Source organism: Vigna angularis, chromosome 3 (assembly GCF_016808095.1).
Source record: "Vigna angularis cultivar LongXiaoDou No.4 chromosome 3, ASM1680809v1, whole genome shotgun sequence".
Lineage (NCBI taxonomy): Eukaryota > Viridiplantae > Streptophyta > Magnoliopsida > Fabales > Fabaceae > Vigna > Vigna angularis.
This window is the reverse complement of record NC_068972.1, coordinates 1,701,519-1,766,532: the sequence shown is the minus strand read 5'-3', so window position 1 is coordinate 1,766,532 and position 65,014 is coordinate 1,701,519. Positions and strand designations below refer to the sequence as shown.

The 65,014-nt window shown below is 31.3% G+C and overlaps 6 protein-coding genes across 11 annotated transcripts; 3 read left to right on the top strand and 3 right to left on the bottom strand.

The window, feature by feature from the left end:
* The first annotated feature begins 3,259 nt into the window (after positions 1-3,259).
* On the top strand, positions 3,260-10,258 carry LOC108326148 (protein indeterminate-domain 5, chloroplastic). 2 transcript variants are annotated; one of them, XM_017559452.2, is made up of 5 exons: positions 3,260-3,540; positions 3,667-3,916; positions 4,299-4,695; positions 7,173-8,361; positions 9,975-10,258. In XM_017559452.2, the coding sequence occupies exons 2-4, from the start codon at positions 3,763-3,765 to the stop codon at positions 8,332-8,334; spliced, it is 1,713 nt and encodes a 570-aa protein (XP_017414941.2). In that variant the 5' UTR covers positions 3,260-3,540; positions 3,667-3,762; the 3' UTR covers positions 8,335-8,361; positions 9,975-10,258. The 2 variants fall into 2 exon arrangements, with proteins under 2 accessions (XP_017414941.2, XP_017414940.2); XM_017559451.2 differs by having other exon boundaries at positions 3,260-3,916.
* A 10,762-nt stretch (positions 10,259-21,020) lies between these two features.
* Positions 21,021-26,922, bottom strand: LOC108324017 (proteasome subunit alpha type-5). 2 transcript variants are annotated; one of them, XM_017556797.2, is made up of 10 exons: positions 26,795-26,922; positions 25,033-25,070; positions 24,816-24,897; positions 24,617-24,697; positions 23,979-24,092; positions 23,802-23,903; positions 23,344-23,402; positions 22,150-22,252; positions 21,435-21,500; positions 21,021-21,328 (listed from the first exon to the last, which is right to left on the bottom strand). In XM_017556797.2, exons 2-10 carry the CDS (start codon positions 25,044-25,046, stop codon positions 21,236-21,238), a joined length of 714 nt encoding a protein of 237 aa, XP_017412286.1. In that variant the 5' UTR covers positions 25,047-25,070; positions 26,795-26,922; the 3' UTR covers positions 21,021-21,235. The 2 variants fall into 2 exon arrangements, with proteins under 2 accessions (XP_017412286.1, XP_052730741.1); XM_052874781.1 differs by lacking the exon at positions 26,795-26,922 and adding an exon at positions 25,298-25,317.
* Positions 26,923-27,766: 844 nt separating this feature from the next.
* Positions 27,767-31,930, top strand: LOC108325368 (pentatricopeptide repeat-containing protein At2g35130). 2 transcript variants are annotated; one of them, XM_017558432.2, is made up of 8 exons: positions 27,767-27,852; positions 28,003-28,187; positions 28,282-28,514; positions 29,063-29,312; positions 29,741-29,886; positions 30,157-30,362; positions 30,719-30,843; positions 31,232-31,930. In XM_017558432.2, coding segments are annotated over exons 1-8 (1,731 nt in total). In that variant the 5' UTR covers positions 27,767-27,850; the 3' UTR covers positions 31,816-31,930. The 2 variants fall into 2 exon arrangements, with proteins under 2 accessions (XP_017413921.1, XP_017413920.1); XM_017558431.2 differs by lacking the exon at positions 27,767-27,852 and having other exon boundaries at positions 27,874-28,187.
* Positions 31,931-33,938: 2,008 nt separating this feature from the next.
* On the bottom strand, positions 33,939-35,665 carry LOC108325335 (soyasapogenol B glucuronide galactosyltransferase). The gene has a single exon (XM_017558393.2). It carries the CDS (start codon positions 35,566-35,568, stop codon positions 34,063-34,065), a length of 1,506 nt encoding a protein of 501 aa, XP_017413882.1. The 5' UTR covers positions 35,569-35,665; the 3' UTR covers positions 33,939-34,062.
* Positions 35,666-43,861: 8,196 nt separating this feature from the next.
* On the top strand, positions 43,862-54,782 carry LOC108326256 (protein ACCUMULATION AND REPLICATION OF CHLOROPLASTS 3, chloroplastic). Of its 2 annotated transcripts, XM_052874779.1 has the most exons (17): positions 43,862-44,262; positions 45,980-46,038; positions 46,372-46,436; positions 46,815-46,949; positions 47,226-47,274; positions 47,862-47,974; positions 48,055-48,126; positions 48,278-48,388; positions 48,654-48,835; positions 50,539-50,814; positions 50,912-50,988; positions 51,089-51,474; positions 52,124-52,152; positions 52,595-52,699; positions 52,834-52,971; positions 53,410-53,576; positions 54,362-54,782. In XM_052874779.1, exons 1-17 carry the CDS (start codon positions 43,940-43,942, stop codon positions 54,394-54,396), a joined length of 2,322 nt encoding a protein of 773 aa, XP_052730739.1. In that variant the 5' UTR covers positions 43,862-43,939; the 3' UTR covers positions 54,397-54,782. The 2 variants fall into 2 exon arrangements, with proteins under 2 accessions (XP_052730739.1, XP_017415128.1); XM_017559639.2 differs by lacking the exon at positions 52,124-52,152 and having other exon boundaries at positions 43,863-44,262.
* Positions 54,783-56,791: 2,009 nt separating this feature from the next.
* On the bottom strand, positions 56,792-60,057 carry LOC108326671 (uncharacterized protein At4g15970). Of its 2 annotated transcripts, XM_052874778.1 has the most exons (5): positions 59,487-60,057; positions 58,453-58,818; positions 57,656-57,740; positions 57,259-57,338; positions 57,123-57,143 (listed from the first exon to the last, which is right to left on the bottom strand). In XM_052874778.1, exons 1-5 carry the CDS (start codon positions 59,745-59,747, stop codon positions 57,138-57,140), a joined length of 798 nt encoding a protein of 265 aa, XP_052730738.1. In that variant the 5' UTR covers positions 59,748-60,057; the 3' UTR covers positions 57,123-57,137. The 2 variants fall into 2 exon arrangements, with proteins under 2 accessions (XP_017415771.1, XP_052730738.1); XM_017560282.2 differs by having other exon boundaries at positions 56,792-57,143; positions 57,259-57,740; positions 59,487-60,053.
* Between the last annotated feature and the right edge of the window lie 4,957 nt (positions 60,058-65,014).

Below are 65,014 nucleotides of genomic sequence, written 5' to 3'. Positions count from 1 at the left end.
TAATGTATAATATATGAAGGTATTTTTATCTACTAAAACCCAATACACATTACTAAAATATACCAACTAAATAAAGATCTTACATATTGTTACCAAACGCATATATATATATATATATATATATATATATATATATATATATATATATATATATATATATATATATATATATATATATATATATATATATATATATATATATATATATATATATATAAATAAATCACAGTTTTTTTTTTCAAAACTTATACAAGTCAGCCACTTATGTTATGGGCCTATTCAGGGTGAAGTAAACGGTGAAATTAAAGGTGTGAGCTAAGGCGTGTATCAAACTCATAAAATCTACATTTTTAATTTAAATTTGAGATTTTCTGTCCAATTTCATGTTATTTGTTTACAACTCCCATGATTTTGTTGGTATTTAACTGAGAGAGTTTCCGAAGACAACAACGACCTATATAAGGCCAACAACCTATTACCCGACAACATGAATTAGGTTCATTTTATTTATTTTTGAAATTTTTGAGTTAATATTAATAGATAAAATATGGATTGGGTCCTGTGGCTAGATTTCTGCTAATTCATCCAATGAAGTCTAACAAGGTGTCAAATTCAAACACGATCCCCATTGATGCTAAACTTTTGGGTGCTACAACAAGATTTTGACTCAGAATAACAAAACAATATGTAACCTTTTTCAATACATGGTATGTACTGAGGAACGGGTTTGGATTGTAGTTAGTAAGAGGACATGAGAGAAACTGTGAGAAAAGACAACGCTAGCTAGTTTCGTGAGAAGAAAATGCCGCCGCCATTGAAGATCGTATTGGAACGTGCGTGTCCTTCTGATCATACCAGACTTTGTATTTGTGTGCAGCACCATGAACTATATATATGCATGAGTGGTCACTAAAAGTCTAAAAGAGTCTTACCTTAGTCCTTGTCTTCAAATGTTTTTCTTTTCATTGAAAATTAGGTTTCGGTTGGTTCACACTTCCGATGTGTCTTTCTTCAATGTTTCTATAACTGTTGGTTCTTTTCTCCTTACTATTATACGTTGCAGACTTAGGACCAGTAGAATAAACGTTTCGAATCAGAATATATATTTCCAAACTCAGAATAATTTTCAGATTTTGTTTAAAAAACTAGCATTAGATATTTATTTAACTATTTTTTTTTTATTGTTTAGTTGAATGTTTTGAAGACTTAAAAGACTAAGTAGAGAGTAGTACTCTCATGGATGCAGGCTCTTATCTTATTATACACAGCATAATTTTATTTTTTATTTTTTCTACCGGTCTCTTCTGCTTTGGATCTTTGTCTAAAAGAATGACAACAAACTAGAAACCAACCAAGAAAACCATGATTGGGATTTCATTACATGAACTTTAATTATTTATTTGTTCTGGGGTCCCTTCTCATTCATCAACCTAATAATCAAATCAAAATAAAAATACAACAACCCCATACTTCACCAACTTCCATATCAATTATAATTAATCTACAAATTAAGTTTATGAATTGAACTGTTTATATCTATCTCCTTAGTTTGACTACTTAAGAAATTTCTTTTAAAAGATATGATTGAAGTAAATTTTAGTCCCACATGTTTTTTTCCTTATATATATATATATATATATATATATATATATATATATATATATGAATATATTAATTTTATCATGATTTACTATTTTATATAATGTTTGACATCAAACTTGTTAAGTATTTTAATTTTCCTTTTGTTTTAAATAAATCTCTTCATTTTCCTTTTTGAAAATGACAGTTTAATAGGTAAATTTCATGAGATATAGATGATCATGGAAATTTTGAGAGAACTTTCTATTAAAAGTTTAGGAAAAAGTAAAAAGTAAAAAAATTAAATTGTAATGTAAAAATATTTAATAGATAAATTAAACATAAATTACAAATTAATTTTAACTTTATGAAGAGATTGTATCTTGGGAATGTAGTTAGTTAGAAGATGAGTAGCAATTCCTTATATAAAGTAGAGCATTTATGAGTCTAAAGTTTGACTTTATATCTCATTAATATCAGTGTCAAAAATCATAATTCTTTACAGTTAAGGTGTCATGTTTTTGCGAAAGAATGATAACGCCCTTTGTAACTTATGGGCTGTTTAATTATTGAAACATAAATGCTAATTAATAAAGTAATAAATTTAATAGAAAAGACAGCGAAGCAAAGAGATGGAATAAATAGTGTGTTGAAGAAAATGATTTATTAATATTAATATTAATATTAATATTAATATTAAAAAGTCGATAATAATATTAATAACTATCTCTGTCAAAAGACCTCATAATTCCCCTAAAAGCACACATTTCACTTTATTCTATTCTATTCTATTCCATGGTAATATCTCAGAAAGAAAAAAAGGTGGTCGATGCAGTTGACAGTGATATTGTTTCCACAGGATCCACGGTGTAGAATTCATCTGTGACCATAGCAACCTCAAAAAATTCCTTGGTGATTTGTTTATCCATAGTGGTTGGATTAGGTCCTTTCTTGGGTGTTCTGATTGTGATTTTCCCCACTTTTTCAGAAAATAACGAAACTACCCTTCCATTGATGTGACCTTTGGGAAGGACCAGCCAGGCACTGCATACATTGCATGCAACAGCAGAAGGGAAGAAGGACCTCAACCCAAGTCAGCCAAACACAGCACATAGAGTTTCAGAATCCTTTTTTGCCCTTTCCATGTCAGTTACCATAAACGGTAACAGTACAGTACACTCTGCCTCCGCTGAATTTCAGACAAACAGTGTCATTCACCCCTCATCCAATCAACCATCAGGTGTTTTTATTTTTCCACTTTACAAACCAAAACCAATATCAATACATGCACACAACACAACATCATCCCTACATATTCCTTCCTATCATTTTACTATTTAAGTTCTGCTTAATTTAATTACTGCTATTTCCTTAACCGAGGTTGTTTTATTACTGCTATTTATTTTTGTTCTCTCCATTGGTTTTACGGTTAAAGAGTTTCATTCATTGTCCTTTTTTTTTTCCTTTTGAATTTTGCGTGAGGCCCAGTGGGGCTGAGTGATGAGTGAAAGTTTGTCTGGGAGTGAGTGAGAAGATACGAAATATGAGATAGAGAGAGAGAGAGAGTGGTGTAGCTGTTTCATGCTGCTTTCACACATCCTATGTCGTTATGTGGCTGAGGATTGGGTCCACCGACCCGTAGGCCTTACCCTCTCTCTCATTCATTAATTTTTGCTAGTGTAAAATTTTCATTTATGACAAGGGAGAACTGAGCAAAATCTGGAAAAGCTTTTCAAGAGAATAAAAGAAAAAGGAAAAAAAAAAAAAGGAAATGTTTTGTGAGTATGTGTTGGTGTATCTGCATGACACCAAATCAGTGAAGAAACTGAGTAATATTGTTGCCAGCTCAAATTTCTCATTTATAACAAGCCAACCTGCGGAGAATATTAACACCAGGGCAGTGTCTATGGAGGAGTTGAATATTTGCTATTGCTATTAATTTCTTCCTCTTCAATTCTCTTTGTCCGTTCTATCTCCCTCTGTGTTTTTCCTTTGTTAGAATTCTATTAATTGCTTTACGAGTTTTTCTTTTCTGAGATCGGGGTTGTGAATTGAATAGTGGACTCAAATTGCATGTGGGTTTTCCAGAATTCTGATTCAGTTGTGGGGTTCGAGGAGAAAAGGATACTCCCAGACCAAACAGAAGAAGGTTAATTTTGTTATATATAGAACTTGCTACAACACATGGCGGCATCATCTTCCTCAGCATCACTCTTTGGCTTTAGAGAAGAGGATCAAAACCAGATGAAGCAACAGCATTCCTTGACACCATCTTCGTCTGCAACACCAGCTGCACCACCACCCCAGAAGAAAAAGAGAAACCAACCTGGAACTCCATGCAAGTATTTTTGAAGTTTTTTTTTTTTATCAGAAATTAAGATCTAATCTCTAAATGGTTCTCTATGATAAAAGTTCTTTTTTTTTTTGTTTTCCTTTCATAGATTGTATCTATTTTCATTCCACAAACTTTTTCTGGTTATACCCTTTTGTTTCACTCGGAATGTGTGAATTCCCGAGGGAACCCTAATTTAAAAACAAATGTAATTAAGATGGAACGGGATTAAATGGGCATGTATGTATTTGGAAATCTTTGTCTTGAAGCTTTCTCGATTTGATTTCCAGGTTTTGGTAGTATGTTCTTTTTTTCTTTTATATTTTGCCTTGTGTGAACTGAAAATTTTTCTAATAATTTGTTGTTTGTCATTTTTCCATGGCAACAGATCCAGATGCGGAGGTGATAGCACTATCTCCCAAGACCCTAATGGCAACAAACAGGTTTATATGTGAGGTGTGTAACAAAGGGTTCCAAAGGGAGCAAAACCTACAGCTACACAGAAGAGGACACAACCTGCCTTGGAAGCTTAAGCAGAAGACTACAAAAGAGCCAAAGAGAAAGGTTTATCTGTGTCCTGAGCCCACATGCGTCCACCATGACCCTTCAAGGGCTCTTGGAGACCTCACAGGGATTAAGAAACACTACTCTCGCAAACATGGTGAGAAGAAGTGGAAGTGTGACAAGTGCTCCAAGAAATATGCTGTTCAATCAGATTGGAAAGCCCATTCTAAGACTTGTGGCACCAGAGAATACAGATGTGATTGTGGTACACTCTTCTCCAGGTAATAATAATAAACACAGTACTAATTAAGTAACATGTATCTTATTTTTGCTGTTACCCTTTTTCCAAACACCGACTCTTTTTACCTATTATGCAAAATTTAGCCTAACACAGCCAGAAATGGCCATAAACAGAAGAAGGAGAACAGTGTCCGGTTTGGTTTTGGCTTCTTTGGGGTTGGCTTAAGGGTTATAATAGATTCTTCTGGTGTGAAGACACTCATATACAGTAGCTTGCTACAGTGAGGAAAAAGGCTTAGATGCTTTTTTTATCTTCTGAGTATGGTTTCCTTTGAATTTGATTGATTAAGATTCTGTCCACTCGGTTGGTTGCTTCTCTCTCGTATGGTTTCCTTTGTCATCATTCCTTTCTATTGGTACGGTGGCCAACCAAGAGAAATGGAAGGAAACATCCCCCCACGTGAATCATCTCTGGAAACTGCCTTGGTTATAGGGCTTTCAGAACAAACACACACGGAGGAACAGCACCCTCTCTCATCAAAAACCCATAAAGCTATGCAAAAATAACCCTTCCTTTCTCATTTCACCTCGAAAACACCGCTCTTTCCCCCATTTTTCCTTTTTTTTTTTTTCTCTTTTCTGTTCACGTGTTGCTTTGCCATGAAGAGGAGAGAGAGAGAAAGAATATGTGTGTGTTTGTGTGTGATATGTTGTTACCACCTTTGTTTTCTTCTGGGTTGGCTAGATGTGTTCAGTACTGTGCTCTTGCAGGTTCTACTTTTCATGATAACGTTATGGCCTAATCAAGCATCCAACTCTTTCTCTCTCTCTCTCTCTCTCTCTCTCTCTGTTTTAATGTATCTAGTTGTGGTACTACTTTTCTTTTTCCTCGGTTGGTTTTAATGTGTTGTGAGAGAGTGAGTGGTCAAGCTGAATTCACATCAGAGATATGCAGTACCTAATAAATGTTAATCATTAACTCACAAAGTGGGTACATCCTTGTTGACAATTCTTATAGCATTACAGTCAAACTAACTCCACTTCGAGCACAATCCCACAATCATGCTTCTTCAATGTTCGCTTTTACATCTCAAAAACATTCAATACTGTTCCTTGCTTCCATTTATTGAACACTCAGACCACATTCTCAAGTCAAGTCCTTCACACTGCAATTCTTAATTCATTGGTTAATCTTTTTTTTTTTATCAAATTATTCCACCTACTTGTTTTGTACCCTTTTGGAAATTTTCACTTCTCTTCTCATTCGCTTCTCGAGTTGTCACCGTGTTATTTTTTTTTCCAATTTATAGTTTCATAAATACACGCTAATGTTTGTCCTCGGGCCAATTAAGGCTTTTTATTCTTATATTTGGATCTTAACATTTTTTAAGTCATTTTGTCATTAAGATTTTTATTGTCTTTTACTTGGAAAAAGCCAACTCCTAATTCTAGTAATCTATGTATACTATCAGATACGTACCAAGTTTAAATTATCTTTTTCTTATACTGTTTGTTTCTCAAGTTAACTGTTTCGTTTAATTTCTTTTTATTCTTAATTAAGCTTAAAAATCATTTATGAAAATTTTCCTCCTTCTCTTCTCTCTCTCTCTCTCTCTCTACACACACGCTACATACAAAATCATTAGCTCCTATAACCATACGTACACAAACTCTTACTGACCTTTCATAATTAAATTTGAAACAACCAATCCTTGATGTAATTCATAATATTTTGGACGAAGAACTTCCTTTTTTTTCACAAATCATCTGAGATAATTTATAATATTTAGTTTTCCATGATGAACTTCCGTTTCTTGGACAAATCATCCAACAAAATTTTAATATATATATATATATTCATTTTCTTCTAAAAAATATTTTTTAATATCAGCTAAGTTTTGGTAACAGACATATAAGTTATGGGTTTCAAAGTTAATTTACATTCAGAAATAATTTTCCTTGTTCTTCTGAATTATTTTTAATTAATTCACTCAATCATTCATATATTCTCTGCTAAATAAAAAATATGATTAGATAATTTAATATCAATTCTCCAACTAACATATAAGTGATTTCCCAGAAAAAAAATTTAACAAAGTTTTATTATATATCATGTGAAAGTTGATGGAAGACAGATAGTTCAAAATCATGTAATAATATAAGTAAGACTAACACACATCCTCCAAAACATTGAAAATCAATTTAGATTAACTTGAACATTTGTTAACTAACTAAAATGTATTCTAAATATAACTTTAAAACAATTATTGTAAGAGTTGAATGGTCATATTTAGTTATATTTACATTATTAAGAAATTCTTAATAATTTTTTATATAAATTTCAAAATTAATATTATAAAAATTAACAAACTTATTGCATGTACATTTGTGATTAAAAATCAAAAAGTATAAAACTGTTCAGCATTTTTGATAGAATATTTGATGTGATCTATCATAAAACTCAATGTTCTTTATCATAAGAAGTGTGTGATTAATCCACTAGTTTGAATGAATGCAGGAGGGACAGTTTCATCACCCACAGGGCCTTCTGCGATGCACTTGCTCAAGAGAGTGCAAGACATCCACCAAACCTTGGCGCCGCCATCGGCACCCACCTCTTCGGAACCACCGCCAACACCATCCCTCTAAACCTTTCTCAGGTCGCTTCTCACATTTCCAACATCCAAGACCCCAACACCCAGCCAACAGAACTCCTCCGCCTCGGTGGCGCCGCCGCAAGAACCTCCCAATTCGACCATCTCCTAGGTTCTCCCTTCAGACCCTCCCAACAACAACCACCCTACTTTATGGAACCTAACCAAAACTACCACCCCGACCAACAACAACAACAAGGGCTGCTCCAAAACAAACCCTTCCAACAAGGACTGATGCAGATCCCTGATCATCTCAGCAACAGCAACTCACCCTTCAACCTTCCTTTCCTTTCAAACACCACCAACAATGCTTCCTTCACTGAAAACTTCAACAATACCAACAACAGCAGCAACAACGACGAGAGCGCTAACTTCTTCACAACTTCAAGCGCTCCCTCTCTCTTCAGCAACAACAACAACAACGCTGTCAGTGCAAACGCCAACGCCAGTGCACTATCTCACATGTCCGCAACTGCACTGCTTCAGAAAGCCGCACAAATGGGTGCGTCTTCGAGCAACAGCACCGCTTCGCTGTTGAAAAGCTTCGGAAGCGCGTCCTCCAGCAGCGGCTCAAAATCCGAGCAACACAGGCCACTGGTGAACGCTGCAAACTACGGCGGCGGAATCTTCGGAGGGAACGTGAACGAACAGGGTAACAGCAACCTTCAAGACCTGATGAACTCGTTCGCTGTTGGTGGAAACTCTTCGATTTTTGAAGGTGGGTTTGAAGCGTATGATCATAACAGTAATAATAACAACAGGGAGGGAAAAGTGCATGCAATGAGTGGAAGCAGCAGCATTGGGGGGTCCGATAGACTCACCCGCGATTTTCTGGGTGTGGGTCAGATTGTTAGAGGCATGAGTGGGAGTGGAGGAGTTGCACAGAGAGAACAGCAGCAACAACAGCATGGCTTCAACTTGAGTTCTTTGGAAGCAGATCAACGAAATAACAGTAACAGCAATAATAATAACAATGCTGCGCCGTCAGGTCAAGCTTTTGGGGGTGGTGGAGGGAATTTTCAGTGAGGAAAATCATCGAACAAAAGTACAAAGGTACGTCACCAACTCAAAAGCATTGTACTGTATATTAATTAGTGATATGTTATGAATAATGATCATTATGGTGTTATGATTCTACGTTGTGATTAGGGGTTGCATTTTCTTGTGTGTTTTGATGTGATAAAAATAAGATGAAATTGAAGTGGTAGAGAATGTGATGTGAGTGTATAAAAAATCTGTGTGTGAAATATGATTACTCTGGTTAGAAAGAAGATGCTGCTACTTTTGAGAAAAGGGGAAAATGAGTGTGTTCAGAAAAAGAGCGTGTGGTCTGACATGTTGTCTTGCATGGGGTGGACAACGACGTTGTACAGTACTTTGTTTCTTCTCTTGTCTTCTCCTTTTCATTTTCTTTCATTTTTGGATATATTTTGGGTTGGCAGAGTCACGAGTGTCAAACTGGTGGACCCTCACTCAACCAATACAATACCTGCTCTTATCAACATGTTCTCCCACTGTCATATATATATATATATATATATATATATATATTGTTAGATATATTTATCATTAATTTCTCGAAAGTCTTGCAGAGAATGTTTGATCTGGACGAATTTCAAACACTTTATATACATAACTTTTTTATGTATATATGTCTTACTGTGATTAGATAATGATAACTTTCTAGTTCTGTTTATTAATCATTTTTCTTTTAAAAAGATTTTGCAAAGCTATTTTTTTGCTGCATGACAGTATATATATATATAGTTGTATGTTTTGTGTATGAGAGTAAATTGAAAATTTAAGTTCACTGCTAATGTATTGTTTTCATGTTTTATTTGTTTAAATACATGTTATATTCTCCTTTAACATTTGAAAATATAGTTTTTTTTTTAATTTTAGTTCATATGGATAATCTTTATTGATTGAATTGCTTTTTATGTAATATTTTCATTTTTTAGAATATGAGAATTATAAATGTGATTAAGATTAAAATTCATTAATTACATGGCTATTTAAAAATCGTGTACTTTAATATAAGTTCTGTATGCTTATTTTTTATTTTTTAATTTAATTTTAATCATTCAAATTATTTGATAACTCATATTTATCGTCCTGTTTTAATTGATAAAACTTTACTAATAATGCTTTATACATACATACATATATATTCTTTCAGTTAACAAATAAATCAATTAATTAATATTTCAGTATTCATGTATGATCTGCAATACAATTTCTTGTATCAGTTATTATCACCAATAAAAATTAAGTTTCTTTGAGAAAAAAAAAACTCACAAACTCATCATGTACTCTAATTTTAATAAAATTTATAATAAGATTTAAGCATAAGTATTTATTCATTTCACTGAGGTATGAAAAATCCTCTATTTTTAAAGTCCCAAATATAATATCTTAATTTATTTTTCATCAGTTATTTAAACTATGCATGCAGTTGTTAGAATATTATTGTATTATTTATATATATATATATATATATATATATATATATATATATATATATATATATATATATATATATATATATATAAGTCCAACTATACGGTGCCCTAGTTTAGCTAAGTAATTAGTAGCAGTTTTAGAATCATCTTTTCAGTTTTGGCAACAGTAAAATTGACAATTATTCGTGGCTTGTTTTTTTGCAGGGATTTGAACATGCTCCATTGAAACTTGACTTCTCAGTTCATCTAATCAAGGGTTTTTAAAGTGCAGCGTTAGGGAATCAGATGTGGAAGTTTCTGCAATTTACTAATAGCGCAAGCAAATTAGGCTTCAAAATTAGGGTTCTTTTACCAACTTTCTGCTTTTTCTTTCTTTCTATATGTTTATTCGGATTTTAAACTAGGTTCAAGATTTTCATGGTTTAATTTAATAGATTTTGTTATTGGACAATGCATTACATTGCTTATATTTAAACTTCATGCCATCAATGACTTTGTTCATATACACTTTGGCATTTTCTGCTTAAACGTGCTTGGATATCTTCACATCGTGATGGCCCCGTTATGTCACATGCTTATTTACAACTTTATTTTATTTAAATTAAGTTGATTATTGAATTTTGGTACACTGGCTTTAAATGTAGTATATAATGAACTCTTTCCCAAATTATGTTAATTTTTTATATATAATTTTGTTGATTCAAAAGTATATTGGGGTGCTTTTGATTAAAAGGTATTTTATTGTACAGTTTCAAAATTTATAAATACTTTTAATTTCAATATTCCACCTTGTAGACATACATACAAAAAGAGAAAATTATACAAACATTCCTATACTTTCATTTTTCACAATTTAATCTTCATAATGAAATAGTTATTAGAAGAAGTAGATTTGGATAGGGTTTTTTTTTAACTGTAAAGAGTAAGCTCATTTCGTAATTAATAATACAAACATGCCCTTAATTCTATTAAATTTTAAAAATGTCAGAGTTAATGTAAATTAGATGAAAAGTAACTCTAAGAGAATGACTATGATAATAACAACTATATATCATTTTGAAATCCTCTATGTATCCTGAAAATCATTATCAATAATGTATTTAAGAATTAAAATTATGTATTTTGGTTAGTAAATAAAAAGGTGTCCAAATTATATATTTTAGAATACATGTTTCCCAAATTTTCACTCGATGACATTTCGAAATGTATAATTTAAAAAAAATAGTGATTATTGATATATTAAAAATAAATAAAAGTAAAATATTTGTTTTTTTTAAAATAACAGGTATGAAAAAAAAAGAACATCATGTATTTGTTATTTTTTTTGGATGCTGTGTTTTATGTCATGTATATACTATTTTACTTAAAGTAATGGTAAAGTGGTATATTTTTACATTCATTTAACATAATATAAATATATAAAAATAAGATAATCATAAAAGTTCAATTTTTTTATTTTTTTTAAATTAAAAAAATAATAATAATTAAGAGTAGTATCAAATAAATGTATAAAGTTTATGAAATATCATTTTTCTTTCTACTTGTAGACTTCAAATATTATTCCTTTTTTTTCTTCAATTGTTGGGAGATTTTTTAAAGAAAATACTGAGCGAATTTTTCTTTGGTTGTATTTTAATCTAAATGTTAGTTAAATATTGGCCATATTTTTAAATGTTCTGTTTACGCAATAAACCCTGTGAATAAAATATATTTATCATTGAAAACTTTTTTTTTTATAAAAAAATAGGAAATAAAATGTTTTTTAGATATAGTAGTAAAAGAGTAAAATTTATCGAATACTTTTTAAGAAAACGCTTTTTGGCATCACCCTAAACCTTTTTCTTCTATTGTAAAAATATTAAAGTTTCTTTGAAAAAGGATGTAATGAAATCATGAAATTCATTTTAATGTGCAATCTTTAAAATTTGTTATAATATAAAATTAATTAAGATGGCAATTAATAACACAATTCAAATATGAATAATGATATTTTGACAATATTTTTTAACAATATTTTAATAATATATATATGTTATTCTGTGATTGATTTATGTTATTGTTTATGATTATTATTATTAATTGTGGAATAATTTTGGACCAATTTACATAATGATATGTATATGATGTTAAAATGTTGTCAAAAAAATGTTATGTATATTATCTTTCAAATATGTCATGAAAAATGTAGTTGACAGTTACTTTATTCTACGTTGTCTATGTAGATAAAGAATAAATTAATAAAGAGAAAGGTGATGAAATAAAAGTAGAAAAAAAAATAAACAATATAATTATTTATAATAAGGATAACGGAATCGTATGCTTGTTATTGGACCGGTAACAATTTTTTTTTTTCAGTTACTTAGTTTCATGTTATTTAAAAGATATTTATAAGTTTTATAAATTTTAAAATAAATTTTAAAGATATAAAATAAAAATTAAATTAAATTAAATAAAAATTATATTTCAAATCAAATTAAATTTAATTTAATAAAATATAAATTAAATTTCAATTTAATCTAAAGAAATTATAAATTAAATTTCAATGTGAACTTTTTATCAATAATAAGTATTCACGGATGCAAATGACATTTATATCCGTTATAAATAAATATTAAAATAATAATTATTCATTATTTATATATATTTATTATCTATAAATACTACCTATCCATGATAATGGTTTGAAAAAGAAAAGAAGTTATACAGTGACCACCTGACATTTAACCAGAATAGAGGGACCAGACAAAAGTTTCCACTGTTTTGTAATTTGAAAAAATCAATAACAAAAGGGAAAATAATAAATATTAATATATAGAGAAAAATAGTAGAGTAAAAACTATAATTTTTGGGATTAAAATATATTTTAATTAGTGTATAAATATTTTTATATTATGCATTTATTTATTTATTTTTTCTATGATACAATTTGTGAATCTAGTCCATTATTTTCTGGCTCTGTTGGTTTGTAAAAACAGAATATAATTTACTGGTCTAATGTAATAAAATAGGTTTAAAATCTTAATGTTTTTAAAATTTATTGCTTTAGATATATATATATTAAAAACACATAATTATATTAATATTTTCTGATTTTTAATTAATTTATTTATACTTTTAATCAGATAAATTAAATAATTATTAATTTTATATATTAAATCATTTTTGTATACTTAATATTTACAATTTGATTTATGAAGGTTAATAATCTAATGAAGATATTTTTATTGACTTGTATCATTTAAAATTTTGAAAGTAAAATGAAAATTCCCGAGTCAACTCTCTTACTCTGTCTCCAAAATTTAATTTTAAAAATTGAAAATTAGCCCAGCCTACAAAAATTTTACAGACTGACTATTCAACTCTTTCTTTGATTCATTCAAATTGGACATGAACAAGGCTTCTACTTTTTGCACTTCCACAATTTCCTTCCCTAGTATTTTTTAAAATGATTATTTTATCTTTTGTCAAGTCCCATAAGGCTTTTCATTCCCACTCCATGTATTATTTTTATATTTTAAATTATATAGTTAAAAATATACTTTTTATTTTATTCGTATAATGTAAAATATAAATTTTATATTATGAAATGTGTAATATAAAATAAAAAGTTTATATTTTTTAAAGATGTATAATTCAAACTACAAAATAAACATTCTAAAATATAAATTTTATATCCTGAAATATACATTATAAAATACAAAAGCATTCAAGACTCATGAACCACCCATTCTAAATATTTATTCTAAAATGCATTTTTTTTTTGTATTTCAAATTATATATTCTCAAATATAAATTTTATATTAAAAACTATATGCTTCAAAATATAAATTCAATACTTTACATTGTATATTTTGGATTTTGTATTTTAAAATAAAAAATATTAATGTTTAACATTTTTAAATTATATAATCCAAAACATCTCTAAACCATCTGAAGTTAATTTTTGAATTTTGAAATTTATAAAAATGCATGATGAAATTAAGGGAATGCTGAAAAAGTATTTTGTAAGTTTCACACTGAAACACACTACTCACCACTTTAGAGTAATTTTAAACCAACATAATCTTAACATAAATAGTATTAATATAAACATAGTAGTATCAAGATAAAAAAGTTATTAAGATAAAAATTATATTGCTAAATATAATTTTTTGTGAAACAAGACGTGTCGTTAAACAAATGTAAATCCATGTTTACACTGACGTTTTAATTTTTTGTGAGTGTATTATTATAATATAATTAGAGTGAAACTCCATGTAAACAAGGTTGCAAACCAAACCAAACACGGAGAACAAATAAAAACCACGTTTTCTTTGTATTAAAAATGTACTTATATATGTATAGTAAATTAATTTACGAACTATTTTAATTCTTTTTTCTACTAGAAATGTTGGAGTAATTAATAATACAAACATGCCCTTAATTCTATAAAATTTTAAATAGGTCAGAGTTAATGTAAATTAGATGAAAAGTAACTCTAAGAGGAATGACTTTAAAAATAACAACTATATATCCTTTTGAAATTCTCTATGTATCCTGAAAATTATTATCAATAATTTATTTAAATTTGTATTTTGATTAGTAAATAAAAAGGAGTCCAAATTATATCTTTTAGAATAAATGTTTCCAAAAATTTTACTTGATGACATTTCGAAATGTATAATTTAAAAAAGAAATTGTGATTATTGATATACTAAAAATAAATAAGCGTAATTTTAAAAAAAAAATAAGAGGTTTGAAAAAAAAAAGAACATCAGGTCTTTGTTATTTTTTTTTCTTTGGGGACTCTGTGTTTCCTGTTGTACGATGTACTATTTTATTTAAATTAATGGTTAGATGACATATTTTTATATTCATATTTAATATAATGTATGGATAAAATAAGTATAGAGAATGAATTTTTATATTTTTTTAAAAGATAAAAAGTTAAATTGAATACAACACTTTTTGTTTCTTCAATAATGTTGGAAGATTTTGTAAAGAAAATACTGAGCGAATTTTTATTCGGTTGTATTTTAATCTAAATGTTATTTAAGTATTGGCCATTTTTTTAAAGTGGGTAAGGTAAGGTGCGCTTAAATAAATATATTTATCATTGAATTTTTCTTTTTATAAAAAAAATAGGAAATAAAATGTTTTTTAGATATAGAAATAAAAGAGTAACATTTATTGCAGACATTTTAAGAAAACGCTTTTTGTTGTCATCGCCCTAAACTTTTTCTATTATAAAACTATTAAAGTTTCTTTTGAAAAAGGATGTAATAAAATCATGAAATTCATTTTCATGTATAATCTTTAAAAGGTGTGTCTTGTTATAATATAAAATTAATTAAGATGGCATTTTCTTTTTCCAAAATATATATGAAACTATACTCATTCGATAAATCTAAAAATTAGTAACACAATTACTTTATGCTACCTGTTTGGAGTTTATTAAAGAGGTAAAAGGAGGAGATTTATTCAAAAGATAAAAATACGTGAAATATGAATTAAATTATATAAGGAATTCACATCTCAGTTTACCAAAATTTTAAGAAAATGGATTAATAAGTATTTTACTTTTATATAATAATTTATCTTTTTTATTTTTATCAAATGTAAAACTATGATTCATACTTAAATTTTAACAATATTTTTTCTAAGGATGTATTCTTTTACTTATAAATTTTATAAAACTCATAAATATTTATGAATATCAACAAATGTTTTAAAAAATATTTATATTTTTAGAATAAAATTAAAAAATATAAATATAAAGTAAACTAAATTAAATTTTAAATTTAATTTAATAAAATATAAATTAAATTTTAATTAAATATATTTTAAGAAATTATAAATTAAATTTTAATGTGAACTCTTTGCCAATAATAAATATCCTATACTTATATCCAATCTCTTTATAAATAAATATTAAAATAATAATTATTCATTATATATATATATATAAATATATTATCTATAAATACTATCTATCCATTTAGATAATGGTTTGAAAAAGAAAAAAGTTATACGTGACCACTGACATTTAACGCATATATATATATATATATATATATATATATATATATATATATATATATATATATATATATATATATATATATATATATATATAATCACCTATCCATTCATTTGGACGATGACTTTAAAAGGAAAAAAAGTTATACGTGACCACCTGACATTTAACCAGAACAGAGGGACCAGACAAAAGTTTCCACTGTGTTGTAATTTGTTAAAAAATCAATAACAAAAGAAGAAAATAATATATAGAGAGAAAAATAGTAAAGTAAAAAGTATAATTTTTGGGATTAAAATATATTTTAATTAGTTTATAAATATTTTTATATTATGCATTTATTTATATATTTTTCTATGATACTGTGACATCCAAAATATATAACAGATATATATGCAAAGACATCACCAATTTATAATATTAGAAAACAGTTAAGAGATGTACTTAAAGTGTTATAGGATTACAGTCTTCCAGAATTTACTAAGAAATTAAGACTTCAAGCATTAGAATATTCCAAAATATGTCCAGAATTTGAAACTTAAAAAACATAACAAGGTTCTTCAAAATGACATAAGAGAACTAAGAATTTCTAGTGAGTTTAAGCTGCAGCATCATCTTCATTTCTCTCCAATGTTGCCTCCAAAGAAACCTCATCTTCCTCTGCTCACATCCAAGTGGATGATCATTGCAAAAGAAAACACATACAACAAGCACACAAACAAGCAAGGGTAAGCTAATTATATAAAAGCATGCATCATATCAAGCATATAACATACAAGAGTTAACTTAAATCAAAGCAGTTTAAGGCATACATCGTAGCATGTTATCTTCTAGACTTGACTCGTCCGGACTTTAGAATGATAGTCGAGCTATGGCGGGTCCTGCACTCGTGGTGACTTATGAAACTTGGGTTCTTCACCCTGTCACACTCACGAGGTTAGTCTGTTCCGGGCCTTGAAGCATACTGGAAGCCCCCAAGACTAAGACCTCCTGCTACTCCTCACCACATGGATTAATCCCTCTACTTGAGTATGATTAGCCATTGGAGTTTCAGAATGACCCCCAAGACTGAGCTCCTACTTTCATTCTAAAACACTAAGGATCTCACCAAGAGATCCTACACAGATGGAACTTGATTTACAACTTGGATCATACTTTCATCACTTTGTAATCATATACTTTCTGCCACAATCAACATATACACAATCTCAACAATATACATTACTCACCACTCACAAATTATAGAAATAACATCTCCACAATTGAATCTAAGTTAATCAATACCAAGAACCAAACAACTCCAACTAACCCATAACAGCTCATAAAATGCATCAATTTATACATACCTACAAGTAATATAATTATTGATTAACACTCACGTTTCAATATAAGAAACAACTATCCTTACTTTATTATATATATATATGATACGTACAGTATCTTGTAAATATACATATTTATATTATATTAGAAGCATATCAAACTCTCTTTTCAGGCACCTGTTTTGCTGCAATCAAGGCTACTCTGGATTCTAAATTAATCATAACTAACTGAGTGCAAAATGGATATTGGAGTTATTGTTTGGAAATACCAACGCACCATTAAACTAATATATATATATATATATATATATATATATATATATATATATATATATATATATATATATATATATATATATATATATATATATATATATATATATATATATATATATATGGATCCTTACTTTAAATTCCAAACACACACTGACTGATTTCCTAAAATTATAATTGACTAGAAATTAACACATGATAACTTTATGCATCTACAATCAACTTGTTTTATTTTATTTTCATCCTAGTAGAGATATTTCTTTACCCCAATTGGTCATCGGAGAGGACTCAGATGTCTGAACGCATCAAACTCACCTTCGACGCCAGCACATATGACTAGTCACAACTGACTGGAACAGGCCAGGGCTGCTCTACAATCAGGGATGTGCCAACTCAGGTTTTTAAGGTTCCTCTATCCTACCAACAAAGAAAGGCTCTCAACAATTAACAATTAATTTATTTAAATTATCTATCTTGTTCTCTTATGCTCTAAATCTGAAATGCCTAATTTTAATATTTTCACTTCCTCTCAAAGCAACCTCAAACAGTACATGTACATCTATTTAATACCGATATACATGCTATTACAGAACCCTTACTTCAGACCTTCCAACAAGATCAATTTCAGCCAACAAACTCATTCAAAACGGATTAAATTCATCACATCACAACATGCACAATTTCACAGTTTCAGTTATAACACGCAATACAATAAAAGTCATAAAACAGTTTCCCTAGTTCAACATTCGTATGCATATATTTTTATAAAATAAATTCATACAAAAATAATTAGGGTTACAAGTACAACATTCTTTAGAGGAAACCCCAAAACAGTACTCTTTGCACAGAAGCAAGTTCAACAGGATCTACAAAATGTCAAATTGGGTACAGAGACATCTCTTAGAGTTAGAATAGGTAGAAAATCTAGAGGGGAAATCCATTGATTTCATGCAACTAGAAAATTGCATGCCCTAGGTTCAAAGGAAAGAGAGGAAACAGAAAAAAGATAATTTACCCGTCCAAAACGGAAATCTAATCGGATGAAGGAAAAACTCTCCGTGAACGAAAGCACACTACCTATTTGAAATTTCAACGGTGAAAAGTGGTGAAAAAGTAGAGAGAAGTCAGAGCAAGAAGAAGAAAATGAAGCTAAACTTAGAGAGAAAGAGGAACTGGATGAAGAACTCAGAGCTAAAAAATGAGACCTCTTATAAGGTCCTAGTGTCCTTAGCTTCTCGGGTCAGGCTGCAGGGCCCAATAGCCTTACATTTTCAGGCTCTTACATATACAATTTGTGAATCTAGTCTATTATTTTTCAGCTCTGTTGGTTTGTAAAAACATAATATAATTTACTGGTCTAATGTAATAAAATAGGTTTAAAATCTTAATTTGTTTTTTAAATATATATATATATATATATATATATATATATATATATATATATATATATATATATTCTAAAAACACACATAATTATAGTAATATTTTCTGATTTTAAATTTGTTAATTGATATTTTTAATCAGATAAATTAAATAATTATTAATTTTATATATTAAATTATTTTTTATACTTAATATTTAAAATTTGATTTATGAGTGTTAGTAATCTAATAAAAATATTTTTATTTACTTATATCATTTAAATAATATAAATAAAAAAATTAATTTTAAATTTTCAAAGTAAAAATAAAATTAGAGAGTCAACTCTCTTACTCTGTCTCCAAAATTTAATTTTAAATTTTGAAAATAAAAAGCAAATTTTGAAAATTAACCCAGCCTATTCAACTTTTTCTTTAATTCATTCAAATTGGATCTTGAATAAGGCTTTTACTTTTTGCACTTCCACAATTTCTTTCCCTATCTACATATTTTAAAATGATTATTTTATCTTTTGTCAAAGGCTTTTCATTCCCACTCCATGTATTCTTTTTATATTTTAAATTATATAGTTTAAAATATATTTTTATTTTATTCGTATAATGTAAAATATAAATTTTATATTATAAAATGTGTAATATAAAATAAAAATTATATATTTTTAAAGATGTATAATTCAAACTACAAAATAAACATTCTAAATTTTACATTCTAAAATATAAATTTTATATCCTGAAATATACATTATAAAATACAAAATAAAAAAGCATTCAAGACTCATGAACCACACATTATTACCGTGTGGAATTATTTTAAGATGGCTATGCAAGCCTATTTACATTCTAAAATGCATTTTTTTTACCTTTTGTATTTCAAATTATATATCCTCAAATATAAATTTTATATAAAGAATTATATGCTTCAAAGTATAAATGAATACTTTAGATTGTGTATTTTAAAATAAAAAATATTAATGTTTAACATTTTAAATTATATAATCGAAAACATCTCTGAACCATGTGAAATTGAAACTAAAAGTTAAATTTTGAAATTTGAAATTTATGAAAATGCATGATAAAATTAAGGGAGTCGTGGAAAAATTTGCCCCGACATGGTATTTTGTAAGTTTCACACTGAAAGACACTATTCACCACTTTAGAGTAATTTTAAACCAACATAATCTTAAGATAAATAATATTAATATAAATATAATATCAAGATAAAAAAGTTATTGAGTTAAAAATTATATTGCTAAATATAATTTTTTAAAATCGATGAATAAGAATATAAGAACGCGTTAAGAAAATGTAAATCCATGTTTACGCAGTCGTTTAATTTTTTCTTTTCTTTTCTAAGTGTATTATTATAATATAATTAGAGTTAAATTCCATCTAAACAAGGTTGCAAACCAAACCAAATACGGAGAACCACTAAAAATCACATTTTCTTTATATTAAAAATGTACTTATATGTATAGTGAATTAATTTATGAAAACATCAATTTTAATCTTTTTTCTATTAGAATGTTGGAGAAAATTTGTTTTATAAAAAGCTAAAGAAGCTATAACATGTAGTTAAAGTATCTCAATGCACAAGACTAATTGATGCCATTTAAGATGTTGCAATTTTCTTTTAAATTATTCTTAAATATAACTATTTCATTTACACATAAAATACATAATTACTAACTTCATTGTAAGTGCTACACTTAACAGTTATTTTTCAACACTTAAGATTATTTTTATAACTTTTTAATTAATAAAATTCAATAACTCAAATTACATTTAAAATTTTTCAAATGTAAAGCGTGTTTTTCTAGTAATAATAATATAATGAGATTAAAAAACTAGTGATGATAGTTTATAACTGAAGTATGTTTTTGAAAAAAGGATAATAGTTTCTGTAGAAAATTTTAACAATGATATAGTTTTTAAAGGAAAATAACCAATCAGGAACCACATCTATTACAGTGATACAATTGGCCGAGGAAGTATTTTTTTTTAATGTATCTTGATTTTTCCTTTTCTTTCAATAGTGCACACAATGCCTATGGATCATTTGCATTTCTTTTTCCTCCATCTATATTTGCTTCTGCACCTTACAAATATCTCTGTTTACTCTTTTTCATTCCAAAATAGGAACGTATATTCTGAAATGCCTATACCAGAATAAAAAATAATACTGGACAAAAGATATTTGTAAGGTGCGAAAAATTGGACCCATTCCTTAAAATTTCATCCAGTAGGAAAAAAAAGCATGGTATTCGAGCATCAGTCATGGATTTTTTGGTCCTCAATATCACTGAATGCAGCAAATATGACAATATAATCTGATACAGTGGACAACTTGATCACAAGTGTAGCACTGCATAGCATCATCCACCAAAGAAATATTCCTCAGAATGCTAAATAATTAGACGTACAGACAAGAGGTATAGGAAACATAAATGTTGAACAGAGGAAGTCACTAAAAGAAAATCATAGACGACTTATCACAGCTTCCACCTCGGAGGGGGTGTAAAGATGATATGTTGGAGCCACCTTGGCAATGTCAACGTTGTTGGGAGTGACCTAAGATGAAAATCACAAAATAAAACAATTAGTTTTTTATTCTCCCTTCCATTTCAGGGAGGGGCGTCAATCAATTGACAAAACATGCATTTGATTTGTTGCTTACCTTCTCTTCCATAACTTGCTTCAAAATGGATAAAGCGATAGTCTCAGCTTCCTGAAGAGTTAGGTCCTGCACAACATAATAATTAACACCAGATTGCATTGCTTTATACTATGTTTCAGCATAATTCTAGAAAAATAATCACTGATTTTTAAAAAGCACTCTCAGGGACCTAAAACAAACACTTATTTCTCCAAAATAAACATTGAATCAAACACGCACTTAAAGCCTCTAGAATGAAAGATGTCCTTTACAGCAAATATTGGCAGTGCATTGACAGAACTCCAGAACAAAATAGGAAAATGGCATTAATTTGACCATCAAAATTATCAAAAAAATTTAACTAGCTTAACTTTTTCCTAGACATGGACAAAATTCATTATAATTAGTAGAATTTAGAAATATAAACACTAAAAACAAGCAACAATGTCAACTGAACAGTTGCCGTACGTATATTAATGCTAAGACAGGAATATGAAAATAGGATTTAAACAAAAATCAGCAGACTAGGTAAATTGTTTTATCTTCTGTAAATTGGAAACTAGGTAAAATCCTGAAGACGAAGTTTAATTTTGTGATTCCAGATAAAAAGAATATATATAGTTTGAATAATATTACCTTTTGTTACGTTATTTTTAAGGGGAGGTAATCAACTATAAGTTTACTGTTACAAACAGCATAGAAGGTTTATGTACAATAAATATAAAAATATTGATACCTTGTTGAATTGTTCTTGCAGTGAACTGTCTGCACCTTCCGACCCTGAACCAATTGCTTTTCCGTTGCATTGCCAAAATGTGCCAGATGGATCGGTGTAATATCTGAAAATCAGAACGTTTAAATCCAGTAAATGTAAGAAGTCCAAAATGAAAAGGGCTGGGAAGAAGACCAGAAGAGATAACTGCATATCATCCAGTGACTGAAGAAATAAAAGCCTAGGGAGTAGGCTAAAAACAGAATAATGCTCTGCATTTATTTATTGTCTAATCAGTAATCTCCATTAGTGTATCTGCGACATACATGAATAAGAAAATTGTTTATATTGAGCCTTAAACCTTTATATGTAGGTGAACTACATGCTACCCTCAATTGTTTCCTTGTTAAGGTAGAAAAAAGTTGCAAGTTGCAACCAACAACTGATTACCATTGCATAACAAAAACCTCAATATATACTTTCTTGAGAGTAGATTTAACAGGGTAGATAGGTGAACCATAAAATGAAATAATGCCACAAAGGAATGGTAAAACAAGGTACTTTGTTGAACCAAAAATAGCATTATCTTAAAACTACAAAGAGCAATAAGATGCTGCAGTACTGCATGACTATGAAACACCTGCAAGGAATGTCAAAGTTCCGACTTCAATTAGACAAGGAAGATGTAATATACACCAACTTTTAAGAACTTTTTTCTTAAAAATATCTTTTGAAGCATGTTATAAAATGTTTGGGAAATCCATAAGCTTTTTATAAAAATAAATCAAAACAATATCAGATTTTATAATGTTTTTAGAAACTACAATGAATAGCTTCAAAAAACAATCCCCACAAAAAGCACACTTCTACACAATCTCAAAATTACTTTTTAAATCTTAAACAAATAAGCTCTCAACATAAAAAGGCCTTGAGTAACAACAAAAGAGGATCCTAAAGGAACAATCCTATGATCATGAACGACCAAAATATTAATTGTTATTGAAATATCTTTTATCCAGAATTGCTTTTTATAATTTTACAAATTACCAGATAAAAGCAAAAGATAATAGGAACAATAACATCAATTTAAAAAGATCACCAGCATCATAAATTCAGACAAACACTTTTAAAGTAATCATTGGATAAACATAGAAAACAAACCAAAAGGGCAACTCCATCAGAAGTAGCCATTTCTTAATAGATGAAACAAATACTTACAAGCTAGGTCCATTCTCATCATGACCAGCAATGAGAAGAGATACTCCAAATGGTCGAGACTGCCAAAAAGAAGAAAAAAACGGCGTATGTTAAAATACATGCATGATGATCTACTGTCACTGCTATTAAGTGTTTTGTACAAAAAGAAAAAGGCTTATTGGCACATGCTTCTTAAGCACCTTATATGAGGAACTGTATATTTATAAATTATAATGTTGAACGTTCAACTATGGATGCAACCAGGATATCAGTGCATTAAGAAATGTTTAGGTAAATAAACATTTGTTTATATCTCCAATCAACAGTTGTCAAATGCAATATACAAATTATCGATATTCCTAGCAGATACTTCAGAAACAACTTCACAAGTTCATAAACTATTTTTTCCTAAACAGAAGCATCAGAAACAAGCAAGCAAACAAATAAAAGCACAAATATCAAAGTTGAGAAATTCTCACCATGGATTCTTCATCACCTTCACCAAAACGCAAGGCGAGATCACAAAGAGCTTGGGTTGTAGACTCAACAGTCATTGGCTCACCATAGGAGAACCTATGGTTCTGCAAACAAGAAACCAAAATATATCAATCATTAACTAATCAACTACTTAATATATGCTATAAGGTTCACAATACCTGAGTTTCCACTCGTGCATGCTCAACAAGTGTTCGAGCATCAGCAATCAATCCACTCATTGCACAACCTATGTGCTCATCAATTTCCATAATTTTCTCAACACTACTTGGCTCCTGAAAGAAAGTAGTAGGCTTTTATCAATGAAGGTGCAAAGCACAAGTAACCACAGCAAGATAAATCATGTTTCTTTATGTCCAATAAAATCCATATAAACTATAAATTCAGTTATAGTATAGGCAAACATTTATGTGTTCACGATACACAGAACCTAACAATAAATGACCCAAGCCCACCCCATCAGCAAAAAAAAGGGTCTCTTTTCACCCTAAAACAAAAATGAAGAATACTATGATAGCAGAATATAAAGGAAACAGCATTACTTTTCGTGGTACATGACTGTATGCACAACCCACATTTTTGTCTATAAAATGAACATCAACAACAGCTTGCTACCAAAATTCAATTTTTGTGAAGCATATCTATGGCAAAAACCAACATTTGTACAAGCATATTTCCTACTTAATTCCATCAACCTGTATACTTATAGTCAATGGTCACTGGCACATTTATGGGTAAATGGTAAATGTCACAGTAAGATGATAAATATACCGAAATAATTAAAAGTAAAGAAACAGACCAGCAGTGGTGAAGTTATGCGCTTTTCAACAGCAAGGACAACACCCTCTTTAGTCTTCAACCCAATTGCAGTTGATCCCAGCTGCAATCCATGAATTGACAAACATAAAAATCAGGAAAGAAATAGTAAGCCTTTTTCTTTTCTTTACTGATGGATAACAATAATCACAGAAGAGAAAGAACAGAATGAAGCAACATACCTTGATGGCTTCAATTGCATATTCAACCTGAAACAAACGGCCTTCAGGAGAGAAGGTGTTGACTCCTCGGTCATACTCAGTTCTATTTCAATCACAACGTAGACAATTAAACAATTAGGAAAAAAATAATGGATTCAGGAAACCCATTGGTTTATTGAATCAAGCAAAACGGAAAAGGCCTGAACTGCATGTTAGAAGCAAAGGATGGGGAATTCACCTTGTGAGAAACATCTCTGATAAAATTTGGTGAAATTACTGCACAAAATGGTGGAAGCAGAAGAGATTAGAACAAAGAAGGGCATGAGTAAAGAAGGGGATAGGTTCGGGGGGGTATTGGAATTACTAAAGAGGCATGGTTTGCTCCTCAAGGGGTTTTGTAGGCATAGGAACAAGCCGGGGTGGGGACACATTTTTCCCTCCCCAACCCCCTACCACATTCCCAGATAGGGCTGAAAACATCCCCACACATGATTACTGCTTACCACTTTTAGCACATTTGTTAATCTACCAGTATATTTCTCAAGCCCTACAGTTTATAATTTAACAATCTAATATTAATTTAGAAAGTCAAATCTAACAATATAAAACATACACGAGCACAGTAGAACTTACTATAATAAGCTGCTAATGTAGCCTCATTATAAGTAATTGAAATGTAGTCTAGTTAAAATAATAATCAGATATCAATCTAACATCATAAATCTAATACAAGCATTGTAGAAATTTCAATAATAATGTACGGCATTCACCTAGTCCTTATATTGGGTATTTTCAGACTGCTAAAGTTTCCTATAACTCCTACACTGTCCTTCAAAAACCTGGAGCCACTGATTATCTCCAATAAAGGAAATAGAACAGAGGTTCATATTTCTTGTGTACTGAGATTATCACCGTGCCTACCAAAGTAATCAACACAGTTACTGGACTTGTACACCAGGAACACAAAACTCCAGTGGACAATTAAGCTTAAGGAGATTTTAATATGCTCCAAGATTAAGAAAACATCTAACCAGATTACCATAAAGAAAATCCTAAATTTATAATTTTTACTTAATTTAAACATACGTTCATAAGTGATGCAAGCTTTGGCAGGCAACACATCTTCATAGATGACAACGCACCACTCAAAAAGAAATGACCAACAAATGTAATAAATTGAAAAGTTCAACAACAACAGTGGTTTTATAGAAGTTGCAAAACAGTAACAAGTACACTGTTGCAAAACAGTAACAAGTACACTGTTGCAAAAGCGATCACAATGCCAAAGCAAAGACAAGCAATGAATTAGTACGAGATATTCACCAAGAACTCCCCCTGTAAAGGAGTAATCAATTCCTTATTCGGCAATCCAAAAACCAGTCCCATATACACACATCTCTCTCATGTTTATCAACACTTGATACTGAACCACTCTGATATTTCTCTCCAATTCTTTTTAGCCAACTTGATACTGAACCCTAAAGGCACAAGACCAACCACCCGACCGCACCCTCTCTAATTCAAAATATCCCTCAAACTGAACATTTTCCTTTCGTTTTAAAACATACAGAAAACCGACCTCTCATTCTCACTTGCCAGCTGTCTCTCTCTCTCACCCTTTGATACCTTTTCTATAAACATTTAAACACAAATTCCCTCAGATTCCCTTTCTTTACTTCGTTTCTTTAAATTTCTATGCCTCCCTTAATCAACCCATTTAGTGTGATATTCACCGAATAACGACGATGGCTGGTGCAGAAGCTCTCATATACACAGCCATACCCAGCTCAAAGCAACCACTGACTCACGAGCAATCATGAGTCAGCACACTATTGAGTAAACATCATCAGATCATCCATCCAAAGAATGGACAAGAATAGATTAGAATTGGACAACATGCAGTGAATCAAAGAGGGGTAAGTGAGGAAAGGGGAAACGAAATTGAAATTGAAATTGCAATGCAAAATAAAATCAAAAACACGTAAGGGAAGAAACCCTACCTCCTGTTGGATCTGCGAATGCCAAATGAGTGTCCCGCACTGCAGCAGAGGGTTCGGCTTTTGAACTTAATTTGCTTGCTCAAGGGGCATTCTCAAAAGAGTCAAAAGTAAAATGGAAAAATAATATCGATACTATAAATATATTTAACAGAAAATTAATATAAAAAAAATTAAAAAGGTATATAGTGTGGCATATGGGATGAGAAGGTTGTTTTTCTTTTTTACCATAGAAAAGTTTATGTTGATGTAAAAAAGGGTATTTGTTGTAATATATTATATTATATCTTATTTAATTAGTTTTTAAATTAATTTAATTAATATAAAAACATTGAATAATTTTTTTAAATAGTTTATTTTAAAATTTTAAACTTATTACAAATTAATTTATAGTTTACAATTTGTTTATATTTCAATACATTCTTTATATTTTAAATTTCATTACAAATTAGAGTAATAAATATTTTATTAATTTGAAATAATAAAAATTACTTATCCGTTTATATTAATTGAAATATTGTTTTATATTAATCACAAAATTTAATATTTTTTAAAATGTAAGTAAAATAATGGGATAAGACAAGAAAAATTAATTTTCACCTCACTATTTATTTATTAAAAAAAGAGTAAAAATTTAATTAAAAATATAAAATATATATATATGTAATTGAATAAATTAAACAAATTTAATAAGAAAACTAAAGTATCTAAATTTATATAAAGGGCACAGATATTAAAACAATTTTTTTTATAAATTCTTATTAAATTCCTAAAAAAGGATTAATTATTTTTCATAAGTAAAAAAAATTGATTGAGTAAGAAATGGAAAATACAAAAATCATATTATTTTTTTCTAGATTGTGTTGGCACATCAGATCATAGATTTAATTCTTACAAGCCATGAAATTGGTCTTCCATTTAAACCTTTCCTAAGATCTTTTCATTGATATTTGCATTCATTTGTCCATTTGTTCCATATCAAAAGGCCCATATTTCTCCACTTAGAAAAAAAATCCAATCATTCATTATCCACACTCGGACCTTCTCCTACTTGCCTTCATGTAAGCTCCATCAATTTTTCTTCATTTCAAATTTGTGTTCCATTCTTTCTCACAGATGTTTGTACATGGTCTGTTGCATTGACACATGACATAGTTATGCCAATTCACTCTTGAAGCGCCACTGAAACTTAAATGTTGGCTCATGCACAGGTTAAATTCTATATGCACTCTAAGCCACACCCTTATAGAACCACGAGCTTGCATGAATGATTCTGAATGGAAAGCCAATGATTCCAGTAGTGTGGCTCTGGAGAAGTTCAAAAGAGACAGCGTTTACATTGACAGAAATGGGAAACTAAGGAACTTCAATCACAAAAAAGTGTCCAGGAAAAAATGTAACAAACTCTTGAAACATGAGTATGTTCGCTTGTTCATTGAAACATGTGTGTTTGTGTCATGTTTGAAAAGTGTGTAGTTTTCTATGACCAGGTGGTTCTTTGAGAGGACGAGGATGGAAATACGGTTCTGGGTTTGTTGATGGGATTTTCCCTGTGTTGAGTCCAACTGCACAGGAGATTCTGGATTTCCTTGAAAAGGGTGTGGAGAGTGAGGGTATTTGGAGTTCACTGGAAAAGTTTCCAGCCACTCTTGACTTATGGGATGATATTTTCACTGTGGCTGTTCAACTTCGGATGAGGAAAAAATGGGATTCAATCATTTGGGTCAGAAACTCACATTGCTGCCTTCAAACTTCTCATTTATTTTTCATTTTTGCATGGCTATTGTCTTTTATTGGATTATTAAACATGATTATGCCTCTGAAAAGATGTTACAATATATCGATTTTTAGTGTAGGCCATTCTTAACCCATTTTATCTTCAGCTGATTGTAATGTTTTGTAACTCCACACTCAAATCTTAGTTTTCTGTTTTACTCTATAGATTAACTACTTTCATTCTCTTTCTCTTACCAAAATATGTTGTGTCTGTCTCTAGTATTGATAATGACAACATTTGTTTCATAAACTTTTTTCTTCTTCTAGCAGATTTACCTTGCTGGTAATGTTTTTGCCAGTCAAATTCTTTGAAGCGTTAACTGTATGGGTTGCCTGTTAAATCCATCATACCTTCATGTTCAGGTGTCACCTGTCATTGTCTATTTTATGGGACTAAAGCGGCATGAATACTAGGGCAGTGACACTAAATTTTTGTTTTTGTTTAACGAAGTTATCAGTTTGTTTTGGTATTTCATAACAGAAAAAACTGTACAGATATGTAGATGGATACTGCTAAGGAGCTCCTATAAGCCAGATGTAATCTGCTATAACTTACTCATAGATGCTTTTGGGCAAAAGCTTTTATACAAGGAGGCCGAATCCACATATCTGCAGCTTCTGGAGACTCGATGCATTCCCACTGAAGATACCTATGCCCTTCTTATAAAGGCTTATTGCTTGTCTGGGCTACTAGAAAAGGCAGAAGCAGTCTTTGCAGAAACGAGAAATTATGGTCTTCCTTCAAGTATGTTCCTGAATTACCTTGTTCATCCACACATGTTGTGTCATTTCCTTGCTCTTTCCACGGATTCCTCAAGGGTCATCTTAGTTAGACATGCTGACTATATATTTTTCATTCTAGTAACCTTTTCAATTTTGTTTACTAGGAACCTTGGATAGTGAAAAGGTTTTTATGCCAACTTCTATGCAATGACATGGTGAATATTCAATTTTAGATTTCAAACACAGGGAAGAGATAAGATGTTAGGGGAAGTGAAAAACACATTTTATGTAACTTGTTTTCACCAACTTTGGTTTTCTTCGGCATTTATTGAGGCTATTCCAAACTTTACCCAATATTTTTTGCATGCAAAACTTTTATGTGCATCCATTTTTTATAACTGGAAATTTGATCCTTTAAAATAGCTAACCATATGAGAATAAATAATCCAGGTGCAGTTGTATACAATGCTTATATAAATGGGTTAATGAAAGGAGGAAATTCTCACAAAGTAGAAGAGATTTTCCAGAGAATGAAGAGGGATGCCTGCAAGCCAACCACTGAAACTTATACCATGTTGATAAATTTATATGGAAAGGTGAGCTTATGAAGATTCTATATTTTCTGACTGTAATTTTACTTTTGACATTTTCTGTAAGATCGGATCTGATGGGTTTCAAAATTAGGCAACAAATTTTGTGACTGTCCTCGACTAAACCAAATCTGTGTAATTGTTGATGACCTTCACAGCTACAAAGATGACACATTTTCAAGACATTTATGATATATAGACTTTTATGCATACATTCTAGTGTTTTCCTTACAGTGCAGTCATAACATAAAGTCTTAAATTTTAAAAATTATGCAGGCTGGTAAATCCTTTATGGCCTTAAAAATGTTTCATGAAATGACCAACCAAAAGTGCAAACCTAACATTTGCACATACACTGCTCTGGTGAATGCATTTGCGAGAGAAGGACTGTGCGAAAAAGCAGAAGAAGTGTTTGAGCAAATGCAAGAAGCAGGGCTTGAACCTGATGTATATACTTATAATGCCCTCATGGAAGCTTACAGGTTGTTAAGTAAGAGGCATAAATACCTCTTTGATTGTGATTTATTATCCGTTTAATCTGTTTTGCTCTATTTACTTCTCTTAGATAACCGTGAATCCATGATATTTTAGATGTTCTGCAGAAGAAACTTAATAAATGCAGTGAACTTACATGCATGACAAATAGGCTTTATCAGGTTATTTTGGATAACTGATAAAAACCTTCACCTCTGAGGTTGAGTTAGAAGGTTTACTACTGTAAATTTTTACAAAAGTTGTCTCTGTCGAATGTGTCAATTCCATTTTTTTAGTGTTCTCTGTTATTAATTGCAATGGTTTCATATCTAGGAAAAATATCAAGAATTTCTTCTTCCAACAGTCGTGCAGGTTATCCTTATGGAGCTGCAGAAATTTTTTCACTAATGCAGCACATGGGATGTGAACCAGATAGAGCCTCGTATAATATATTGGTAGATGCATATGGTAGAGCGGGTTTTCAAGATGGTAATTACCTTCCCTTGGAAGTTATCATTATGTTTTGTTAATTCAAATGAAATAGCCTATCAGAAAATCTCATGAATTGATCCCAAAAGTTTGCATTACCTGTCTGTAAACAACGTTATTTCAGATATCCCCACCCCACCAAAAAAGTTTTCTTTTTTCAGCAGACATAAAAAAAAAAGTGAAAAATTTCTTGCAAATTCGGTGAAATTTATTCATTCTGGACTATCTACTTCAGAATCTTGATCTGGGTTTGTACATACGAGAGATACACATGCACTGCAACCAGTATGCTGACATTTTTGTCACGTATAGTCTTCAGATCTGTTTATCCGCTTTACTGGTCTGATACATTGTTTTTTCTCTGCACTTCCTTATGAATGAAACTCAGATGCTGAAGCTGTTTTTGAAGATATGAAAAGAGTGGGAATAACACCAACAATGAAATCTCATATGGTTCTTCTTTCTGCCTACTCTAAAATGGGCAGTGTGAACAAGTGTGAGGAGATTCTCAACCAAATGTCTAAATCTGGTCTGAAACTAGACACCTATGTTCTGAACAGCATGCTAAACCTGTACGGACGTTTAGGCCAATTTGCAAAAATGGAAGAAGTTCTGACAGTGATGGAAAAAGGATCATATGTAGCTGATATCAGTACCTATAATATCTTGATAAATAGGTATGGACAAGCAGGATTTATTGAGAGAATGGAAGAGTTTTTCCAGTTGCTACCTGGCAAAGGTTTAAAACCTGATGTGGTAACTTGGACTTCACGTATTGGAGCCTACTCCAAGAAAAAGCTTTACTTGAGATGCTTAGAAATATTCGAAGAAATGATTGATTCTGGTTGCTACCCAGATGGAGGAACGGCTAAGGTTCTTCTTGCAGCATGTTCCAACCAAGATCAGACAGAGCAGGTTACTACTGTGATTAGAACAATGCACAAAGATATGAACACTGAATTGCCAGTTTAACTTGTTTGATCTTTCAGCTGCTACTGTCAAGAAAGTGTTATACATACGATTTTTTTTTTTATTAAAATGTTCAAAAGTACCGTTACTTTAATAAGATGAAAAATGATTAAATGAAGTACCATAATGCTATTTTTTTTTTCTAGCCTGCAATGTTCTATTGTCATATCTTAATTTAGTAACTAAAATTTAGCCTCTAATAATTGGTTAAACTTTTAGAAAAAATTACTTTTCTATCATAAAATTGATTCATCTTGATCGAGAATTTTCTTTTATTTATGGGTTATTCTTTTTTATCCATGAAATTGTGAAATGTTGTAGTTCTCTGATTAACTTCTAAATATTTCGAGAATTAAAATTAATTCTAAAGTTAAAATGAATATAATAACTACTTATATGAAGGGAATGTACAGTGTATTTTTATATCAATTAAATGTAATTATTAAGATTTTATTTTTTATGATTTATTACATGAATGCAATTCTATTTTTTAAGTTTTCGTTACAATCTATAATACCCTCTATCTATTAAGATCGTGTGTATGACATGTGTGAAAATAAAATTATACAATTTAAATTTCTAGTTTTTATTTATAATTTTTAATTAAAACTTTGTTTTTTTCTCTACAGTCATTAACTAATGATTATAAATAAAATGTTGAATTTTAAAAAATATTATACGGAGTTGCAAAATAATAAAATAAACATAACAAAATAATGCGTGCTCTTAATATATATTATGACATGTGTATATTTCATGAATAAAATTTTAGTTTTACACCCAATAACATAAAGAAAAAACAATGCATTTTCTTTATATATGTGTAAATATTCGAGTTATTTATATTTTTTTATATCATAAATCAAATACTTAACTTTAATTAAGTCAAAATAAAAAAATTTCTCTCTAAACTAACGAAATTATACTTATTCAAGAGTTTGATCAAAATAATTACTATGGTTCAAGAGAAATTAAGGTTCTCTACTCGGACACTACAATGAAAATGTTTTGAATCACGAATAGAAAATAAGCGTCTTTATTATGGACGCTTTATTCTGTCCCCACTTATGAAAGGTCTAATTCAATTAGCTTTAAAATACTACAAGAAGATACAAATATCACACAATAATATATTTATAAATCAAAACATAATCAAACTACTACACCTCACAAAAAAATCCGAAGTCTACATAAACTTATTATATTAATTAATTATGTACTTAATTTTTAAAAGTCTAGCACGAATAATTCTAACAATTCTAATTCCATCATAAAAAACAGTAATTAAACTTCACTAAAAAAAACATGTTGTCTATTTTAGACTTTAATTTTCATAATTATGACATCATACTTAAGTTGTAAAAATCGAAACAAGTGAATAATTCAAATTAATTTTCTTTTTCTTAAATTCTTATGCTTGTTGTGAAAAAGTTTCTAAAAAGATAAAATAGAAAAAAAAAGTTTTACATTACTTGTTATGGAAGGTTTGATTTAAAAAGAAAAGGAAAATCACCATAAACTTAAACAACTATATATCTTTTTAATTCATACCACACATCATTCAAGAAAACAACACATGCATGTGAAAATAATCAACTAAGTGGGGATACGAGAAAAAAAAAAAAAAAACTTACTAAAGAAATCTAATAGGGTTAAAAACTTGATAACCTTACAGGTTAGGTTACGAGAGAAAAAAACATCTAACAAATTTTAAAAAATATATAGATTTTAATAAATTTAGATAGAGAGAATGTGTTAAGAATATTTATGATATTTTTAGAGGTTCACGATGAACTGTTCTTTGTAACAAGGTAACATACATTTCATTTCACACATTTAATAAGAATAAAATAATATTAAAAAAATAATATTTTTGTAGCTTTTCGAAAAAAGTAAAAAGTAATAAGAATAAAATAGTTCTAAAAATATATATTTTTGTGATTTTTCAAAAATAAAAAATAAAAAAGTATTGTCAAATTAATATAAAAAAATTATCTGTGTCAAAAGTATATTTTTTTTTTTCATTTTAACCCTTTTCTATTTTCTGCACGTAACCCAGGGACCAAAAATATTATCTTGATCAGAATACAACTATCACCAATGTAATAACTACACGGCACAGCAGACAGCAACAACCAGAGGAAATACTGAAGCTTAATTCATGAGTAGTTTTGTAACTTACAGTTAAAATACAAATTATTTGAGAATTGAAAGGAGGGTGATAATCTGATCAAGAAACAAGAATTCTCCCTAAGACACAGGCTTCTTGAGCTTTTCAAGTTTGAGTGACTTCATCTCTTGAATTACATCTTTCAAACTGTTATAGGAGGAGCCACCAATCTTGATTGCTTTCTTTGCCACATCGCTCAGCGCTTTCACTCTCCTTCTCACTTCTTCACACTCTTCTCCTCCACCCATCAACAAAGAAATAGCCTTTGCTATCTTCTCCCTCTCAACAATCTCATTCCCAAACTCACTCCAACTTTTCCATTCTTTTGCTCCAACTGGCACTGCGATTTTCAGCACATCCACCAGCAACCTTTCATTGAAGAACTGTTCCGCAAAAAGAGGCCATGTCACCATTGGCAAACCCGCATCCACAGTTTCAATTACTGTGTTCATCCCACAATGAGTCACCACACCTCCGATAGCAGGATGTTCCAGAATCAGAAGTTGTGGGGCCCAACCCCATATCAGATAACCCTTCTTGCTTGCTTCCACCCTCTTCTCAAACTCCTCCACAAGAGCCCTACTTTCGTCCTCATCAATTTTTCTCACCACCCAGATGAAATCATGCCCACAATCTTCAAGCCCGTGGGCTATTTCCGTAATCTGTGTGGCAGAGAAGTTGTTCATGCTCCCAAAACACACATACACAACAGAGCCCTTTTGCTTTGAATTAAGCCAAGCAAGCCAACCTACTTTCTCTCTTCCTTCTTCCACCTCTTTGCCGTGTCCCCTTGAACCCTTATCGGAAGCATCTTGGTTCACCCATGACGAAATGGGTCCCACGTTCCAACTCTTTGTCCCCATGATTTTCCGGTAGAGTTCCTCGTAAGCTCCTTCAAACGCATAAAAGCTTTTGAACAGTGACCCGTAACTCCTCTTCTCTGATTCCTTAACCATCTTCATTAAGTAGGAGAATGGGTCATCGGGTTTCTTGAACCGTGCAGGTATCTGTGAACGCGTCATCTCCATGTTGTAGGGCAACCCAGGAATCAAAAAGCTCTCATCATCCGACTCTACCTTTTTGTGAGGCTCAAACCGTTCGAGAGAGTCCATGGCACAGTGAGCAAAGTAAGTTCCACCGACGTATATGAGCCTCGGAATTCCAAACTCAGCAGCAGCATCGACACTCCAAGTGTAGAACATGTCGGAGACTAAGAAATCGGGTTTGTATTGATGCAAGAGTTGTTGGAATTGAGTTTGGATGGTCTTGTTGAGTGCTTCGTAGAGTTTTCCACCTATGTCTTTGGAAGTGGTTGCGTTGATGGTTTCCACTCCTTCTGGCAAACCCGGCACGTGCGGCAACTTGACAAGGTGGGTTCGAATGGAGCGACGGCGGCTGGCGTCACGGTCGACGGAGCTCTGAAAAACGGCGGCGTTTGCTGGTGTGGTGATTATGGTGACATCCACGCCGTGCATGGCGAAGATCCTGGCTATGTCTACGACGGGTACGAGGTGACTCGGCGTTATAAAAGGCAGAAAAATTGCCTTTAGCTTTTCGTACTCTCCTTCAACACCAATAGACTCCATGATGATCAAGATCAACAATGATTCTTAGCCCACAGTTTTCAATTTAGGAATTAGTTATATATTTGAAGTGTTCTTATATGTTCTCTTCATTTAATAAAATCAATTTGAAAACTCTCCAACTAATTTATAAGAAAACTTCTAAAAAATTAATAATATACAGACTCTCACTGTTTTAAATATTTTGCTTTTTTTTTGTACCATATTATTTATAATACTTGTAATTCCTAAAAGTTAAAACTAAAAAATAAAACCGACAGAGTATCGGTCTCCATGCAACCCTCCCAGTCCCCTCAAGTGACAGGTGCCAAAGAGAACTTGTTAGACAGCAACATGCTCATTATTATACTGTAAGTGCAACAGTTGTGAATTATATACTAACACCACTATGCCAGATAATCTTCATTTTTCAACTACAACACGCCATAGATTAATCTATCTTTATATTTTCTTTTAAAATATTAAAACAATTTAATTTTATTAAAATCTTAATTTTGTGTAGTTTCATTTTTAAATTACAAAACTAAATTATTAAATAAAAATCAAGGTCCGTCAAAATTAGTTATTCTAAATATTTTCAAACAGTGAAGAGATAATAATGTTTAAATATGAATAATATGATTAAAAAATATATGTCCTTTAGAAAAAGTGAGTATAATATATTTTTAACAAATTTAGTTTACAGTAAAGGACAGGCTCTGGCCGGCTAAATGTAGGCGGGGATGTTGCCCGTAATAGTTGTCTCTTTATGCTGAAATGACACTAGCATCCATCCATGGCCGTCCAAGCACAGCCATTTTCTATGTTAAAATGAAACATTGTTTTATACGTACTATGCAAACTAATAAAATGTGTACTGGTGGTAATAATTTTTGTTTTAACGTTGCAAAAAATATGAAATATTTTTTTTTATTTTAGGGTTAAATATGTTTTTCGTCCTTTAAGTATCACACGATTTTGGGTTTAGTCCCTACTCGAAATTTTGATAGTTTTTAGTCCTCATAGTTTTAAAACTCTTATTATTAGTCCTTAAAACTGGACGGCGTTAACTTTTAGTAGATGTGGCAAACGGCTACGCCAATGTCTTATGTCAGCTTGCCTCTTCACTCTCTGCCACGTTGCTTGTGCTTGAGAACTTCGTTCGTCTTCTCCGACAGAGCCTAACAGAGCCTAGCCTCCATCGGACCAGCCGCCGTGCCGGACCTTTCGCTCAGTCCAAGGCGTCGCCGGCGACACCAATCGCCACCGGGGCCATTGTCGGTCGTGGCGTCGATTTCTCCCTCCTTGACTTTTCTCCGCGCGCGAGAGAAGCTCTCTGGTTCCTCCACCAATCGCCGCCTGAGAGAGCCCAGCCTCCGCGAGCCACAATCCAAGATGGTCACCACTGACGTCGTCCTCGACAACAGGTCAGAGTCGTGAGGACTTGTCTCCCCTTCCTCTGATTCGGCACGGCCCAATATCCCCATTTCGACGAAGCAGACGGCTGCCAATGTCCACTGTTCCGCGCCGTCAACACGTGCTCCATGGCATTCCATAAAACGCTAATCCATGGCATTTCCATAATCACCTGAAACTCAGACAAAAACTTTTGACTTGCCAAAACAAAAGGATGATTAGAAAATAATAATTGCTTTGTTTTTGCTGTATTTGGAATTGAAAACAAGGCAAATTAATAAACTAAAACATGCAAATCATGCGCGTAAGTTGACTACAAGATAGAATGATAAAATAAAAAAAAAGGTGAATTATATCACTGTTAGCATTAGCAAAAGAAATGCATAAGGTGCTCTCTTTTCCGACACCATTACCCGACCTGCAGATTCCTTCATGGTATTCAGAATTACATCTGCATATGCCCTCTTCAAAGCCACCATTTCCTGCACAACCAAATATATTGTTACTGGAAGAACCACAATTATCAAAACTCAATCACATAAACATAAACACACAAAACACCAAACTTTCCCTGTTCTTCTCTAATCAGAATTTGAATTTTAAATCTATGTTATACTGAAATTCAATACAAACTTTTAGCACCCTAATTTTCAAAGCAAAATATTGATTCCCGTTGAAGTTTGAAGCTAAAAACAGTTAAACTGACATCTGACACAACTTTTATTACACAAATTGTCACAGTAAAATATCAAATTCAACCATGATCAGATAACAGCACTAAAAACATTAAAGCTGAACTCGAAACAAACTTTTATTTTAGAAATTGTCACTCGGTAAAATTCTAATTCTAAAAGGAGAACAACCATGCAAAACAAAAAAGAAAAAAAAAGAAACAGTTAAGGAACTATATACACCATTATGTACATAAATCAAAACAAAACAAAAGAACCAAAAATCAAAACTAACAACATATCATTACAAAAATCAAATTTTGAGGAAATGGGTGTGTTTGAATAGCCATAAAGCCATCAGAGTCCTCAGATATGGCGCTAAAGGCGACAGAGATAGCAATTAGTGATGGTGACGTTAGGTAGTTAGGTTTGTTTTTAAAAAATTCAAAATTTCAAATTTTGAAGATAACCAAACTCACACGAGATTGATGTTGTTGCATTGGAGTGGAGAAAGAGGAATGGGAGTGTGGAAAGGTTCCGGTTGAGAGGAGATTCTGGTTTTGTCTGAGTTTCAGGTGATTCTGGGAATGCCATGGATGCGCACGGAGAAAAGGCAAAGAGGGAGAAATTGACGCCGCAACAATGGCCCCGGTGGCGATTGGTGTCGCCGGCAACGCCTTGGACTAAGCGGAAGGTTCGACACGGTGGCTTGTCCGATGGAGGCTAGGCTCTGCTGGAGAAGACAAACGAAGTTCTCAAGCACAAGCAACGTGACAAAGAGTGAAGAGGCAAATTGGCATAAGACGTGGCCTCGTCGTTTGCCACATCTACTAAAAGTTAACGCCGTCCAATTTTAAGGACTAATAGTAAGAGTTTTAAAACTATGAGGACTAAAAACTATCAAAGTTTCGAGTAGGGACTAAACCCAAAATCGTGTGATACTTAAGGGACGAAAAACATATTTAACCCTTTATTTTAAGGATGATAAATATAATAAAGTTTATAAATTTGTTAGAGATTTCAAGTGTTAGTATATTATTGCATTGGCATTAACACGTGTTATTTATGATGACTGTTTGACATTCCGTTAAAGACGTAAATAAATAATTATGAAGCATGATAGTAAAGATGAAAACTTGAAATTTTAAAATTTAAATTATAAAAACAATTTTTTCAAATAAAAATTAAGTTTACAAAAATTAAAAATATATTTGAAATTGATGAGAACTAAATCAAAATCTTCAATTAACTCCAACGAATTAAAAGATAAAGAGGGTTACTCCCTCTACCACCACATGTTACTCTTTACACCTCTTCACTCTTATTTTGTCTTGCAAATCAACAGATTCATTTGGCTTTCAACGGATTTTGACATATATCAACAAAAGTCAAGATTCGTTTAGCCTTTGAACGAATTTCTTTCATACAGAAATTTTTTAAAATAAATTAAATAATTATAATAAAATTAATAAATAATTCAAAATCTAAAATTATATATTACACATAAAAATTTATACAAAAAAATAAAATTAATAAAATAAAACAACAAAAAAATAAAAGAAGCCAAACACGAAGATCTGAACGGATATGCAAGCTTTAGCAGATCTTGACATCTGTCGACAGAAATCAAGATCCATTGAAGGTCGAACGGATCTTCCATATCCCTTATGACATTTGCGTTTGGCTTCTTATACATTTTTCGAACAACAGCACACAGATACTAGCATTTTTGGGGCGAAATCAACCACGAACCACACTCTTCTTCGCGAACCAACCATCTCTAGAGCTAACTCATTGACAATGGAAGCATCAGAAATGGAGGAGGAAACAAAAATCACAAATAAGAGAAATATTAGGAGGAGAGGAAAAAGAGAGTGAAAAGAAAAAATAATTTTTTTGTGAAGGAGTGGGGTGTGAGGCTGCGACAATAAAAAAATGAAAATAGGAAGGGAAGAAAAAGAGAAGTTTATGTGATGTGAGGGTGTGGGACTGCTGTAGAGAAAAGTGAAAGGAAGTGAGATTAGATTAGACTTTTAGATTAAAATAGGTAAAATTAAAAAATAAATATTTAAATAAAATCAGTTTTGAAAAAAAAAAAGTTAAGAAAATACAGGAAGCAACCTGTGGTGGTGAAAGGGTAACCCTCAAAGATAAACATGTCCATAATAAGCGTTTTGGGCCTCCAATGAGGTCGGTGTCAAATCCTATCACTGGGCACCACTACCCCTTCTCCCTTCACCTCCCCAATTTTCTTTAATTCCAATTATATCTTTAGATTAAAATTTTTACTTTTACTATTTTAATTTAGAATGTTATTCCCTCCGCCACCCCATCTTCTCCCTACACCTTCTCAATTTTTTCTAAATTTCAATCTTATCATTTTTATTTTTACCTTTACTTATTTTATTTTTTATTTTTAAAACTCTAATCCCCTTTATTTTCATTTCCACATCCATCAACATCATTCTCCATTTCCCCAACCAAACCAGTTATATATATATATATATATATATATGACACACATAAACTCCATAGATATAGATAGAATTGGAGTAATGAAGGACAATAGTATAAATTAAATTGCGCAGAAAACACTAAAAAATAAAAATATAAATAACAGTGAGGTTAGGAATCGAAATTACAAGTGTTATATCTCATCTTAAACTTCCAAAAGAAAAGTTGAATAGAGAAAAAGAGAACCTCGAAATTGGAGCTAGGAAGAGGAGGGAAATCTCATCATAAACTCCTCAACACACGCCTTTAATCAATAGTAACACAGTAGTAAAATTTCAGAAGCCCATTTCAAGAGAAAACATATAATTTTGTTATTGATGCATAAACCTCACGGTGTTTTTAACGACCGACTTGTTCAATCTTTTCGTTCTTCGTCCGAAAGATTTCACGACTGTTGACACATAAACCTTACTGAACCAGAGCGTGTACACTTTATACGGGAGAATTAACATATATATTTTCAAACGGATGTCAACGTGAGTCGAGGGATATCGACTTTTCTAAAATGAATATTGATATCTGTTGACGATGTTCACAATCATTTAAGAATTAACGTATATTTATATTCCTTTAAATATTAATAAAGGATAAAAGAGGAATGGAAAGGTGCATAAAGTGGTGGGGAGAGAGTAACTTTCTTCAAACAGAACATTTCTTTCTACACCCCGAATAATTTCAACCTCCGATCCTGTAAAATTTAAAATTCTAAATTCAGCCTATGATTTAGATTTTTCAGTGGTGTGTACAAGGAATGTGTAATCCTGAGACATTTTGCACTATACAGTTTATAATGTTAAATATCAATTTTTTTATTTTAAGATATAAAATTTGAAATATAAAACTGTATCCTGGATTATATTCCGGTCGATTTACACAATTTCAAATGTGTTTTTAAATAAATATTTTTTGATTTTGATAAAATCTGTGAAAAATGCACTGTTATAAGTGGAGAACCATTGAAAAAAATGAAATTTCGTTCACGAACAAAGAAAAAATAACAAGATAAAGTGAAGAATATTACGGTAAACAAGTCACTGCACCACCTATGAGATGCAGATTGAAATTACATGCAGTAGGAAATGCACCTTTAAAGGTCACTTGTTCTTGTCATACTACTAATCATAAATTACTTACAAGCTTTTGTTAAAATATAATAGGAATTTGGAATTTTCACATTAAATCCTCACGTTCAAATCTTGGGAATAAAAAATTTACTGGAAAACGTTAATACAACTGATTGGTCAAATTTGAAACTGAAACTGATTAGTCCATATAATATTAAGGAACAAAATTAATCAATAAAGGTATATTTCCTATGATTCTTTTATTTAATTATTACAAAGGAGTATCAGTAATGTACTTAATGGGCCCGTATTTATATTGATGGAATTATTTTATATGAATTGTTCTGTGATTGGATTGATCGGTCTCTCAGATTCAGTCAATAAACATATTAGTAATGAGATTTAATAAAATATAAAAAAAACAGGTTACTTATAATCAAAGGTTGATAGAGATTTCTATAAAAATAAATCAAATACATGATTGTTAGGATTTTTTAAAAACATTTAGCACGCACAACTATTAGTTGTAGCATACAAATAATGTGAAAAAGAGTTTCAGTGTGAAGAAGATGACTTAAAGTTAGTGTTGTCAAAATCGATTAGAATACGCGAATCAATTCGGTTTACCATAAGTTTGGGTCGAGTTAATATGAAAAAAATGTATTTTTTTGAGAGTTACTCCCTCCACCACCACATGTTACTCCTTACACCTTCCTATTCTCGTTTTGTCCTGCAGTTAAAAGAAGCTTTTTCTCACGAGGGTTAACGTAAAAGATCTGTTGAACAACGTATCTCCCACCCCCTCACTTTTTTAAAACCCTAATTCGACAGCCCCTGTCCCTTACCTTTCTCTTTTAACAATTTGTTTAATTTTTTATACATAAAAAATATTATAAAAATTATTAAATTATGTAAAATCTACACAAATAAACATTTACAATATTCAGAAATCAAAATCTACAAAAAAAAAACTAAACAAAAAAAATTAAAAGAGTTGAAATGCGAAGGCTTGAATGAATGTGGGAAATCCGTTCAGCCTTCAACGAATCTCGACATCCGTGGACGGATCTCAAGATCCGTTGAAGGCTGGACGGATTTTCCACATATGTTCAAGCCTTCGTGTTTCTCTTATTCTTCCTCTTAAACAACACACCACATACATCCAATCCATTTACAGTACACATATACAAAAAGAACAAAAAAAGGAAGTTTTAACCACAAAAATGTGCAAGGGAAGAATAAACGAAGAAAAAGAGGGATGGGCGGGGGCTCTGTGTGTGCAAAGAAGAGAGAAAGTGAGGGGGTGAGGGCTCTGTGTGTGAAGAAGAGAGGAAGAGAGAAAGTGAGGGGTGGGGGCTGCAGAATTAGAGTTTTAAAAAAAAGTAAATAAAGTTAAATGATACAAGTTAAAAAATTTTAACCTAGGGTATTTTTGGAATAAGAAAAAATGTAGGTAGTAGTTGGGGTAGTGGAGGGAGTAACCCTCTTTTTTATACGAGTCAATTTTCAATCTGTCTTACTTAGAACTCGGCTCACTCGGGTTGAACCCGTGGTGAGCTGAGTTGATTCACCAACCCACCTAATTTAATTTAATAATTTATTATTTTATGTTTTAATATTATTAATTAACATTTTTTATTATATTGTAGATGAAATAAAGAAAAATAAATTTTAAGAGAGCCCTAATATTATAAATGGATAAATGACACAAAAATGATCAATATTAATAACTTATTTTTTTGTTTTTTATGTTTGCTTTTAGATTACATTTGGATTGTATGATATATTTTTTTAAATGATATTTGAAGTTTAATATCATTTTAAAAATAAATTTATTTAAATTTAAATTACAAAAGAATTATAATTTTTTAGAATTTGAAAAAAAATTATAATTAAATAAATCAATCCGTTTAATCCACTCATATGTAATTAATTGAACCGAGTTTAAATTTTTTTAGAATGGTTAATAAATTAGTATTGTCTCACTAAGTTACTAAATTACTAAGTTACTCTATTACCTATTTTGACAATACTATTTAAAGTGAACACGTATACTTATAACATTTGGATATCATAAAACCGAGGATAAACTTTTAAGTCTATACCATGACCACGAGTTATTTTATTTATTTGTTTACACATGTGATGTCAATAAGAGATACTGTGATCAATAAAAGAACACTGTGAATTGATGTAAAGCAACAACCAACTTTTATTACTTATTAATTTTTCTGTTTATGAAATAATATGACGGTTATTTTATTTATTTGCTCACATGTCATCTTAATACGAGATTTTGTGATGAATAAAACAACACTGTAGTTGATGTAAAGGAACAAACAGCTTTTATTACTTATTAATTTTTCTGTTTATGAAATAATACGACGGTTATTTTATTTATTTGTTTACACATGTCATGTTAATACGATATTTTGTGATCAATAAAACAATAATGTGAATTGATGTAAATGAACAACCAACTTTTATTACTTATATATATATATATATATATATATATATATATATATATATATATATATATATATATATATATATATATATATATATATATATATACACTATTCGTCTAATAAATACGATAGATACTCAATTAAAAAACGTAAAAAATTTAAGTACTTAAATAAGAAGAAAATAGAGTCACATAGCGGGAGACGGTATGATTCATTGATGGAAGCCTTATCTTCTGTGCCACGCTTTCCCCTACTATAGATGGAGCTTTCTGCCTTCCCCACCTTCAAAGCAGTTTCTAATGCTTCCTTAATTCTATTTTCTTCTAATCAACTCTGCAGCCGCTGCTCCTTTCCTCTTCGTCGCGGCGATTATGGCTTCTCTTGGATTCCCGAGCCAAAACTGTTTGTTCGGATCAAGATGTGTTCGGAGAAGAAATGTTCGTCGTCGAACGGTTACGGTGGAACCGAAAACGGAGAAACGAAACCTGATTTCGTCGAAGTCATAGGCATTGGTTCTAGGAAGGACGCTATTTTTGATTTCTGCTTGAGCGCGCCGTTTCAGTTGCCTTTGCTGCGGTTTTGGTAACGGTCTACTTTATTTTCAATGTTTTCGCGTTTTATATTTTCATTTCGGAAGTGTTAATTTGAAGCTGTTGTCGTTTACGTGTGATTACGTTGTTTTTCTTGAACTCTTGATGTTTTTCAATTGATTTTTGGTACGGATTAGTGTATGGAGCTTCTGACTATTCCTTAGTCGGAGATCCAAGTGTGGTTTGTGTCTTCTTGGCTGTGTTTGCTTCTTCTTTTATTCTTTCTTTAAAAGCCCAAGGGAGAGTTGAATAAGTAATAAACCTTATCTACATCGGGAGGCTTGTTCGGGAAAGAGAAAAGTAATTAAAATTATTTGCGTTTGATACAAATTATTTGTAGGTTTCTATAATGGCAAAGGATAATAAATCAGTGTGTTGTTACTGTTGGATCATTAAAGCTTATAATGATTTTTAGCAAGCATCGTGTGATGAGAGGTTGTGAAATTTTGTTATTGTTCTATCCCTGGCTTTGGGAGTGAAAATTTTACTTCCTATGGTAGAGGTGAGGTGACCATGTCACAATTACCACTAGATCAAAGACTATAACTAATAGTTAGTACATAACATTATATACTTAAGAGTATGTGTCCTACCTAAAGTTTATGTGATGCATTGAGCAGAAATTTTATACTCTCCTTTATAGTTATTTAACTTTCTCTGAGTTTATTTTTCCGTTCACTCATCAGTTGTCTGAATTATTTTACGTCTTATCTTCTCAAGACTGACATTCACAATACATAATTTTGATTATTTGCGCTCCAATTTGGGCCTTGACCCCAAGAAGCTTTATTTGGTTATTCACAAATCTTGTCACTCGATCCCAATTTTACTGGTGCACAAGATTCCTTAATTCAAGATTCCTTAATTTTTCGGCACTCAGTCTTGTATCATGTTTAATCAAACTCTGTCTGTGAACAATAGCAATTGATGCCTTCAATATCAATATCACTACTACTCGATATAGAACTTCAAAATAGTATATCAGTGGGGGAACAACCTTTATTTCCTTAGCTGTGGGATTTAGTTAAATTTAAACTCACATTTTAAGACCTTGTTTGGGGTGAAAGACATATATTTTTTAAAGGTGTTTCTATGCTTAAACGTTCCACGTGATAATTATGCTATTTGCGTTTTGGTCTTTTGCTGCATCTGTCCTTGACTATCAATGGAGTGGAATGTCATCTCCAATATGTTTCATTTATTACAGTGTATAAATGTGTGTAAATCTCATTCTACTAGTCAATTTTATAAGGTTGAGTTAGACTTAGATCTCACTTTCTTAAAATGGTTTCACAGTCATTCAGAGTTTGTCCTTGCAAAGTGCTGGGCCTCGTGTCATCCACTATGGGGTTCTCCCTAGTCCGATGCTCGAGATGTCCCATATTTGGTGTAGCGTTGGGGTGTTGAAGAACTCATATAGACTAGAAATAAGGTCAAAATTATAATATATATGTAAGTGTAAATCTTACTTTATAAATTGATTTTATAATATTAAGTTAGGCTTAAATTACACGGTCTGAAGAAAGTAAAATAATTTACAAGGGTTAGTAAAGTTTGTGGTATTTTAAAAACATCTTTCAGAGTACACTGGAAATGACTTATGTATTTACTAAATTACTTCTTCCATTCCAGATAAAACGATCTAAATTCTTCTGGAATTGATTTATATTTGTTGTTTTTGCATTTTGATCTTCTGGAATCTTCTGCAGGAGTATCCTTATGACAGAATCAGAAGAAGCGCATTTACAACAAAGATCAATTGAAGAAGGTTTTCATTTGGTTTAATATAACTGTGATTATTTTTTATCCTATAATTATATTCTGTCTACTTTAATACAGAGACACGTGCAGGCGTATTTTGGGAGAAAATGTTTAATCGAAACATTCTTCTTGATTAATTCTTTATTATATACAATTCATTCTTTATTATATACAATTCAGAACCAAAAATGAAGCTTAGTTTTTGATGAAAAGAAAATATTGAAGGAAAAAGGGGGTAAAGTGCCTTGTGTTGTTCGTGAATTTCAATTTAAATTTTCATACATATCTCTCATTGATCTCTGTGATTAAAATCTAATAATTTTTGGGCTATCTATTGCAGAATCTCATCCAAGAGTTGTCAAAGCTCCCGTATTTTTGAAGTCATGCTCACAGACTATTGTTCTTGTTTGTACATTCCTTACCTTCAAAGTCTTGTAGTAAAACCTCTGTTTCAGTAGTAGTAATATGCATCCATGGGTGTCCAGGTGACGTGGTGTGCTGTATCCCTTTCACCTGATGATTTTGTGAAGCATGCAGTAGTCAACTGAGATTCTTAAATTCATTATTCATCATCATAAGAGATATGCTTGCTTGATCAAATGAAATTCTGTAATTATGTGTTGTAGATAGTTTACAGCTGACTGGCATGAGTTAACATTATATTCCTTGCAAGGTTAATTATTTAATGCAAAAAGCAAATCATAAGATGTATGACTCTTGCTAGCTTTCATTCTAGTTGTTTGATACATGTAACCTTTATCCTTCCCTTCCCCCTCTCTTTAGGTGGCCAGTGCAGGATATGGCTTGTACCACACTGTTGCAGCTGATATTTTTGAAACTGTAAGGTCCAGGAATGGATTAACAGTGGCTATAGTTTTGAAGCCATTTAGATTTGAAGGGCTTAGACGCCAAAACGAGGTATCTTTGACTCTTTCAATTACATGTTCTTTTATGCCTAAACATGCTTTCAAGCACCGTTTAAAAATTTCCACCTGTAATATGATGACTCTTTCTGTGGCCATATAATCTTATTGAATATGATTACCTGAGAGAATTCCAGTTAAGGTTATTGGTCATTATTTATTCTTCACTTTATGATTACTTGAGATTCCTTGACTAATAATATGTTTATGGTCAAGTCATGTCCAGATCATGTAGTATGTTTAATACTTTATTTGTGCCATAAATTCGTAGGTGAAGGCCTTGATGCAGAAACTTAAGGAGAACACAAACTTACTTATTGGTGAGCTATACTTCATATGTTTGCTTGTTAAAATTTGATTCTGACGAACTTCTTATCTGGCTCATTAATGTTTGCCAATTATAGCTAATAATTAAAGGGGAGTTTTTCTTTTTCTGGAAAGAGTATTTACTTATTATAATCCGCATGTGTAAACAACATCACTAAAAAGCCATCAATTTCTTGCTATGTCAAGTCTGATGTATGTCCAAGGAGGAATATGTTACACAAGCTGTTTCTGTGTTAAACTGGTACCAAGCGTAAAAGAAAAATTGAATTCTATTATCAATAAAGGTGATACTGTCTTGTACTGTTGGCAAGAATTGATCAATAAGTGCAAAGGTTCTCTCTACTTAAGCTTTTTCTGAGGCTATTTATTCCATGTCCCACCTGTAAATAAGTGACCTCCGTAAAGTAGAAATAGAATCACTATTTTCCCCTTTATACTGCTTAACCTACATTCTTTTTAACTAATTGATAGCTGTCTTTACCCTATTGGAAAGTAATATACTATAATTTACTCTTAATTCATTAATCAATAGGCCTACAAAAGCTACAAAATTTTTCTTAGTTGTTGATTTATGATACAGAAATTGATATTGATGCACTGCTTGAGAAAGACTTGTTGACTCTAGATGAGGCCATGAAGACTGCTAATGATGCAGTTTTGCTTGCTATTAAGGCTGTCTCTGTTCTGAATTCTGTAAGTTTAGTTTTATAATATACTTCCTGCTATTTGTTTTTATAAAACTATTTTGTGGTTATATATTGAAAATTTTGCAGGAGATGCACAGAAAATTTATAGACAGATTGAACGGTGGGATGAAAGAGGCCAGTCTTTCAGAAATTAATAAAGTAGGTTTCAATGATTTTTACCCTGATTCAGACCCTTCTTTACACAACTTGATAGCGTAGTTTATATTTTCCTTTAAACAGGACCGCATTTGAATAATGTTTCCATTTTCTTTCACACCATTCATTATAAAATTGGTGTTGTTGTGTACAGATGTTAGAATCCTATAAAGAAGCAGGGATTGGATTTGGAGCCGCTGCTAACATAAAAGCTTCAATTTTGCAGTCTATATTCGATAGTCCTTTCCTGGGTGCTCGATTGAAGGTATCAATCAGTTTTTTCCATATTCATGCATGATAGGTATTTTTTATTTGTTGACGGATCACAAATTTTCAAAATACATTTATTTAAAGGCCATTGTTGCTAAATCCTTTTTTCAGAATGACTGACTGGCCCCTCTCCGCCATTTTTTATTGTAGTTCCTTTTTTTAAAATTTATTTTGGACATTTTTGGCTATCACTCTTTTCGTTGACTTCTAGTTCTTGTTCCTATACCGTATAAGCTTATTATGATTACTATTTTGTTCAGGATCCAAATAGCATAGTTATATGCACTCTTGCCTGTTCAGGACCCATCAGTGATAGTGATATAGAAATCTTTCTACGTACTTTCCGTCAAACAACAAATTACACAAAAGATATTATAATATCAGCAATACATGACCTTACTGTTGAGCCCAACCTACTCATAACGACAGTGCTTACACTTGGGTAAGTTTTATTTTTGTGGATAAAGTAGAAGTTTCTCAAGTCAAAAAGGAAAGGCAAGTTAGGTAAATACATTTCTTGAAGATATGAATATGAGCGCATGTTGGTAAACTTCTTTTTTCAGAGTTAGAACTTATGAAAGCGTATTAGTGTGTTTTTACATCTATACATTAAAGTTCTTAGCTTCCGTATATTTAATGTTATTGCTGAGTTGAAATTGAGAATGATTTATCTACACCTGACTCTTGAAATTTTAACAGAGGATTCTATTCTTTGTTCTATGCATCAATATGAGAGTTTAAAAGAAGGTTTACTTGCTTAATGCTAGTTTTGGTGCAATGAACTACCATCAATGCGGCACGTTGTTTATGCATGTCTTGTTAAGCACCGAGTGTCAACCTTGAAGTTTTTTTGGGGTGTGTATCATGTCAGCTTTGTGTCATTTGAGCAGAGCAGTGAGATATTGTATGTTTTCTAATGTTTCTTTTCTATCTTACTCCCTGTTTGGTTGAGAGGAAGGAGAAGGATGAAAGGGGTTCAAATTAATTTCTCACTTATTTTTGTACTAATCTCTTCTCCATTTTTCTTCAATCAAACATTTAAGCTCTGCTATTTTTTTCATCTATTTCTTCTACTCTACCAAACATGGCATTAGTGAAACTTCATATCACATGACTTGAGAAAGTACTAGTAGTGTTCATTTCAAAATGAAGGCTGAATTTCATTCAATTTGAATTGGAAAGATTAGGATTCAATTACAAAATAGGTGTTAGACCTTGGAAAACAGGTGGAAATCCTAAATAATTAAACAGTGAATTTTTCATCAAATTATTTACGAATAAAATACTGGGCTATGTTTGGCCAAATATCTCCATAGTTTTTTTAGGACAGAAATATATGAAAAAGAAAATGAGCTGAGCTTTTCTAGAAGTTAAAAATAAAAATTTAGGTAAATCACTAGAGCTTTTATAAATTAGCTTATGGATAAGCTTTATTAAGCTTATAGTGAAGTTCAATTATCTTTTTCTTCTTATTTCCCTCCTAGAAGTGCTATGGAGAACTTTGTCCAAATAGACCTTATATTCATATCATTGGTTTAACATATGAACGTATTAATTTCAAATGGTTCACCGTTAAGTAAATGTGCTCAGTTTTTGTAAGAATAAGTTTTGTAGAATAATGAGGAAGGTTTTGTTTCGGAGATGTGTTATAACAGGATGAGACATTCAACAAGGGTTCTTTTATGAGTTTTATACATTTTAAACACAACATAACACAACAGAACAAAATAATAGTGTTCCATTCCTTTTTTGCCATATTTTGAACGGAAAATGCTACATATCATAGGATCTCAACATTTTGTTTCTTTACCGTCCTTAGGACATAACACAACAGCTTCAATTTGATGAATGCCAAAGAATTGAAATTATGAAGATGATTACTCACAAAAAGCCGAATTGGTAGTTCAATGAAACAAAAGAAGTAAACAATCACTCTTTACTGCTCACTTCCTAAACATTGTTTTTGAGAATACACCATGCATACATTTTGTGAAATTAAAGCCAGATATTTACTTGAAAGACCTATTAGCTGACTCAATTTTATAGTTCAAACTGCCCTGAATTACTGATAATTTTCTTTAATCTGTTTATTTTTTCCTTATTCCCTGCACAGTTTCTGATAGATTTCTTTTGTCATTTAATTAGCTGTTTAAATGTGGAACGGTCTTCCCAGAATGGTGGTATACTATCCAGACTTGCCATGCATTTTCCTCTTATTTTTAGCTTTTGGGGAAGACATAGTCAGCAACAAGTTGGCACTGGGAAACAGACTGAAGTATTTCTGCCAGAAATGATGAGTTCTGATGATGTTGATGAGAAGACAAATCAGATCGCTTCAGATGGCATAGATAGCAATCTTGATAAAAGCTATGAGGAGTTGGAGCCAACAATGAGCAACAATTCCAAGTTTCCTGCTTCAAGGTTTTCTCTGACTCCCTCACCTGTTCCTCATACCTTTTTCAGCAAATTTTCCCAATGTTACACAGTTTTTCATTTTTGCTTTTGAACTATATAATAGGGATTCAGGAAAAAGTGAAGATTTATTTGACACCTCTTCCAACTATAACATCCTCTATGACTCTATTACTGAAGGAGGTAATTTTGAGACATAATTCAATTAATGTGTCAGTTGACTTAACATTTGTCTGGTAATTTGTTTAGTTTGTCTATTGAATTTCAAATCAACTTGCATTAGGTGACTCTGCTTTTCAAAGGGAGCAACTTGAGAACTGGAATTTAGGTCCCGGATTTGAGGTGGCAAAGAAATGGGCCCAGGAAAAAGCTGCTGATGCTACACCAATTGTTGATAATCTAAGCATCTTCCACCTTCCTGTTGGCGTGAGGCCTTCAGAAGAATTGAAAGAAAGACTAGAAATCTCATTTATGACAAAACAGCATGAGCCTGATACTGATAATGTTGTGAAAGCACAATCATTTAATGGAGGTACGTCTTCTTGGAGTGCAGTGACTGATGCTAGCTTGGAAGCAGTTATGGAATTTGCATCTTCACTTTTGAAAGGAAAGAATGCTAATAAATCAAAGACACATGGAGTACTATCTGTTCGTGCTGCGTCTATGTTGGTAAATGAGTATTTCATTTTTTGATGATATATGTTCATGCATTTATTACTGAAAGAGAAATTGAGGAATATTGTGATACTAGTCGTATTCAGGGGAAATGTCTCCTAAATCAGATGTGCACCGTTTAGTCATTTTCTATTCTAGTAGCTTTGTCTGTGGTTTATTTGAGATATTTTCTATTCAACTATCTTCTTTTAGATTTACTTTTAAATTGTTGTCTGTGCTAGAAAACTTATTGTCATTAGCAGTTCTTTCCCTTTAGTAAAGTTCTTTATTACTAATAATATAATAGAAAAACGGGGATAAAAAATGTGTAGCCTCACTAACTCCAAATTAAGCTCGATTAGTATTTGAATATGAGCTCAAGTTTGACCCCGGCTTCCTATTAGCAGAAATATGAAAACACACATTTGAAAGTTTTGCAGCTTTGCATAAATATGCGTTTTGCTAGTTACACAAATTTGGCTTTAGTAATTAGTTCAGTGGTGAGCATCAAATTTTATGGATATTATCAAATGTGTTGGTTGTAGTTTCTTCAGTTCAAGCTCTTACAGATGAGGGTCATACAACTGAATTTCCCATTTTGCATGACAATATAGCTTTCCAAAGAAATGACCTCAAGACACTAACACCTCTGTTGCTTTTCAAGCGCAAGGCAAATTCCAACCTTTTTGTGAGGTCATAGTATTCTTTAATTTTTAAGTAATACATACTTTGTTTTAGTAAAATTTGTGAAAATTTATTCATGATCAACAGCTATATAACAATTATTACTTCATTACTTCTAATTTTAAATTTTTTTCACGTGCCATACTTTAATAGTTCGGTGCTTTTAGTTCCTTAAATTTTTCCATATTTTAGTTTTTGTCTCCCACTTTGATTACCAATAGTTATCGTTCCTGTATTTTTGAAAATATTCAAACTTATTTTTAAAGGTTAAATAAATAAGTTTGGATATTTAAAAAAATTTAGGAAGTAAAATCAATGATTTAAAAATACAGGGATAGAAACTAAAATTTGATTTTGTTTAAGAGACTAAAATACTATTAACTCGTAATAGTTTATTGCAACCTTAATTCATGCATGATGATTCTAGATTTAACTTAATATTTTTGTACAGGAGGCAGAACGTGATTTCTCAAAAAAGTGGAGTCCAGTGGTGGAAATGCAATATCGGGGAGGAAGATACAAGGGACGATGCCAAGGAGGTCTACCTGAAGGAAAGGTAAATTCGTAAAAGTCGATAATAACAAGCACACTAGGCTCGGGAAATATGTTTTTTTCTCTTCCCCTTTTTTTTGGCCTACACAGCCCAATGCTGAAGATAACCAACTATGTTAAATGAAAATTTACAACCAGGGGCGCCTTGTTCTCAGAGATGGGAGCATATATGATGGCTTATGGCGGTATGGTAAGAGATCGGGTCCGGGTACATTCTATTTCAAAAACGGAGATATGTTTCAAGGATTATGGAGAGATGATGTCATACACGGCAAGGTTTGTACCCCTTTTTTAAGTTGATTATTTAGATATAATTGTCAAAGCCAGGAGTACGACAAACGTAATTTCTTTTGTAATATATATAGGTTGGATTCTGCTACCATAACGTCTTGTGTGTGTTTGTGCCATGGTAGTCTGTATATACGTAGGTTGTGTTAGGATCTCTTAACGCTAATATAATTTTTAGCAATAGTTATACATCCTGTAACTAAAAGAAATTGTTTCTTGTCTGTATATGTATCCAATTACTAGCAATGGCTGCATTGATCTTGCACACCAATTTTCGAAATTGAATGGTAATTGTGGATTCTTGTTTCATATGATCGATAAATAAATCTGGAAAGTGCAGTGTCCGTAATTGCATAATGGATTGCACAATAATCTTTGACGGTGCATTAGACTAGATTGATCGTATTTGCTGTATTGATTAAGCAGGGTTGGTTTTATTTTCACACTGGTGATCGGTGGTTTGCAAACTTTTGGAAGGGAAAAGCTAATGGTGAGGGACGATTCTACACAAAGTCCGGTGATGCCTTCTTTGGCAATTTCAAAGATGGGTGGCGACATGGCCAGTTTCTCTGTATTAATGCGAACGGGACAAGGTTGGTTGTTCTCTCTTTCAGTTATCGTGAAGTTTCGATATTCTTACCAATGCAATTGTTAACATATAAAGTTTCTGCCAGATATGAGCTTCAATTTGATAACAAAGGGCCTTCATAAAGATATAAATTGACAAAAGCAATTAAGCTACAGTGTGTTTGTGCGGCTTATATTTATTTTAACATATCAAGTTAAAACATTTGTCTTGTTAATTATTTTATTGATAAAAATATATAGTTCTATAATTATCTTTATTGGGAACTGATTATTCAATGATAGGAAGACAAGAAAATAAATTCTTGCAGAAATGTGAATGTTGCATTTCATAAGTGCATTAGCAAAAGTTTGGGGTAGCGCTATTGTAGAACATATGATACGGTAGGGTGAAACTGAGAAAACTATGTGCCAAACAATTGAGAAGTCAATAAGTTGTCTATAGTAGACACATGATTTAAGACAAAATATTTGTCCTGTAACCCTTGTACCCGACCCCACCGGTAGCAAAGTGCTTGGTTGTGCCCGTCCTTGTATATTAACAATAGAAGTTCAATCATATGGAGTCAGAAGTCTTGCAATGCAATATCACAAACTTGTGTAGACTTTCATATTTGTTTAGTTGAAACGTCAGAATTTTCAAATTTTCACCTTTTCTGTACTTGTAAAAGGACATAGTTGATGTACTTGTAAGTAGACACAGTTGATGGGTGTAAAACGAAATTTAGACCTTCCTGCCAGTATGGTTGTTTGTCACCAAATTGACTTCCGTGCGTAACTGGCATATGAACAGGTACACTGAAATTTGGGATCATGGTGTTCGTGTAGATAGCAAGCATTTGGACAGATGAGCGAGGTGGGCGAATGCGGTACCCAAAATTTTGTAATTACTGTGCATTTTAGTCTTGTCTCCATTTTTTAATGTTTTATTTATCTCTTTTTGTGTTGTATTATTGTCTTTATCTTCCCACGTGGCCAATCTACCCTCTGGCTTCTTTTTCCACCTATTCTGGTAGAACTGCTAGTATCCATATTTCGGGTTTTAGAAGTATTTCGGAAACCAACTATATCTTTGAGTAGACAAAATGAATTGTTTTTTGCATTAGTTTTAGCATATGAAACATCATATATATACTTGAATCTTCAGTGTACCATATATCTAAAAATCTTGTATTGTAATTTACTGTAAACAAGCTTATCTGATCTGTTTGTATATGTTATCTGATATCCCATTAAACCATTTTTTGAGTTGCGAGATTGACTCAACTAAATTAGGTTCACTTTTACAAAGCTATTCTGAAACAAAACTTGTATGGAACTGTTTTGAGGCTCTTTCTTCCTACGCAATGGGAGTGGCAACCTGCGCCTCCCGAAATATAAATTATCAAATTTACTTCAATGTTAAATAATTTTTAATTTAAAAATATTAATATTTATGATTGCTTTAATCACGATGTTATTCTTTAGTTAAGATTCTGTGGCAAATGTTTTTCAATTTATAGACAATAGTTTAGTTCATAGGATAACAACTATTGAAGCCGGTATCTATTTGGATTATTTTTCGAAATTGGTTGAAGTTCTTTTATTAACTTTTTGTTTTAAGTCAGCTGGAAATATCATATCACACTGGCAAAAAAATAATCCTATCTGGTGTATTTGATAAAAATTAAAATTAAAATTTAGTAAAATATGAAGAGAATTTAAATTCTTGCCCTATTTTTCCATATGTTAAGTCATTTTATTTCTCTTGTAAGTGATTACGTGCATAAATTCTAGAAATTTTATTTTTTCTTAGATATTTTGTCCAGACACTATTTTATAAAATTGAATTATAATCTTAAAATTAAAGAATTTAAATAGACAGCCCACCACCCAAGTATTTTCAAATGGTTTTATTTTACGGAATGAGTTTTGTGAAGAAAAAAAGTTTAACTAGATTGCCAAAATTTTACCGATCTTTATATATATATATATATATATATATATATAAAATAGCTGTAGCAAATCTCAAAGATAATGTGTAGTATAATCATTCCAGCATTCAAAGTGGGGAGGTAGGATATTTAAGGACTATTCCAGAAATAATTTAACATTTTTTAAAAATTCGCTTCAGAATTATTTTTGAACTACTCAGGAAAGTTTATTCTATAATTGCATGAGAATTATAAAAGCATATTTTTAAGAAAAGATACAATTTTTGTGCGTATATAACGAAGTTTACAATATCTATGAATAATTTGGTCGTTTCATGTTTTTGGAGTGTGTAACGACATTTGAATAATTTGTTTGAAATTCATTTGAAATATATTTAACTGCAAAACCTAATTAAAATATATTGAACTAAAATTTAGTTTAAAATTGGTTTGGAAATAGTTTATTGAGCCATAAAACGATTTTAAATAAAAGCTGCGACATTAAAATTTGTCGACTTCGATTTAGTTTGGATTTTCAAAAGAAAATTATGAAAAAACTGATATATTAAAAATAATGGCTTTTTGGACGAATTTTTTCGAAATAATTTTCAGGAATGAGTTAGATGGAGCTTTTTTTTTCTAATTACAAGAAAAGTGTGGGAAATGCAAATTCAAAAAGAGAGATGATGATATTTGAAGTATTTAATTGAGTATATGTATTCTAATCTATATTATGGGAATATATACAACATTGTGATTGAATATTTGAAGTTATTTTATTTTCTGAACACGTTATTCTGTCTACATATATTCACTTACAAATTATTGTATAGATAGATTGAAAAGGTAAAAATAAATAGAGTAAATAATATAAAAGATATGATGAAAAGGGAAAGAGAATAATGTCTTATAATTATGTGGTCAATATCTCACTTCAATATTAATGTAATATCCTCCCTGTTTTTCTGTTTTTTTTTTGTGTAATACCTTTTTTTTTTCTTTTTAGTAAATTTTTTATGTTTTTATGTTTTTTTTAATAAATTTTTCATGTCATCCCAGTGCCTAATATGAACTTAAGATACTTAGGTGGTTATCTGACTCTGTCTGCATACCGTCCCTCCGAAGAGCTACGAATTTAAGAGCATTCAATTTTATCAAAACCATCGACACTTGCGACTCACTAACAGCAAAATTAGTAATTGTGTAATAGGGAGCAAAGAAACGGAAGCAGGGCAATGGTTAAAGACAGAAAGTAGCTTTTCAAACAATTCATCTACAGTCCTTTCAATTTCTAAACTAGTTAAGACATGTTGGGTTTCTGTTTCTGAATTTCTTTATTGAGGGAAAAGATGAAGGCATGGATGTTGATTGTTGAGGCTAAGAAAATAGTTCCAGTACCATAATGTTAGAAAATTTGCTCTAGGAAAACACAAAAAAATCAACGAATTAAACAGCTTATTACATCTTACACATTGCCTAAGGTAATTTTACTTGGAAGAATTCTTCCATCAAATATCGGTTTAGCAAAGTTGATTATCCTAATCCATACCTTCATCCGAGTGCACAGTTGAACTTCCACATTTAAGTCAGATATGTATGGAATTAACACTTTATTCTTCAGGACTCCTTTCTGGTGCATCATGGGGCCTGAGAGAGTCAAGGCTGAGGTGAAGTTTCACCCCATTAATAACAGGAAATGAGAAGTCAAAAAGAGTTGTTTCACAATGGTAAGGAAAAACAAAGTTAAATTATAGAAAAGCTTGAGTAAACGGCCAACCTGCATTTTTGAGGAACCCTCCAGGAAACAACTGACAACTTCTTCAAACTTGGAGGTAAAGATAAATAATGTTTCCAATCCTGAAGCATTATTCTGAGATCGTGAAGCTTGCTATCCAAACCAAAACAACAGTTTGCATGCATGGTACAAACATGGTTTAAATCTCTACTTGGTTCACAAAAACCACCAAAATTAGATGTATCCAAAAACCTCATCTTCAGTCCAATATAAGTAATGAAAGGATGAGCCTTGATGAAGTTAAGGACATCTTGATCATGGTATCCAGGATAGGTTTCTCGTGAAGAGTACCAGAATTTATAAAATTCTATTGATCTATTATTGGACTTTACAAAGTTGAACCCTCCGTTGGGTTTGTTGTTTACATCATCAAATCTACCTGTGAAATGATCGCACGCTATCTGGAAATCTGCATCAACGTGAAAGTGTGGAAATGGGTTCCTAAACCACATGACATCGGCATCCTGGGACAGGAACACCAAAGTAAGTATCTAATTAAGATACTTCTGAAATTTATCTAGCTTCTTCTATAGATTTTTCCGAAGTCTTGTCCTTTTCATATCTTCCCCTTTTGCAAAAAGACAACTCAGTGTAGGAAGATACATGAGAGCATCAATAATAAAATGTATAGCCTAAACTTTGCCGTTATGACACTGCACTGATGCGCTAGTTCCTATCAGTTGCGAATTTCAATTTAAATTAAATTCCGAAAAGGAAGTTAGAGGCAGAAGTTTAGCTCAACATACAGTTCTATAAAAATAACCAAGAACAATATTTTCCTCAAGATTTGATCAGAATATTATATTAACCACAACCATATTTTACTTTTCCTTATCAAACAAAACCCAGAATAGAATAATTCTAAATCTTGCCACATAGATAAAGACCACCATGCATTGCTATAATCAATATAGACTACTATTTGTTTGTGAAATACTCAATCAATTAGCCAAGTATACAAAGTCAAATTACAAGTAACTCATTCCCTCACTCACATGACAGACAGTTTTTCCCATTACGCACTACATCATAAGAAAATCAATCACAAAAAATAATAAATTTCACAACTTTTAGAATGTTTCCATGGCCACTAAAACTAAAACCACTTTAATGTTCACACAAGTCAGTCCTTGTGAGGTGCAAGAGGTATTATTAGTGATGGAAAAAATAACTTACTGTGAACACAAAATTGTATCCCATCTCAAGAACAGAACGTAGGAAATCAATCCTTCTCCACATCATCATCAAGTAGCGAGGAGTCATAAAGTACGCCTCTTCACGAAAGTCGGTTTCTTCACTAACTAGACAAAAGCAATGAATGTGTATAACCTGACAGCGTGCAAATGCCTTTTGGTCCAATGCAATGATTACCAAATGATTTAAAAAGGAACGGGTACGATCTCCTATTCTAAAGCTCTCAAGAAAAAGATCAATGATTGAATCTGGAGCTGCCCATGCTTCATTTAACGTGGTCAAGATTACTGTTCTGTCTTTCATAGCAGCGTCATTCAGGACCTTTTCGAGTGGATATTCATTGCTAGTCTGCTCGAGAGTCAATGATGAAGATTATGCTTATTATGCTTATGAAACTAGATAAAACAAATGGATTTAGTGTTTATAAACATTCGCATTTGAATAACTTTATTCATAAGACCAGAGAATGACTGAAGTATGACAGATTCATATCAACACCAGACGCTACAATAATTTTACATTGGGAAATCACTAGCTATTACAAGTGTTTCTAATGATATAATAAACTAAATTAATAGTTAATAAACCTAGTTTGCCCCAGTCAACTAAACTTGAGAATATATGAAAGTTGCGAATATATCTATTAAAGAAACTTGTCACTCAATGTCCAGCGAAAATCATCAGTACTATTGACACTACCACACTTAATTCCCCAAATTTCATGGCGTCTCTCAATGATATGCATAAAATACACTTCCTAAAACAAACACATCGAGGCTATTCAACTCTGGAAAGAAATTAGAGCTCCAATGGCATTTCAATTGGTGATACATCACGTAAAAACACAAGACAGTGCATTAATTGTTAAATAAACATAGGTAATGAGACAATGCATTACTTAACTAATTAAGCATGCGAAAAACATAGAAGTGACTGAATACGCAGCAACAATTAGCAGGAAATGAAAAACAATGGATAATACGAGAGAACAGAACGAAGCAAGCAACAGAACTGACCGCAACGGGATCGTTGTACACCGATGGAAAAATGCTAGAAAGGGAATAAGAGTAATGGAAGGTGGAGAAGAATCTACGAGAATTAAGGTCTCCAAAGAGGACCAACAAAGAGAGGGAAACGGTGGCGAAGAAGAACGAGGCGGCGACGGCGCGCCGTAAGTGGAGGACTTTGGTCTCCCGAAGCATGCCGGCAGAGAGATCAGCAGCTGCTAAGCCACGCGTCGCTCTGGCGGAGGAAAAACGTGTCCTCTGACGGCGCATGAGAGGACATGTTAGCAATGTTAGCGTTTGCGTGAAGAGATAACGAGAGACATCAGAAATTCAAAAATAGAGGTGTGAAGAAGTGGGTGGATTGGATGAACGAAAATTGTGTGTGCAAGTTGAAAAGCTCAAGATTCGAGGTGATTCTGTTACCAACGCAATGCCTAATGCATTTTGGTGTTACTGTGTTAAGTGTGCCCATTGCACTCACACTCATTGTTACTTTCATTTTGTTACCGTTTCTAACTGTCTGCACACCTGGCATTGCACCTTTACAATTACCTGCAGTGAGTCAACACGAAAAACACCTTATTTTTTTTTTAAATTTCTTTTGTTTTTAAGATTTTTTAACATGATAAATCTCACTCGCTTATATACTATTTTTATCTCTATTTTATTTTTCCTAAAAGCTTATGAAATTAATAAAACAGAGATGTTCATTATATTTTTCAATGTCACTTGTCATCATCAGTAAACTTCTAGGTAAAGATAGAAGTAGTAATTTTAGACGTGTTATTAACAAAGTCTCTACATGATTTCTATTCACTGGTTTTTAGAGAAAGTTTTACTTTAATTCCAACCTTTTTTATATATAAAATTTAAGAGTATAGTCTTGATGAGTATGACAATTTAAATACATAAAATACACTTGTCAAAATAATGAGAATTATATTAACGTACTTTTGATTGAAGAGTATAAGTTTACATATTTTAAGTGTAAAAATATTACATTGTGAATCAATTAAAATTACTATTAACGTTATTATTATAAAAAATAATAATAATGAATTATAATACATTGTCATTTATTACCGCAGTGAAAAAATATATTATAGGACATAAATTGTAATTGATGAAATATTAATGTTAATATATAGAGATAGAAGGGAGGGAGAGGTGGTTATGGTTTTTTTTCTCTATAAAACTTTTGTTAATGTTATTAATGTAAATATAAAGTTGTTCTTAATGTTTTTTTTTTATAATATGACTTCTTAGAAAAAAGTTAAAAGAAAAATGTTCTTTATAAATGAAGTTTAAATATTTTATCATTAAAATATAGAGTTTATAAATAAAAAATAGTTTAGTACAGTTTGATTTTATAATAATAATCTCCTAAGTTTTATTGTAAGTCTCGATGAAAAACACGACAATTTTATGTAATAATTTTTTTCTCAGAATAAATTATTCTTTATCTTTTTATTAATTCATTTTAAAAGTTTAAATTATATATATATAACCCAATGAAGTACTAATAAAGTATAAGTGATCATTTATAAATATTTACACGTAATTCAACTCGCAAAACAAAAATTTGATTCGCAATTCGGCTGCTACTTACATGGGTAATAGTTTAAAAAATCTTTACAGATATTTTAAAACTCGTAGCTATTTACGGATATCTTCAAAAAAAATTTAAAAATATATTTTACACATTTTAAAATTTAAATTTAAATAAAATTACAAAAAATATAAATTAACATTTAATTTTAATTAAATTTAATCTAATAAAATATAAATTAATTTTATTATTAATTTAATTTAATTTAAAAATATAAATTAAATTATTATTATTATTTTTTCCCAGTAACATATACCCGTAGGTCATATAATACCCACATCCGACCTATATAGAAATGGAGAATATCGACTGATAAATATCTCGTATCCATATTTTTTTTATCCCTAATTAATAGTACTGTCAAAATAGATTGTAATCCGCGAGCTAACCCAGCTCACCACGGATTTGAGCCGGGTTGGGTTTGAAAAAAATGTAATTTTTTTATGCGGACTAATTTTCAACCTAGAACTCGACTCACCGGGTTGAACCCGTGGTGAGCCGGGTTGGCTCACCAACCCACCAAATTTAATTTAATTATTTATTATTTTGTATTTTAATATTATTAGTTAACATTTTTTTATTATTTGGTAGATAGTGATAAAGAAGATGTTTCAAGAGAGAAAACTATTATGGATTTATCTATTTAAGACTCTAATATTATAAATGGATAAGTGAGACAAAAATTAACAATATTAAAAACTTATTTATTCGTGGTACATGTTTTTGGATTACGTTGGAATGTATTATACCTTTTTTTATTATTTTGAATTGTCTTTGGAGTTTAACATCATTTTGGGGTGACATTTATTTAAATTTGAATTAAAAAAATTAATTTTTTTATTTTAAAAAAACTTATAATTAAACGAGCCAGTGAACCAACCTGTTTAACCCACTAACCCGTGGGTCGAGTCAGGTTCAAATTTTTTCAACTCGCTAATAAGTAAGCCGAGTTGGATTGACTCACTAAGTACCTGTGGTGGGCCAAGCTAGGTCGAGCCAAGTTATCCGTTTTGACAGTTCTACTTATTATAATCCACGTTGTTAAATTAATAAGAGAATAATCATTTTCAATAAAAAAATATTTCATTGATTTTAGACTTACTCTCCCTTCTCTCATCTTTACCTTCTCTCTTCTTTCTCACTTTATAAATCAAGTAAAATTATGTGTTTAATTTTAATTTTTATATGGAACAAAGATTTTATTTAAGTTTTATGAAATTTAAAATGCAAAACTTTATTTTCATTTTCTGAAAAATATTTAATATATTTTTTCCCATAATTGTTTACACTTATTCTTTTTCAAATTCGGAAACGTGTTTACGTTTTCTTTAAATATTTGCTTTATAAAATTACGATTATTTCTGAACACATTTATAAAATTACTTCTTTACTGATATCTGTGAATATAATTAAGAAACCAAAGTTAGAAAAAAATTAATGCGCCATTTAATATCATTAGTATCATATTTATATAATTCTATAAATAAATAGTTTCTTTATCTAAAACGGTATAACTGTCATTTAATTATGTTTTTAATACAAAAGATTGAAAATTAAAATATCACTTATGTTACACCTTATTCTTATTCTTAATATATCTTGTTATTATATTATTAGTTTTTTTTAATTAAAAGTAAGATGTTTTCAATGAAATAAACTGTTATTATATTTAATTTAATTTCAATACATATTCCTTTTCTATAATCCATTGTCAACCTATTAAGTTAAATTTATGATTAAAATTATAAAATTTTAAATATAGAATATTGGTTAATTTATTAATTATATAGTATGGCTATTGAGAGGAAGAAAAAACATAGCACTTATCTTCACATATATCAATGATGCAAGTAACTATGATAACAAAATATTGCAGCGAAACAATTTAAAAATCTTGAAGCATTAATCTTTTAAATGTGTACTTTAAACATTTTATTTTCATTAAAAAGTTTCAAACAGTATTTTTAAACTGAGTCAAGTTTTATTAATTTGTAAATTGTAGGTTTAATGTCTCCGTATGTCTCTATTTTGGTCATGAATTTCAAATAGATCCTCTTCATTTTCGGCGTATCAATTGAATCCTTGTTTTTGTAAAATTAAATCAATTACAGGCCTGCCGTTAATTTGGACAAACCACCGTTACGGTATTGGTTACGTGGCATTTAAAACGATTTTTGTATTAAATAATTGGTATGTAGAGATGTATATTCAGTTTTGGGTAAGGGAAAAGTAGGAAATTCAGTTCTCTCACTCTACACTCAATGCTGCCTCCCTCCATCGAGACCCAGGTCTCTTTCTCTCTGACCAGGAAAACCTAGGGCTGGGAGGCACGCCGCCGCCACCTCGGCTGGAACCGGCCACCGCCACCTCCGCCAAGACCACGCCTTGGCCTCGCCGGCGACAACCCGAGCCACCGGAACCACCGTTGGCCGCAACGCCTTTGCCCTCCCTCTTGCTTCTCCGCTTCTTCGAAGAAGGTGACCTAGGGAGGTTTGCCTCCCCTGCGCGCACGCACCATCGCCACCACCGAGTCGGAAGATGGTTGCATGCTTTCTAGATTGGACGAGAATGAATGAAGAGTGAAGTATGGGTTTTGTTTTGATTTCTGTTTCTGAGTTTGGTTGATTGCAGGTTGAAGATGGTGTTGTGTTTGAATTGGGGGAATGGGGTTCGGAAGGAGACGTGGAGTGCGTGGATGAGGGAGTGGGAATCAGGGGGAGGTAGTGCGTGTCATGGCGGAGGATGTTGGTTTAAGATTGGGAACTCAGACAAATGAAGGTTGCAAGGGTGGAGGATGGTTGAAGAGGATGAAGACACTGTTGTTCTTCTTTCTATTGTTGAAGATCGCGAGGTGATGATCCGAGATGAAGGTGCGATTGGGTTCCGAGAATGGAAGGTGGCGGCGGTCTTGGTTGAGGCACCGTGGTGGTTCGTTGATGCGCCGGCGAGAAAGGAAGGAGATGATGTTCTGGCCGTGGCGACGACTTGCGGCATTGGCGGGAGCGGCGGAAGCGGAACGACAATGGCGGCTAGGGTTAGGGTTTCAGTGGGTGGAAGATGATAGGGCTGACGTGGCGAGGTTGAAGAGAAGATGATAGGGCTGACGTGGCGAGGTTGAAGAGAAGGTGTTTGATAGAAAGTCACAGTTTTCCCACTATGCCCTCTCACTAAAGCTGATTTAACCTCATACTTTTTAATTGAAACTCTTTTTTAATTCCACCTGTACACTGTCCATGCCACGTAACAAACAATTAAACGGCCGTTTGTTCGATTTGACGGCAGACCCCTAATTGTTACAATTTTACAAAAATGGGGACCCAATTGAGACGCCGAAAAGAAAAAGAACCTATTTGAGATTCACGCCGAAAATAGGGACCTACCGAAACATTAAACCTAAATTGTATGCAACTCATTTACATCTTAAATGAAACAATCATGGATTGAAAGGAAGTGAATATGGGTTTCCATTAAAACACCAAAAGGATTTTTTTTTAAATTATGTAGGATAAAAAGTCATTAATTACATCATCATAAAAAATGTTTTCAAAATAAAATTGTAACTCTCACTTTCAACCTAATTTTAATATGCAAAACATTTATAACTTTTTTCAAATAAGTTTATATTAAGTATTATTACAATTTTCGTCATTTCTCAAAACTCATAGATCATTCATTATCATATGATAATTCATTAGAAAAATAAAAATAAAAAATATAAAGTTATGGAATTAAAACCATGATAAAAAAAAATACACTTTATGATAAATAAATTATATTTATTATATAAAAAATTAAATTGTTATGAAAAATATTCAAATAAGTAAATAAAGGTATAATATTATTTTTTTATTATCAGTTTTAATTATAACATCATCTCTATTTATTGATCTTAATAAAATATAACTTATTTGATTTGTAATTTGGAGAG

What these genes read in the sequence shown, in the direction of transcription:
- LOC108324017 (XM_017556797.2), bottom strand. An exon ending in AAGGTGATGAAGAATCCATG is followed by an intron (nt 23,403 to 23,801) that starts GTGAGAATTTCT and finishes TCTTTTTGGCAG; the next exon opens with TCTCGACCATTTGGAGTATC. An exon ending in TGCAAGAACAATTCAACAAG is followed by an intron (nt 21,501 to 22,149) that starts GTATCAATATTT and finishes TATGTTGTGCAG; the next exon opens with GACCTAACTCTTCAGGAAGC.
- LOC108326256 (XM_052874779.1), top strand. Translation starts at nt 43,940, where the DNA reads ATGGAGCTTTCTGCCTTCCCCACCTTCAAAGCAGTTTCTAATGCTTCC. An exon ending in TTGCCTTTGCTGCGGTTTTG is followed by an intron (nt 44,263 to 45,979) that starts GTAACGGTCTAC and finishes AATCTTCTGCAG; the next exon opens with GAGTATCCTTATGACAGAAT. An exon ending in ACAAAGATCAATTGAAGAAG is followed by an intron (nt 46,039 to 46,371) that starts GTTTTCATTTGG and finishes TATCTATTGCAG; the next exon opens with AATCTCATCCAAGAGTTGTC.
- LOC108325368 (XM_017558431.2), top strand. Translation starts at nt 27,995, where the DNA reads ATGCACAGGTTAAATTCTATATGCACTCTAAGCCACACCCTTATAGAA. An exon ending in AATGGGATTCAATCATTTGG is followed by an intron (nt 28,515 to 29,062) that starts GTCAGAAACTCA and finishes AAAACTGTACAG; the next exon opens with ATATGTAGATGGATACTGCT. An exon ending in TAGAGCGGGTTTTCAAGATG is followed by an intron (nt 30,844 to 31,231) that starts GTAATTACCTTC and finishes AATGAAACTCAG; the next exon opens with ATGCTGAAGCTGTTTTTGAA.
- LOC108326671 (XM_017560282.2), bottom strand. Translation starts at nt 59,747, where the DNA reads ATGCGCCGTCAGAGGACACGTTTTTCCTCCGCCAGAGCGACGCGTGGC. An exon ending in GATACAATTTTGTGTTCACA is followed by an intron (nt 57,741 to 58,452) that starts GTAAGTTATTTT and finishes TTCCTGTCCCAG; the next exon opens with GATGCCGATGTCATGTGGTT. An exon ending in AGGGTTCCTCAAAAATGCAG is followed by an intron (nt 57,144 to 57,258) that starts GTTGGCCGTTTA and finishes ACTTCACCTCAG; the next exon opens with CCTTGACTCTCTCAGGCCCC.
- LOC108326148 (XM_017559452.2), top strand. Translation starts at nt 3,763, where the DNA reads ATGGCGGCATCATCTTCCTCAGCATCACTCTTTGGCTTTAGAGAAGAG. An exon ending in AAACCAACCTGGAACTCCAT is followed by an intron (nt 3,917 to 4,298) that starts GCAAGTATTTTT and finishes CCATGGCAACAG; the next exon opens with ATCCAGATGCGGAGGTGATA. An exon ending in TGTGGTACACTCTTCTCCAG is followed by an intron (nt 4,696 to 7,172) that starts GTAATAATAATA and finishes GAATGAATGCAG; the next exon opens with GAGGGACAGTTTCATCACCC.
- LOC108325335 (XM_017558393.2), bottom strand. Translation starts at nt 35,568, where the DNA reads ATGGAGTCTATTGGTGTTGAAGGAGAGTACGAAAAGCTAAAGGCAATT.